General features: G+C 32.5%; 5 protein-coding genes, 1 long non-coding RNA gene and 1 other non-coding gene across 7 annotated transcripts; 3 read left to right on the top strand and 4 right to left on the bottom strand.

Moving 5' to 3' along the window:
* The first annotated feature begins 3,893 nt into the window (after positions 1 to 3,893).
* LOC114420900 (protein GLUTAMINE DUMPER 5-like) lies at positions 3,894 to 4,569 on the top strand. Its single transcript, XM_028386612.1, has one exon. It carries the CDS (start codon positions 4,017 to 4,019, stop codon positions 4,368 to 4,370), a length of 354 nt encoding a protein of 117 aa, XP_028242413.1. The 5' UTR covers positions 3,894 to 4,016; the 3' UTR covers positions 4,371 to 4,569.
* Positions 4,570 to 26,724: 22,155 nt separating this feature from the next.
* On the bottom strand, positions 26,725 to 27,574 carry LOC114421043. Its single transcript, XR_003668480.1, has 2 exons — positions 27,410 to 27,574; positions 26,725 to 27,064 (listed from the first exon to the last, which is right to left on the bottom strand). It is a non-coding gene; the product is annotated as an uncharacterized LOC114421043 (long non-coding RNA).
* Positions 27,575 to 35,856: 8,282 nt separating this feature from the next.
* LOC114424413 (protein GLUTAMINE DUMPER 6-like) lies at positions 35,857 to 36,518 on the top strand. Its single transcript, XM_028391252.1, has one exon. The coding sequence runs from the start codon at positions 35,905 to 35,907 to the stop codon at positions 36,286 to 36,288; it is 384 nt and encodes a 127-aa protein (XP_028247053.1). The 5' UTR covers positions 35,857 to 35,904; the 3' UTR covers positions 36,289 to 36,518.
* Positions 36,519 to 48,100: 11,582 nt separating this feature from the next.
* Positions 48,101 to 48,181, bottom strand: TRNAL-CAG. The gene has a single exon. It is a non-coding gene; the product is annotated as a tRNA-Leu (tRNA).
* A 4,107-nt stretch (positions 48,182 to 52,288) lies between these two features.
* Positions 52,289 to 53,145, top strand: LOC114422776. Its single transcript, XM_028389303.1, has one exon. It carries the CDS (start codon positions 52,606 to 52,608, stop codon positions 52,990 to 52,992), a length of 387 nt encoding a protein of 128 aa, XP_028245104.1. The 5' UTR covers positions 52,289 to 52,605; the 3' UTR covers positions 52,993 to 53,145.
* A 3,459-nt stretch (positions 53,146 to 56,604) lies between these two features.
* On the bottom strand, positions 56,605 to 59,471 carry LOC114422775 (6-phosphogluconate dehydrogenase, decarboxylating 2). The gene is made up of 2 exons (XM_028389301.1): positions 59,315 to 59,471; positions 56,605 to 58,347 (listed from the first exon to the last, which is right to left on the bottom strand). The coding sequence occupies exon 2, from the start codon at positions 58,335 to 58,337 to the stop codon at positions 56,877 to 56,879; it is 1,461 nt and encodes a 486-aa protein (XP_028245102.1). The 5' UTR covers positions 58,338 to 58,347; positions 59,315 to 59,471; the 3' UTR covers positions 56,605 to 56,876.
* A 5,387-nt stretch (positions 59,472 to 64,858) lies between these two features.
* Positions 64,859 to 65,764, bottom strand: LOC114423323 (basic leucine zipper 43-like). The gene has a single exon (XM_028390032.1). The coding sequence runs from the start codon at positions 65,641 to 65,643 to the stop codon at positions 65,062 to 65,064; it is 582 nt and encodes a 193-aa protein (XP_028245833.1). The 5' UTR covers positions 65,644 to 65,764; the 3' UTR covers positions 64,859 to 65,061.
* Between the last annotated feature and the right edge of the window lie 6,325 nt (positions 65,765 to 72,089).

Below are 72,089 nucleotides of genomic sequence, written 5' to 3'. Positions count from 1 at the left end.
TATAAAAAAACAATATCAAATTATTATATACGAAAAAAAATTGATGTTTCATTCATTGAGAAAAATATGATACAACATTAATTAAAGTGATTTGAACACATAAGCAAGAGTGTTAGTTAGAATAATATATTATATGATTTTTTAGTCATTTAAAAAGAAAAAAAGGACCAAAAATCAAGTCAAAGATATCGTTAAAGAAGACATCAAATTACATAATATTTTTAAAATTTTGATTTTTAATTATATCAAATAATGTCGTGTAATTCCTGTAACGTGTAAAATAAAGCTTTCTTGTTGCTGCTAGTAATATAAACAAATGTTAATCATGAATATTTGAATATGATCTTTTTATGATACATCACCAACTCAAAAGAGTCTTGTCTGTAGCATTACATTTTAGAGATAATAAATACAGCATGTCACGCTGGTTATCCTGCAACAACAAAATCCAAAACTTGGCTCTACACTCCAAACAACTTACAACATTATATTTACATTGGGGGAAATAATAGAAATATATCCAAAAAGAAATTGAAAAGAATTGCAGTGGTTCCATAAGCTCAAAGCTTCAGTTATACAAAGGTAAGCATTTCCAATGAATACTTCTGGATCATGTATGATGAAATTCAGGATTTGCATCACTTTTTTTTAATCTAAGGTTCATATGTGGACCAAAATAAATTCCACCAAGCTATAGGATTCTACAAAACTCCTGATTCATGGAAATTGGTACTTCAATAATTCAATATGTTTTAGTATCCAATCCGGTAATGCTATATAATTTCTTAATGGAATCTGAGTCTGTTATGAACACATTCCCCATTATTTGTGAATCTCAACTTTAACCATAACATTTGTGTCCTTTAGCTAGATCAACAGATATGGTACACCTCAATCATGAGTTATAATCTCTTATTTGATCTCAATTTTTTTTTTTTTTTTATGTTGAATCACTTTTCTAGAAGAGTAGTCTTTGGTTAGCACTTAAAGTCACGGTCATAAAAAATGTTGGCCTCATGTAACTCCAAAAGGAACAGAACATATTCCAAATTTAACTCTCAAAACCAAAAAATCCGATCACCATTTCATCTTTGCCTTTTTGTTCCCATTGGTTGTGTTTGGTTTAAGACATGAACTGAGACATCTTATCATCACACCATCGTCACATATATTTAAATATTTTTATGTGGACTTAGAATATGTGAGTGCTGGGTGGCCCTCCAACAAATTTCTTTACCCCATCTGTTCATAAGTCTTAGGGACAAGGACCCCTCCGTCAACCACTCCCACTGAGTTATTTTATGCCAATTTACCCCCACAAGAGTTTTTGCTTTTTCCTCACCTTAATCCACCTAGTGAGTGACCATTAATTCCATCTTCATTCTATTTTCCACATAACCCCAATAATACACCAAATCCATTATGTGTTAGACCACAGTTTTGTCATGTTAAAGCATAATAGATCACATTATTAAAGTTCTTAACTAGCTGATTCGATTAAAAAAACACAACCCATTACGTGTTTGTCCATTGTTTTGTAATGTCAGAGCATAATTATTGAAGTTCTTAATTTGCTTAAATACGCTGTTATGTAATTAGTGTTTTTATCATCTCTAAGCATGGAGTTATACAAATTCGACCATGCTTAAATTGAAGTTAAAAATATTATGTGCGTGTTTCAAGGTAAATTCAATGAATAAAAATAAAAATAAAAATCTTCATCCTTTCATAAAATTATTTCTGACTAAAAAGTATTTTTTCCCCTTAAATCCAAACATTTTATTATAACAATTGTTGTGTTTAATCAATAATCATTATGTTTATGAATTGGTGCACCGCCGTTGTTTTAGCTAAAAGATGTTCGGTGTTTCCTCTTCACACGGAATTATGTAAAAAGGTGTTTTTATCTTAAAAGCATGAAATACTGTAAATTCCTTGAAACAATTCTTGTGTTCAATCATTATTTGGATGAATATATACACCGCAGTTTTAGCTAAAGATCTTCATGTTTCCTCTTTCACAGTGTTTGTGATTCTATAAATTTATATTACTGAAAATAAAAAAATAAAAACATTTGCCTAACATATTTAGGTTAATTTGATCCATAGGCTACCACGTCAGCCTAAGCGTTGATTTTGTAAAAGGTTTAAGGTTAGAATCTTATTGTTGTTATTATACATAAAAAAGTAAATTTATTTTTTTTTGAACTTTTTCTGAAATAATTTTGATATTGCACATCGTCGTTGATTTTTCTGAAATATTTCCTTTTTAGTTCATTTCTGAAAACATTTTAACATCATTAATATTGTTTTGTTCAATTACTTTTAAAGTGAAAATTAAAAAATAACGTGAGCAAGGGCCTTCTGTTCTACCCCTAACACTTCGTAATCATTTGATCGGGCAATATTGTCACACTTATGTTAAGGACAGTGTCAGTTGCGGACCCAAGACTCTAAATCAGTAAAGATAAATTATAAAAAATAAAAATTAATGGATTCAACTATATAAATATATATGGAATAAAATATAAAAATATAAAATTTTATTTACAATTTTTAATTTAAAAGAAAATTTATTAGTGAATTTTAAAAAATAAGGAGATGCAAGTGTGCATCCTTATTATAGTGTAGGTCTGCCATTGGACAGTGTGATTGTCAATTTTAGTTTTGTCAGACATAAATCATTTTTATTTTAGAATTTTTTAATCAATATTTCTTATTATAATGATTTTCCATTATAATTATAAATTAAAATTTCTACATTAATTAATAATATACTTATTTATATATCTTTTAAGAAAATTATAGGGTGAGTTAAATGTGACTTCGGTCACTTTGACTTATCATCTCTGGAGAATGTTTCATTCTCACATTTGATATGAATTTAAAAGGATTTTATTTGAAAATCTAATATTCTTGGAATTTTTTTAAACTATATTTCCTAACTTAACATTTTCATAAGAAAAGTGAGAATTAATCCAAAATTCCATGAAAGTAAAAAAAAAAAACTTATATTCATAATAATATTCTAAGAAAATATATCAAATATATTTATAATATTTACAGAAATAATTATTTCACAAAATATAATTCCTAATAAGAAAGCATAATTATTAAGAATGAGAGAAATTTTATGTACCAAATACCCCTTAAATTGCATGGACACGTTTGTGGGGCCTAACAGAAACTTCCATGGTACAATAATTTCAGATTTCTTCTTCCTTCTTTTTGGTGTTGGTTGCTTCATTGATATAACATGAATCATCATCCATGTTGGCCGTGTTACAAAACAACCAACCCAAGACAGTTTATCCGGACGAGATCCCTTTAGAAGGATACAGCAAGTGTTTCGTGATTCAATTTATTACGAGTAAAAGAGATTATTTATTACATAATATTTTTAGATAAACTTAAAAAGTTAGTTTTTAAAACTTAATCTTAAACGCAAGCTAGCACGGATTTAATCGACTAAAGAAACTTACACAAGTCAACATAAGTCATAACCATATCATAAGAATTTTTATTATCCGTATTTAAGGATATAATTAAACTTAAAAAACCATTTAGAAATATTATCAAACAAAAAAATAATATATATATATATATATATATATATATATATATATATATATATATATAGATGGACTTACTATATATCTATCAACACGTACAAAACTGACCAAAAAGATTGTCTGAGACAATAATCTTCCGGAGGCCCTCCTTTGGACAAGATAGAAGAAATAAAAAGCCTAAAGCGATCCTAGAAACCTCCATCAGAAACATTCCACGAAATAACGATTTGAAGCTTCGGACAACCTCAAAGAATTTAATAACAAAAATACCATTGACAAATAATACATGGCCATTTTAGTAACTAGACACCTTCCTTTCCATTCAAGATCCCATCACGTACTGTTTACTTGTACTTAATTATGTACTATATATTGGTTAAATTCAATCTCATCCATAGCATCGACCCCATCCCAATAACAAACACCCAAATCAGGTTCAAAAGAAATGAACTCAACCATGAGTGAATCAGGAGCAGGTGGTTTCAAAACTTTGAGTTCTCCCATTCCTTACCTCTTTGGTGGCTTAGCTATCATGCTTGCAGTCATAGCAGTTGCATTACTCATCTTAGCTTGGTCTTATCGTAAACAATACTATACTTCTTCTAACTCGGCCAGTGATGAAGAGAAACCACCACCCATCAAGATGGTGGAAAAGGAGGAGAATGTTTCAGAGCCAAAGATTGTTGTGATCATGGCTGGAGAGAGCAACCCCACTTACTTGGCCAAGCCAGTTCCATCCACAAGCCATAATGAACAACCCCTTTTCAAAGTAGCAGTATGTAGATCAGAGTCAGAGTAATCATATATATATATATATATATATATATATATATATATATATATATATATATATATATATATATTCTTAGAAATTTTCTTGTTCTGGGGTTTGATTTTCTTTATATATAATACATTTTGCTAGCTCTTTAAACTCTGGTTGAACCTGCGAGATGTAAATTGAAGAGATCGAATGAAATGGATGTGGTAGTGTTGAGAGATGTTGTTTCGTATGCATAGCATGTGTCTTTCATTTCTTGCAGCAAGACTAGCTATATAGATTGGTGGATCAAGGAAGTTGTATGAGTTGTTAAATCCTCATCCGAAACATTAAATAGGAAGAATATATATATATATATATATATATATATATATATATATATATATATATATATATATATATATATATACACACACACACTTTAGAAAGAAGATGGAGCAAGAAAATTAGTTTTAGTTCAAACTTCAAAGTTAGTGATAAACAAGTTCATGACACAAACCCTTCCTTTGAAATCAGTCTCCACACAAAGAAAATAAGATATCAAAGTAAAGACAAGCGAGTATCTATACATTCTCACTTGTTTGATTTTTTTATAAAAAAAAATTGGGAGAGAAATTTATTAGTATGTGGGGCGTCTGATTATATTCTGCTGTCCAATAATTACAAGGAATCAAAGAAGCAACAATTAACCTTGTTAACTGGTAAGATAAATATATATACCATCTATCTTTAGTTTTATATATATTGAAGTTTAAATATATTCTCAACTTTTAAAAATGTGGACAAAAAGATAAATATGCCTTTAGTTTGTAGTTAAATATTAAAATTATATACTTTTATTAAAAAGATAAAAAATAAAAAATTATAAGAATAAAGAAAAAAATTATCATATCTTTAAAATTAAATTATTATGTAGTTCCCGAAATATTTAATAATTTTTAATTGGGTCTCTATTTTTTTTCCAATTATTTCCTTGAACAAAAGATTCTAAATGTTTGCTCAATTTTATAAGTCGTGTAATTTTTTCCACTGATGTTTATTTCCATTTTGAAAGTTATTTATAAAAAAATAGAAAAATATTTGTATCAAATAACATTTAAATAATTTAATTCTTTCTTTTATAAAGAGACACACGTTTGTAACTGATGAATAAAAGAATAACTTTTTCCAAAGAATGAGGGCACACAACACACTCAAGTGGTAAAGAAGTGCTTATGGATTATTACATGTACGTGTGTCCAGAAATTCTTCAAAGAAGTACATGTTAGAAGGGAAAAAGTAGGGGGGACACACTGATAGCGTTTATTGGTATAATTCCCTAATTTACATATTTTGCAAATATTTAGTGTGACACTAATAGAAAAACGAAGATAAGCGACCAACAAATATTAGTGAAAAACTAAGCCCGATTTAGCAACCGACAGAATGGTACAAACTGAGACCAATTTAGAGACCACACAATATTGGTGACAAACTACTATCGATTTAGCGACTGATAACATGTCGTTGGCACAAACAACAACTGTATTTGCGACCGAATCACTTGGTGGCAAGGTGCATAGTTACTAATTCGGCTGCAATATGATTTAAACTTTAAAAAATATTTTTTTTTAAAAAATACTTGTGATTGGATAGACTAATATTATTTGATTTATCTTTTTTAATTTCCGTCATATAGAATAGACAATTTTTTTTAAATATCTTAAAATTTTCAATATTTTTAATTTTATAAAAAATTTTAATTTAAAAAAATTATTTTTCCCTTTTTTTTCATCCCTGTCCCCTCCTTCCCTCTCATCTTCCTCCTTTCCTTATCTATACTCTTTTTCTCTTTTACTTTTTTAGGATAATTTTCTTTTAAATAAAAAATAAACATAATCTTATTATAAGTATTAGTTTCAAAGTAACTTTTTAAGATATAAAAAACAAACATAAGAGAAACACAACAAATAACCAACTAGTATTGTAATGCCCTAGAATTTCACTTACTGTAAATCGATGTTTAATGTATTTTTCATGTTATTTGATTATGTGATTGATTTGGATGAGTTGAAGTATTATGTGAATTAGTCATGTGCGATTTGCTTAATGTGAATGTGGAGTTATGTGGACTTTTATTGACTTGAGTTGAAATTATGAGATTCTAAGTTTTATCTAAATTTGTTCCAATAAAATCGCGATCCTGAACTCATTAACTGTTGAATCGCCATCAAATTTGTACTATGGGTTCGTAACCCACATATTCACATTTTGACCATAGGGATTTGCAAAATAACACAGTTTGACATCTTGCTTAGCGCGAGAAGCGCGCTAAGAGCAATTCCAACCCGAGAGGAATTATGCTCAATGCAAATCCCAACCCAAGAGGAATTGCGCTTAGCGCCAAAGGTGGATTCCTTATTAGCGAGACGAGCTCGCTAAACGAGATCTGCATATTATAAATACGTTATTCAGCATGAAAAACATGATTTCACGCTTCTCTCTCTTAAAACTCCGCCCAAACCACCCTAGAAACTCCTCCTCCACAACCCATGATCAGTGGTGGCCACCACGAGCCGCTGTTACTTGCCACCGAACCAATGTAGGGGAGGAACGTTTTAATTAGAGCAGAATCCTTATAGTCCACCTTAAGGATTCGATAAAGAAACAAACTCTCAACCATTTCTTTTGTAGTTTCTCTGAGGTAATCTTGACTTCTATGCCTTTCTCCTAGATAGTTTGAGCTTCTCTTAGTGTCCCTTGTGTTTTGGGTACCGTAATAGGATGTTTTCACACTTCCTTTGAAAAACCCTTGAAAATGAGATGTTGTAAAAGTTATCTTTTTATAAAATTGATGTTGTTTTCATGACCTTTGTTGAACCCCATTCACATTGGCATGATCGGAATTTCAAAATGACGTCTCTTTGTAGTAGAACCCGAAATACCCAATAACCCTTTTTGTTTTGACAAAGGTAATTGACCCCGAATGTTATTATTAATCTTGTTTTTGAAATCTATACTAAATTACCTTCAATTTGGTATATAGAACTTTGGATTTGGACCAACGAATGTGAACGAGAGAGACCTCAGAGCGACGTAGAAAGGAGTTGATGGAGAGCTTACGATAGGTGATGGGAGTTTATTATAATTTATGACTTTTGATACCATTGTTAGGGTTAAGGAACCTAACTATAGGGATGCATGACAGTCCGTGTTGTATGCGGGTTTTCAAGAAAAACTGTATTTTTGACTAATGGGATGTGATATTTTTATTGATGAATGAAATTGTGAATGATGTTGTTGTTGTAACGATTGTAATTCTTGGGAAAAGTCTTAATTACAGAGGAGACTATAAATTTGATATTTGTTCTTCTATTTACTTCTTTATTAAATTTTAAATGGGCTTAAGAGTTTGTTTTGTAAATCATAGTTCTCCTCTTTAATTTAGAATTTTCCCCTAAAATATTAGTCTCGTGATTTTATGGATTGTGTTGTATGAGACTTGTGTTGTTTGAAGACCTGAGCAATGTGAATCTCAGGCATGAAATTTATATGTATATATATGGAATGTGATTACTGATGATGTTGTTATCGATAATAATGTTGATATGAGGTGATGTTGTTATTGATGATAATATTAATATGAGAATGATGTTGTTATTGGTGATGAGGTGGCATGAGATGATGTTGATGTCGGTAACATCATTGAGATTGTTGTGCTTTCTACATCGGTTTTTCAAAACTGTCTTAGGTTATTTTATTTTTTGTTTTAAAAATTTTAAAAACCATAGGATTCTAAGATGGTTTTCTAAACATCATCATAGATTGTTTTATTTATTGATTATAATTTTTTAAAAACCATAGGACTCTAAGACAATTTTTAGAAATTTATGTTGTATTTTTTTAATGTTGATTTTATTTTACAACAAATCCAACCTGGAATCTTCTAAAAGAATTTTAAATATTTTGATTTTTTAATGAACTAAATGTTGGTGAACTACACACCCAAGGCACATGCATAAAAAAAGGATATGATGTAAGAGATACATCGCCAATATGACAACTCCAAACCAAATGTTAGAACTAATTCAATTAAATGATGGATGATTAAATAAACATGATGCTACATTATTCACCTATTTGATGATCAAATCAATACTTACATGTCTAGCGTGATACAAAATACTCATTAAAAACAAAAGAAAGGAAACATCGATTTATAACTGGCATTAAAACAGGTTCGAGTATTGGTATGGTACCAAAGGGGTGTGAGGAAAAACCCATTTAGAATTTGTAGGGCAAACAAATAGACAAAACACTATTCTCCATATTACAAATATTGGGGGGAAAACCATCTGCTAAAATTTCTAATCATTTCCTAAAAACTAGCTTCAGTAACAACTTTTGATAATAGTCGATGTGAAAGTTGCAAACATAGCAAGAAATTGTAGAAGACTACACTATCGACGCAAAAAGGTGCATTTATCTATATTAGCAAAGAGAGTGTGTTTCCTAAGAACCAAAAGAACTTGCCTTAGATATCCTAAGTGATCATCTAGGTCCCTATTATAGACTAAGATATCATCAAAATAAAAAACTACAAACCTACCTATGAACTCCCTTAGGACATGATTCATTAGCCTCATGAAGGTGCTTGGTGCATTGGTGAGCCCAAAATGCATCACTAGCCACTCATACAACCCAAACATGGTCTTGAAAGCAGTTTTCCATTCATCACCTTCTCTCGTCCTTATTTGGTGATAACCACTTTTAAGATCAATTTTGGAAAATATGTTTGCACCATGCAACTCATCAAGTATTTCACCAAGCCTAGGAATGAGGTGCCTATACTTCACAGTTATGTTGTTCATAGCCCTACAATTTGTACACATTCTCCACTTACCATGCTTCTTGGGCACCAACAACACAGGCACAACACAAGGACTTAGGCTCTCTTGGACCCAACCCTTCTCCAAGAATTCCTTAACTTGGGATTCAATCTTGAGGATTATTCCTATAAGCTGGCCTATTAGGAAGGCTTGCTCTTGGGACTAAATCTATTTGGTGTTTTATTCCCCTAAGAGGAGGTAACCCAGGGGGTATCTCTTTGGGAAATACATCATCAAATTCCTGTAAGAGTTCTTGGACCTTTGGCGGAATGGTCTCAAAGTGTGGGAATTGTGGTAGTGCTAAGGGAAGTCTCCCTTGAGAGGAGAAGATAGAAAGATTGCTTGAGAAGAAGAGCTCTCTTAATATCTTCTTTTGTTGCAAAATGTCTCTCCTTCTTTACAACTTTCTTAGAGGAACACTCTCCCTCTTTTTCCTTCTCCTTGACCTTTGGAGATAAGGCCTTACTATCCTTTTTTTTCTAACTTTTCCTCATCCTCTTATTCTTCATTGTGAGTTGATCCTTATCTACCTGTGAAAGTGTTTAAGGATGCAACACAAATTTAGTGCCAAGATGGGTGAGGGTAATCTCATTAGTTAGGCCATTGAATATTATTTTCCTATCAAATTGCCATGGCATTCCTAAGAGAATATGCCCTACCTCCATGGGAACTATATCATAGATAACATCCTTATATGTCCTAGTGGAGAAAGATACCTTCACTTGTTGGTTAACTATTATTTCCCTTTGCTCATTGAGCCGTTAAAGTTTATAAGGTTTTGGGTGGGGAATGATAGTGAGGTTCAACTTGGAAACTAATCTTGTGCTACAACAATTACAACAAGATCCACTAACCACAATGAGAGAACAAGTCTTATATAAAATTTTGCATATTGTGTGAAAGATATTCTTTCTTTGGGATTGGGATAGATCACAAGATTGGCCTCCAAGGAGCCTTCTAATCATTAGGATGTCACTTTCTTCATAGGGATAGACTTTCTCACTAGACTCTTCACCCCTTGCTTCATCTTCACTTCCACTAAAGGAAGGGGAAGAAGTAGTCTCCTCTTGAATATTATAAATGTCTTGACCCTTCATAATCATGGTTTTATTTGTGGGACATTGAGAGGCAATGTGACCTCTCTCAAGACATTTGAAACATTTAATGTTGCTAGTCTTTGCTTGGGAACTAGTCTTAGGGGTAGGTTTCTCTATGGTCTTACCCTCATCTTCCTTGGATTTTGAAGGTGCAGCCCCCAAATTTCCTTGGGCTTGGTCCTTTCTTGGATAAGAGTGAAAGCCATAAGATTTTGAAGAAGACTTTCTTTTAAATTGTTCCTTCACTCTTTACAAAGTTGTACTAGCTCATCTAGGTCCCTATATGGAAGGAGTTCAACCTTGTCCCTCACTTTCGTATTAAGCCCACTAAGGAACCTAGCTATGCTTGTTCTTTTCTCCTCTCTAAGTCCAGCTCTTAAAATGAGTAGTTCCATTTGTTGTTTATATTCTTCGACACTCATACTCCCTTGTCTATGCCTTTAGATCTTGTCCATAAACTCTCTTTCATATAGGAGAGAATGTGTCTCTTCCTAAGGGCACTCTTAAGATTATTCCAATACTCTACTGGAGCATCCCTATGAATTATTCTTCCCTAACAAGGGAAGTCCACCAATAGAAGGCATACCCTTCGAAGCTAAGGGTAGCCAATGGAACTTTTCTCTCTTCACTTATATGATGACAAACAAAGAGTTGTTCAACCTTCATTGCCCAATCTAGGTAGGCCTCAACATTATCTTTTTCATGGAAATATGGAAGGCTAATGCTAACCTCTTGAGACCTTTTATCCTTTTCTCTTCTTTGGGAGTGAGGTCTAGTATGAGACATATCCCTCCCTCCATAGTAGTCACTTAATTCTTCACTAAAACTTTTACAAGACATGACTACCATATGAAGCAATTCTTCCTCTTTTTATTTTCTCTCTTTCATCTTGACTTATTTCTTCCACTCTTTTTTTCCTTTTTCTTTTCTCTCTTGTTTTTATTTCCACAATTTAAGGGATCTCAACTCATATAATATCCTATACAAGGGGTCCTTAGGAGTAGAACCTTCACCATTAACACTAGATGAAGAATGAAGACTCATGTCAATTCCTAAGTTATGGTTCTTTCTAGTTGGGGGTTTGAAAACAAAGGTAAAAGAAACTATGGTTGAAATTAGCCAAAATAAACACTAAAAGAGGACTGAAAGATAAGGTAAAAACTAATTGGTAAAAAATAAGCTATCTAGGTGGTTTGACAATGGAAGATAAAGGAAATTTAAAGCAAGCTAGATGGTTTCTTATGTGAAGGCATGGATGACCCTTTGGAGGTCCCAATTGGCTCTTCACTTAGTCTACACAGTTTACACTAAGTTATTACACACAAATAGAGGTTTGGGTGGTCTCTTGGAGACCCCCCATACACCCCTGAAGAATTTCCAAATACAAGGAATTGCAATAGAAAAAATCAACACTCAATTGTTCTATCACAACAAATTTAACAAAGCAATTAAGGTCTTCAAATTTGTCTTCAATGCTTGTTTGTTTTCTCAAGTGTTTCACTCAAAATTTGGTGAGGCTTTGGTTGCTTCAAATCCAATGGTGCTCCTAGGATGGTTAACCTCCAAGACTCAAAAATATTCCTTCAAGCAATGCACCAATTTCTCTTCCAATCCTTATTGTAGGTAACACTTAAACACACACACACACAAAAAAAAGACAAGCAAGAAGCCAAAGATGAAATGAAAGCTAAACCAAAAGGAAATTTAACAAGACATTAATTCAATGAGATTCAAGGAAAAATAAAGCAAAAGGACAGCACCACAAGCCAAGGTGGAACACAAAGGAAGTCCTAGAACAACACTAGATTAGATTGACAAATTAAAAACAAGACTCAAAGCAAAATTCTAGTTATGTCAATTTGGCAACACATCTAAAAGATGAACAACTCCAAGAAGTCAAATAGGCTTGTAATACAACTCAAAATAGTGAACAATTTTTAAGCAAATCAAGCATACACTTTTTTTTTAATTTTTTGTTGTTGTTCTAGACGTGTATTTTGACACTAATCTTTATAACCTTTTCTCGCTCATTTCTTTTTCGTTTTTTGTTCATTCTTTTTTCATTGTTTTCGTCTAGATGTATATTTTATCTTGGTAACACTTCAGATCAAAAAGTGAAGTATTCAATCCATAGCAGTGTTAAGAAGACAATGAGCCAGAACTAATAGCAACCGGAATTTCAACCTAGAAATCAAGAGTAGTGTTTATGTTGCTTAAGGCTTGGATAATTATAATTTGTGTTTGTTTATGCTCAATTTTCTTGGATAACACAATTCAAGAGAACTTAAGACTTATTTGATTCACAAATCTAGCCACAACTCAGCACCACAACTCAATTTCTTCATAAGTATCATATAGGAAACTTAAAAAACAAGAAAAGTTCCACAACAAGACTACTTCTAGGAATTGATTTAGAACATGTTATGAACTAAATAACATATATGAATTAGACCCAAAATTTAAATGATAGGCAAAAAATTGCAAGAATACATGAACAAATGTATCTACAATTCAATCAATAAAATCAAAATTCAGCACAAACTTAGAGCATAATGTGACAATTATTATAATTAAACATGACTCTAAGACAACATGAATGAAGTGATTTACACTTAGATTTTTGTGATTCCTTCTATAATAAATATTTTTCAAGAAAATTGAGATCTAAAGGTTCAACACAAGAATATTATGATTGAAAAATGATAGAACCTAAAATCAACACAAAAACATGATTCAAGAGTAGATCTATAAAATTTGAACCATAGAAATGCAAGAACAAGAGTAGATTTAATATTTAATTGGTTTATTTTTTTGAATATACTCTAAATAACATCAAACCACAAGACAATGGAAGAGATACACGGAAAAAACAATGAAGAACAAGAATTAAGGTGAATTTCCCGAACAAAAGATAGAGGAAGCAAATACCATCACCTAGATGAAGATGCTCTGATACCATATAATGTAGCTCCATGTAGAGCTTGTAGGCCTTGAATATTCTTCATCAATGGAGTCCTTTGCTTCTTGAAGAACAATAGAAGCAGAATGGAGAAGGAGGAATAGTGATTGGAGATGTCACTTCAAGGAGAAGATGAGTTAAGAACAAGTTCACCATCATAGGAAACCATGGATAAGAGCTTGAAAGTAGGAGAAGATGAGTGGAGAGAGAGGGAGAAAGGGAAACAAAATTTTGAGAGAGAGAATAGGGAGAATGAAGTTTGAACTTTGAAGTCTAATTTCTCAAATGATCAAAGTTGGAAAATGCGCACTCAAGGCCTCTATTTATAGCCTAAGTGTCACACAAAATTGGAGGGAAATTTGAATTTCAATTTAAATTTCACTTGAATTTGAATATTTAGAGCCAAAATTTCACTAATTATGTTAGTGAATTTCAGCTATGGTTTACCCCACTAATTCAAGATCAAATCCAAGATTCTCCACTAAGTGTGCTTAGGTGTCATGAGGCGTGTAAAACATAAAGGACATATACAAAGTTTGACACTTAGGCTTAAATTTCTCTCCCAACACACACATCAAATAGTGCACTTAATGCATGTGAAATTATAAAACTATCCCTAATACAAAAACTAGTCTAGGTGCCCTAAAATACAAGGGTTGAAAAATCTTACATTACTAGGATACCCTAAACTTGAGTGGTACCCTCCCTACACTATGGAGCCCTAAATATAAGGCCCAAAAAATAATGAAACCCTAATCTAATATGTACAAAGATAAGTGGACTTGTATGGGCCCAAAATCTATCCTAAGACTTATGAGAGCCCTAGAACCTTTTCCTGCATCCTTGGCCCACTCTAGAGTCTCCTAGCCATGGCTCTAGTGATGGGTTCCCTCCTTAAGAGGATTGCATCAGTTCGGTAGTTGTTGCTGCCAAGGTTTTTTCTTTCTATTGTCCAATTTCTGATTTTGAAAGCTCCAAAGTGTCAACTGAATACTGACTAGAAATAATTATGAGAAAAAGTAAGCACATAAATATTTTCCTATTTCAAATAAAGGGTACAAAAATAAAAACCTCTTGACTTTAGCTTTTCCACATCCAAATTTATTGGATTGCAACAGAGAAAGCCTCTTCTCTCTTCTTTTCTTAAGCTCTTGAAAAGAAAATTGCATGTTGGAGCATATCTTCTTACTGGAAGACTTTGAAGAATCTAAGCATACAAGTGATGAATGTAATGAGGGTTTGATGCCAAAAAATCCATAGTGATCAAATCAATGCTGGAAGGAGTAATTGATGTTGTATCCCCTAGAGGTGTATTATTCTTTAGATCTAATTCCTGTAAATCAACATAAAGTAAGCTGCTTTTATATTTATTTAATTTTTCATTTCTTTTGGATACAGGTAGAAAATTTATCGAAAAGAATTAAGCAGTATAAAGGAAATTAGTATTCATCTTCTCCTTAGACAAAGCAACAGAAAAATGTACAACAAATAAGGTAAAGACATTAATACTGCATTTAGTTATTTCTTTTATTGGTATCCGATGTTCAAAAACAAAATTTTCTAGAAAGGTTTATCACTAATTAGGTCCCTATAGTTACAAAACCTTTTTCTTAGTCATTCTACTTTAAAAAAAATCTCTTTTTAGTCTATACACATACCATTTTTAATCTCTTTTAGTCCATATACATATCATTTTAATCCCTATAGCACATACTAAATTGGATTAAAAAAATGGTATGTGTTAAGGACTAAAAGGGGATTTTTTTAAGTATAAGGACTAAAAGAGAAAGTTTTTTAACAATAAGAACCAAATCAGTAATTAAACCTTCTGGAAATGCCATTAATGATAAAATATCAAATATTTTTATAAACCAATATCGACATATAGTACAATTACATGCAATATTACATGTGGAAGGGGATGATTGGATAAAATTATTTTTTGGTGCTAGTAATAAGACAAAAACTATCGTAGGATACTAGCAGTTCAGTTGTGACGTTCCTCAAATTTTGACTAATTTAAGGCTGGAGCGAGGTTAGTGCAACTCCAAAGTTGTACAAGTTAGTCTATGAAGCTACTCATATGTTGGACCTGAAATTCATACCTCGTTGATTAAAAATTAAATTCTTTGCATAACTCCACATGAACATAGTATAAGGGTATTCAATCAAAAAACTAGAACATGTCAATTTTGAAATGTATACAAAACTACATAGATAATCTAGCCATCAACTCTTCCTTAACTGTCATTAATAGTTATACTTTTTTTTCTTATGGTATAAAGGAGGGGTCTAGTCCCTAAATAACAGACCTGGTCTTACTAGAGGATGAGACAAACATAATGTCTCTAAGCAAAAAAGGGTTATAGTGCGCTGGAGCATAAGGCAACAAACCCAAAAGGAGATTATGGGTCACCATTGCTGAAGAAATCATGGCTCACCATTGTTGATACAATCTAAAAATGGAAATGACCCACAAATGAACACATTTCTAAAAAAATAAAATATCAGGCAGGTACAAAATATAATTTATGTTAGATATACAATTGACAGTTTATATGATGTTATCATCACTTACCTTCAAGTATGGTGATTAGACCATTTTAAGGTATTGATCCCGTGTACTTTCCAACAAGGAAGCATTCCCAACATGAGCAATAACTAATGCATCAACCCATTTATTTGTAGAAATGCATTGCAAAACTGCCTTGTTGTAGTCCCCAACAACTAAAGCATGTTGAACATTGTCGTCAAATGTAGGGTCACTGCTATCCTCCACTTCCACATCATGTTGGATCTTCTCTGAACCATTGGCATTTTCCGCAACAACAAAGTTGCTAGTGGAAGTAGATACAGGGGTATCAAGTTTAGGATTGGAAAGATTATTAAAGAAACCTTTCCCATTATAATTTATATATTTATTAGGAATCCTAAATCTCCTAATTTGATGACAACTTTCTTACACAAAGAAACTGGTAGACCCACTGTCTAGGGGCTAGTGGCTAGGAGGGAGAAGAACCACTAACACAAAGCTGCAAAATCCTAACACTCCCAAAATATAATGAGTAGTGATAAAATAAAACCACAAAGGATTACCAAAAGAATAAGCAACTCTTTATTTAATAGCAAAGGGGTCGGTCAGCTCTTTAAATGACCCTGAGAACACTTATTGAACTAATTTAAGGTAATGTCTAGTCAGGACAGAGGAAAACATTTCAATCATAATTTTTCACATAAATTGCTAGCTTGTATGGCCAAGAGATGGTACTCAAAAGGACAAGTTATCAATCATTACTCCCACTCAAAAGAAAGTAAAAGAGCCAACCTAATGCACAAGACTCAACCTAGGGAAGTCAGATGCATGCAATTTACCCAACAACTAGATTTTTCCCTTCCAAGTTCTAAAGGATACTTATTTCATTCTTCATAAGTTCTAACACATTTGAAAAAAAAATTGGTCGTACCATTCCATGTTGATAGTCATCTACAACATCTGCAAAACGTCCAACAACAACAATGGAGAAAAAATCATTACATGATAAGTGAGATCCATCAAAATTAGTGATTTTTAAAAACTTTTAGCCAATCATAAAGAGATTACTGAAAATAGAGTGTCAGAGAAAGTATCCCTAGTCATCCAAAGAACTGCTTTTAGATAACATGTCAAATTCTCAAATTTACTCCATTTTTATCTCTTTACATTAAATAGGTTTTGTAAGAAAATTTACTCCAACTAAGCATCTAAACAAAGGCACATAGGCTAAACATTAAGTCTTTCTCTACATTCCACCACCCAACTGTTCTATTCTCTTTCATTGAAAAGACTCTCCATGCATATTTTCAAAGCAAACTATTTTATTATATATGGACACAACATGCAAAGTTAAAAATAAAGTGATCCTCGTACTTGATCAGTCCCTAATATACTTCTCTTTGTTAACTTTCCTTTCCTTCAATCTCTCTTCACGATGCACATTTCTAGACAACATGATTCATTAAAGACATAGTCAAGGTGACTCAAAATTTTCAATATAGTGTACTAGTAACTTCAAATGCTTAAGAAAGGTTTTGTTAACAAAAGAAACTTATTTACAAGATTTTAGCAAAAGAAATTTACTCTCTCAGAAGCTTGTTGATTCCTTTGTACAGTGGCTACCACTGAAACAGAGCAACATGTTACCTTGAAGCTTATGGTAAGCAAAGAAAGAAATAAAGTTTTCATCCCCGAGGCAAGGAAGGACTTTGTGAATGTTCGGTTTAGCTTCTTAACATTTCTTTTTGGAAACATTGCTATACAAATGGAAAAGGAGTCAATTGAAGTTGGATCACTGAGCTCATTTTATGAAAAAGTTTGTTTGTCCAAAGAAATGCTACTGCAAATCAAGAACTCATTGGAAGCTTATATGGATAATCTAAAGGTGAACATTGACGACATTTTGCTCACATACTATTTTGTATGTAATGAATTGGTCAAGTGTCGGCATAAAAGCCAGGTCTTATGAAGAACCTGTAGAAATGAAAGATGTAGATGTGGGAATATATTGGCTAAACCAGTTTCTCCCATGAGTGAAAACTATAATGTTTGTGATGGTGATGGTTTTGTTAAGACGGACAATTTGAATGTCGTGCCAGACTCTTTGGATACTATTTTTTATCTTCTCAACAATTATGGAATAGAAGATGTATCTTTAATGAATGAAATGACTTTTATCTTCTCGTTTAGAATTCTGCAAGTAGTATAGGACATCTATAACATCATCACCTAAACACACAAATAATTCTAATTTCTATAAGCCACTAGTCCCTGCACTCACATACACAAATCCACCACATATAGACAGGAGTGGTAGATTGCATTTCATAAAAGTAAAAGATTCAAATAATGGCATATAGAAAAGGAAAAAAAGTACTATTACTAGGGACACAAAATATATACTCTTCTATCTCATGATCATGATGCAAAAGCATTACCATCAAGCACCATGCACCCCATGGAAAGTTTCTTCTCTCTCTATGTAGCCGCAAGGGTTGATTTTATCCAATTTCTAGTGCAGTCTTTTGGCTGCAGTTACATTTGTCTATGGGCATATGATTCCATTTCAACAAAGTATATTTATGCAGCATATACACATATTATTCCATTTTAATTATATTATAAACATAACTTATATAGTTCTGAGGCTTTGCTGATTTTTTTTGGTATATATATATATATATAGTCATTTGAGCTTCTTGGATGGTATCTATGATAAGTGTCATATTTTAGTTATTTTGGGATTAGAATGTTAGCATTTATCTTTTGATTTTTATATTTTTTCTTAAAAACTTCCCTTAATTCTAGTTGTTTTATATATTGTAAATTTATATGTGTTTTTGTTTATAATATAGAAGATTCATCCATGCCTCTCTTATGTTTTGATGGTCGTTTGTTGTAAAAAGAATTAGAGCCAAGCTGAAGAGTGCTAAGGATCATTTTGAAGAGGTGAAGTCCTCTGTCACTCGCTTGGGCTAGTCAGAGCTCACTTGGGCGAGCCTGCATGCAAAACAGGGGAGTTTCAGGGTAATGAACTCGCTTGGGCGAGCCATAGCTCACTTGGGCGAGTGACGTTCCTTCAGCTTGAAGATATCTACTCTCCTAGGTGAGTTGTAATGTCACTAACTTGATAAAAACTCGAACAAAAGTTAAAAATAGGGAGACTTGTAGAAAAATAGACTAGAGGTTTGTAAATAGCAAGTTTGAGGGAGGAAATAGAGAAAACCAAGCTAGAGCTACGAAGATTGATGTCAAAGTGTTCGTGGATTCCATCCTTTATTATTTCATCTGTTGATCTTGTACCTATTACCATGAACGGCTAGTTTCTTTGCAGGAATGGATGTAATCTTCATACCCTGATGTATTTATTTTGATATTTTATATATATGAATCTTTTCTACTCATTGTTGATTCTTTCATTTTATACTTAATGCTTGATTCTACTTCATCACTAATTTCATGAAATTGGATTTTAAGTTTGGTTGGAAAATACTCTTAGAATTGGAACTGAATGAGTTCACTCTTTACGTTACATTACTAGGAATAGAGCATAACATTTTGATTGCTATTTGTATGAGATTATGATTGTAATGCTGGAATATTTATTAAATATGTGAGGAATCAATATTTGATAAATATTCTTAGGATTTTCAAATGCGAGGAACCGATTCAAGGTGATCTAATGTATTAATGTATTAATTTCATATGTATAAATATTCAGAGATGTTGGGAAATAATTCATATGTATTAATTTCATTTAGATACTAAAGATATGGATGATGAAATCCAATCTTATGCTTTTCTTGAATTAATTAAATCCATTTTATTGGTTTTCTTAATTCTACATGTTTACGACTTTAACATTATTTACCTTTCTTTCATTAAACCCATGAAATTTTGATAAAATCCTTTGTATATATCTGGAGAAACTGAGTAACTCAAGTCTCTCTCTCATTTATAAAATTTGCAACCCGCGACCACATTGGTATGCTTGCCAAAAATCTAACAAAATCTAAGGAACAACCAAGCAAGTTCCAATTTGGGAGGTGTGCAGGCACAACAACTTTTCAGTCATTTGTGGACTTTGACATTTGATATCAATGATGAGTAAGGCTATTAGCTCTAATGTTCACTAATTTTTAATTAATGCTTAATTTGCATATAGAATGTTATAATAAACAAATTATTCTTTATTCTAAATAAAAGCAAGAATATATAATTTTTTTGTTTTATTCAGTCGTGTTCTTGGACTAGGTTTTAGGAATCAACGACCATACCTTGAGCTCCAATAATTAGAACTTCTCATACTAGCGTCCACAGAAATACAAACACAATTTTTTCAGGTAATATATTATTCTAAAGAAAGAAAATTCCCTTCAAATTTTAAATACTATATATTTAACTATTTTTTTTTGTTATGATGATACTAAATTTAGTTTCTTTTTTATTTAATTTTACAGGAGGCAAGGATTAAGGTTCATTTGTTGTGAAAAAAATCAAAATACTTTATGTTTTTTTTTTCCTAATAAGCTTCATGATAAACCAAAAATCTTATATATTATTGTATTTTCTTCTTCTCATACTATTATTTTCATGGGGTGTAACATAGGGAAAATTGAGCTTGGTTTCTTAAATATGTCCCCAAGTAAGCAACTACATATATTCTACCATATATTAACATATTTGATGGCAATTTCATAAACTAAAAGTAGAATCAATATTATATTTTAAATATTCATTTCCCATTTTTTTTATATAGGTTGACATTCAAACAACACATAGGAGTTTGTTTCGTGAAGATTTTTCTACTAGAGTATTGTCCAAGCAAATTGATCAAAACCCTCCAACATCATCTTCATCTTCTATGAGATTAATCTCCACATGAAGCCCTGAATACTCATACTTTGTTATCATTGTCTATGTATCCTGCCAACTACAAATTAATCTTACTCTTCAACTAGGTTATCAAGTCAAACAAACTCTCCCTAAAAACATGAACAATTAACTTTCCCCTCAGCTAGTATTAGTATTTTCACTTTAAAACATCAATACTATTGCACAACTACTCCTAGCTACCAACCATTAAAGTAAAGCAAAGTTGAGTACTAACCAGGGCATGAGAGCGAAGGGCGCGAGAGCGAGAGATTCGTGTGTAGAGAGTCGAAAGTTTATCGTAAGTTTGTAAAGTTAAAGACGATTTTCATAAAATCGTCATTGTTAACGTAAAATCAAAGACAATTTTATGAAAACCGTCGTGGTAAGCTTTAAATCAAAGACGGTTTCATAAAAATCGTCATTAACACTTTCTATCAAAGATGATTTTTGAAAAATTATCTTAAAAAACTTGAACTTAATTTAAAAAATATTACTACTTTTTTTTCTACATTTGATTTTTTCAAAAACCACGTAAATATAATGGTGTAAAAATAAATTTTTTTAGTAGTGACATCTCAAAAGTTTGGTTTTTTTTTTTTTTTGTATTGTAACAGCAACACTAAAACAATGACAAATAAAGTCCCAAACATACTTTACACATTTTTGAAGCAATTATTATTATCGCGATATGATATGTCATATGTATGATATTTTGTGGAAGTGTTGGGGTACCCTGTACGTACCCAATCTAATACATATTTTTCTTATGCTACCAAGAAAAAGTCTTAATTAATTACACCTTGATATTTTTTTTATTATTAATGTTATCATTACTCTAGGTTAGGTTAGAAGAAAATAATTTCTAAAACAAGTGCTAAAAATAACTTAATGAGTTATAAAAAAAAATTAGAAAAAAATCATAATATTGATCCTTTTAATATTGAAAGAAAGTGAAAATTAACAAGTCTAAGGGGAAACAGGGAACTCCATTACTCCATATGATATCTTTTTATAGTGGGAGACGGGAGAGATAGCAACATCAATTTCAATTCCACCGATGACTGCTACCCCAGATAGGTTTCACATTTTTCTCGTTTAGTTAGACAACATCAACGTAAGAGGTAAGATGTGTTCCTTTTGCTTTTGGATTGTGTTTGTGGTGTACATCTTGGGACCTTGGTCGTTGGCATCGCCGTCAAATACCAAATCCACTGTCCCGACATTTGTTACGAACCGAACACAAATGAATTGCAGAAAAGTGATGTGGAACGGTGGCAAAATTTTAAAATTAAAACCAAAAGTAAGATTAATGTAGAGGAAAGAAAATGTTAATTTGGAGAAAGTGATCCACTAACTTTAGAGTTTTGAATAATATTTTTTTAATAAATGTTAATTTATTAGATTTGTTACAGATATGTGAGAAAGATTTGAATTCGCATTTTTTTCTTTTTTTATTTACCCTTTAAATTTTATTTGATAATCATCAACTTAATCTTATATCTTTTCTCACGTTAAATCTAAATATTAGGTCATATCTCACTTTTATTTTTCTTTTTATTTTTTTATTTTTTTCTTTTCTTTATTAAATCACGTATTATAACATCTGTCATGGTTTTTTTTCCCTCTTTATCTCTTTTTTCTCTCAACCTAAATCTACCTCAAAATGGGGGTGGGAATTTAGTATTTTTCATTCATGAATATCACACTACTGGACTTATTTAAAAAAATTATTTAAACAAGAACATGAAATTGGACTTATATAATCCACTTTGAACGTAAGCACGCATGGCCATTTGAACGAAACATCGAATTTTTAAGGGATTAATTTGGTGGCAATTATTCAAGTCACGTCGACATCAACTATCTATTATCTAATTATATAATATCATTTGACTTATATCATCACATTAGATAATTTAATTTATTTTTTTATTTTTTTAATTAAAGCCTAAAGATCTTTTTTTGTAAATCTTTTATTTTATTTTTAACTTAATAAGACTCTTTTGTTCCTAATCTTCTTAATTCAATACCTAATTTTCTTAATTATCTCAAACCGGTAGTTTTCATTCCCTTCTTGTTATAATCAATCAAATATAATAAAATATTATCTAATTAATTTTGTATTCATCTAATCAAATATAACAAAATATTATCTAATCAATTATAATTAAATATTATCTAATGAATTTTAAATTTATGTAAGCAAATAAAATGCTCTAAATTTAGCTAGAAGAAAGAAAGCTACAAGTTTCATGATTAGAAAATTAGGGATTGAATAAAGAAGATTAGGAATAAAAGAGTCTTTTAATAAAACATTAAATAAAAATAAAATATCATATTTACGAGAAAAAAATCATTTGACTTTAATTGAAAAATAAAAAATTAAATTAAATTGTCTAGGTGACGAACTGACGATATAAGACCTATAATATTACATGATTGGATGATACAAGTCACACCCAATTAATCCCCATTTTTTGAAAGGACATTAAAAAAATAAAATAAAAAAGCACAACCAAGGCCCAAACAAATTTAGGTAACAAATTGAAAATATCATTAGCTACAATAAAATTACTTATTTGTTAAATTAAATTTTATAATTTTGTTTTTTATTTTTTTTAAAAAAAATGATATTATTAAATATAATTATTTTTGTTTTATTATTTAATTTACTTAACATATTTTTTAGATGAATATTTTTATTTAAAATCTAAATTTTCTAATATAATTATTTTTAATATAATTATATTACTAAATATAATTAGTTTATTTATGTCATTATATTTAATTAAAAATTATAAGACTTTTTTGTTTAACAATTTATGTATAGAAGAACATTATATTGTATTATTAATAAAATACTTAAATAATTACACTTGGCTAAGGAAAAACTTAAGATGAAGATATGTTAAGACAATTGTTTATGTTATGACCATGTTGTCGGTAAATTTCACATTTTTTTTACTTTCCCGTTCATTCTCTTCTTCGTTCGTCCATCTCAGTAGGAATGCGAATTGAAATGAGACGATCCTTTGCAGTCCTCTTTTTCCTTGGATCAGGACCCCACTAATCTTGTTCATATTCTTGTTACATTGATTTGTGTGGCAGTAAACCAAAGGAGTTCTCGTAGACGTGCAAAGTAGATTGTAAAGTGAATAACATCGACACATAGTTCATGGGATCAAGATTGACAAATTTACATGCAGTCATGACATGAGAACATGGTAAGTGTTTAGCCTGATATTCACCACAATCACACTTTTGAGGTTGTAACATTACTCTAAACCTTCCAAGTGTGGGGTCCTGATCCAAGGAAAAAGAGGACTGCAAAGGATCGTCCCATTTCAATTCGCATTCCTACTGAGATGAACGAACGAAGAAGAAAATGAACAGGAAAGTAAAAAAAATGTGAAATTTGTCAATCTTGTTGTCAATCTTGATTGTGGTGAATATCAGGCTAAACACTTACCGTGTTCTCAAGTCATGACTGCATGTAAATTTGTCAATCTTGATCTCATGAACTATGTGTCGATGCTATTCACTTTACAATCTACTTTGCACGTCTACGAGAACTCTTTTGGTTTACTGTCACACGAATCAATGTGACAAGAATATGAACAAGATCAGTGGGGTCCTGATCCAAGGAGAAAGAGGACTGCAAAGGGTTGTCCTGTTTCAACTCGCATTTCTACTAAGATGGACGAAAAAGAAAATGAACGAAAAAGTAGAAAAAATGTGAAATTTGCCGACAACATGATCATAAGAGAAACAATTGTCCTAACATATTTCCATCTTAAATTTTTTTCTTAGCCAAATGTAATTGTTTAAGTATTTTATTGATAATGTAATATAATGTTCTTCTATAAATAAATTGTTAAACAAAAAGTCTTATCATTTTTAATTAAATCTAATGACATAAACAAACTAATTATATTTAGTAATATAATTATATTAAAAATAATTATATATAAAAATATTCACCTAAAAAATGTTAAGTAAATTAAATAATAAAACAAAAATAATTATATTTAATAATATCATTTTCTTTAAAAAAATTATAAAATTTAGTTTAATAAATAAGTAATTTTAAAACTAATTAAAAAATTATATAATATAATATTTATATTTTATGATATTTTAAATTAAAAAAAACAAAAAGAAAAGGAAGAATGTATTCACGTTCATTTAAGTTGAATTTGTAGTTGTCGAATCTCTTTGATCACGTTCTTTTATAAAATGGTGTGAATAAAACATAAAGTCTAAAGTAATGTAAATTGTAAATTAAATTAAAAGTATTGTACATTAAGAAAAAACAAGAGAGAATGTATTAACGAGAAAAAAAACCTTTTATCATTTGATTATTAAATTGGAGTAGTACACTGTACATGCAAAATTGTCTCATGTTTTACAAACAACATCACAAGTGCATGTGCGTTTATTCTTGGAACGATCTTCTCTACTCTTGCTCCCCAATCGTGCAAGGAATTCTTGAAAGCAGGTTCTTCCCCACTGGACATAGCCCATCCAACATCATATCTTTGGGGCAAAAACGGATATAAAAAATATTGTAAAAAAATATATTTATGAAAATTTCTTCAAAAATCATATCTAAAATATTTATAATTAATTTACAATATAAAAAGCTTACATTTATAATTTATGGAAATTAAAACTATTTCCATATTCAAAAAATACAAAAGAAAATTCAACGTACTCTACAACCTATCAAATCTAAGACTTGTGGTTTACTTCATTCAAAAAAGTTATATTGTTAATTAGTTGTTTAATATAGAGACAAACTAAAATTAATTACCTATATAAAAAACTGAAATTAATTAGAAGATTTTTCGTAGTAAAAGTAACGGCATGATAAAAAAAATAGTAAAAGTAAAGGATTGATCTCGTCAAAAAGTAAAACTAACGGATGGATAAAAAAAATAGTAAAAGTAACGGTGCATTGTAATCAATAGAATTAATAATTTTTTTTTACATTAAATGCACATTATTTGTTAAATTCATTAATGAGTTTTTAGAAAATACTTCTTTCCTTATTTAATACTTAATAGTAAATGTTAATTTATTAAAGTATTTTTGTTGAAAGAAGTCGCAAATGACTTTCTTTAGAGTAGCTGATGGTCAGAAAAGAATACTAATATTTTAGAATTAATTATTAAACTAGTTACTATCCAAAGTCATGGACGGCTATATTTACATGTAAAAAATTAAATTAGAAATCTAGAAAAATAATGTAATTGGAAATAAATATTTTAATAATAGTAAATAATATATATATATATATATATATATATATTCAAAATTATTCTAATTAGTTAAAAATATTTTAATAATCAAAATAACAAGAAACAAACCATAAGTAAAATTGAAGATTAAATTAAAATTATATTTTTTTAAAATAGGATAATTAAATGTTTTTACTCTAAAATTAAAGGATCAAATTTATGAACCAAGTAAAATAAGAGATAAATTATTATTATTATTATTAATTAACAAATATTAATTTATTAGAATATTAATTTTATTTGTAATAATTTATGGTCCTAACATTTTGAGAACACTTATCAGTTTTGGAAGCCAAATTGAATTGTTGTTAATAAGTAATAATGACCGCTAATGAATTATAACAGTCAATAATGAGTGGTAATGACTACTAAATACATTGTATAATGTCTATATATAACACATGTATTTATACACCATTGGGAGAGAGAAAGAGAAAATTTGGAAGAACAAAAAACAAGAAACTTTTCATGACAATGATTGGAGGTATGATTTGATTTTTATTTTCTGTATTTTGTTAATGACGTGTGTTTCTTTTATAGTTTGTAACATTACAAGTTAAAAGGTTTAATCTAACATTATTAGCATGGTTAAAATTATGATTTTTTTTTCTTTTCCCTTCTCCCTCAACAGAAATTACATAACTGTCCAAGTCACATTATATTTCTTGAGCATGGAAGTTGTATTTAAGCTTTTTCTTAATGTGCTAAAAAATAAAAATAAAAATGATCGAGACCCAAACAAATTTAGGCAACAAATTGAAAATATCATTAACTATAATAACTGGATCGAACAGTAGGTGATCATGGCTTTTCAAAATTCTCAACATGTGTAAATACAAGATCAGTACACATTTTTTATTTTATGATTAATTTGGACTGCTGCAAAATTGTCTCATGTTCTACACACAACATTACAAGTGCATAGGCGTTTATTCTTGGTACGATCATCTTTACAAGAGCAATTCATAGGCATGGCACTTGCTCCCAATCTATCAAGGAATTCAAGAAAGCAGCTTTGTCCTGAAGTCCCAAGTGGACATGACCCATCCAACGTCATTTCTTTTGGGCAAAAACGGATTTCCCCTGTTGTCTCACAACATTGTAAACAGGAATAATTAATATGATTGCTCAAATACATACATACTTCACAATTTAGTTTGACTAATATATATATATATATATATATATATATATATATATATATATATATAGCATGTTTAGATACTCGTTGAAAGTCCGTTCAATGAAAAAAAAACATACTTTTCTAACTATGAACATAAAAGTAATATAAGTGTTGCTTTTGGAAAAACGTTCCTTACGATGATGAACGAAACATTTTTATAAACACCCACAAACATAGTATGAACGACAAGAGTAGCAATTCTAATAAAAGAATTTTAAATCGTGATAAGAGTTGTTTGTACTTACCATATGTGTGGCTGATGAGAGCAAACAAAGCCCACACAATAAGAAGAATGCTTCTTAGCTTCATGATGATATTTGCTCCAACACAAATGCTTTTAACCTAAACTCTTGAAATGGTTGGACATTGTTGCATCCATATGAGAGAATATATATGCATGTAATGATGCATCTCTCGAGGCGCTATTAAGAGAAGTATTTATTACTTTCAAAGTACATTTAAAGTCAATATAATTTAGTATTTATTACGTATATCACAGTTTGTATTGAGCTAATAAATAGAATTAATAACATTTTTTTACATTCAATGCACATTGTTTATTATTTTTCGTTAATTTATTAAATTCATTAATGACTTTCCAGAAAATACTTCTTTCCTTCTTTAATACATATTAATTTAATAAAGTCATTTGTCAAAAAATATCTGCTATTGATTGATGTAATTAATAATAGTGTGTGTGCGCATGTAATTAATAATAGTTTGTGTGTGTGTGTGTGTGTGTGTGTGTGTGTGTGTGTGTGTGTGTGTGTGTGTGTGTGTGTGTGTGTGTGTGTGTGTGTGTGTGTGTGTGTGTGTGTGTGTGTGTGTGTGTGTGAATAGTTTGTGTGTGTGTGTGTGTGTGTGTGTGTGTGTGTGTGTGTGTGTGTGTGTGTGTGTGTGTGTGATGGAAACGTTTGGTGGAGAAGAATCACTTTGACTTTTTAAGCTTCGAACCAATGCATAAGAGCTCCAACTGTTTGATCTACCAATTTGTCTCAATTTTGCACATGACAGAGAGAATCAGACGTATCAATAATTTCAACAATTCACATGCAGATGAGTTTAGGAAAACCAATGTTTATCAGGTGTGCTCACCATGCTCTCCATATTAATTTCCCCACTAACACAAAATTAAACATGGGAAAATCAATAGGCATGTATGTGAGTGATTTTTTTTTATAGCATGATATTGATATTGAGTATCCATCAGTGTTTTATTTATGATTCATCTCTGTTAGAAAACTTGAATAATATTCTCTAGTCAAATTTTTCCTCTTAATCATATTTTTTCATTCACAATATTCGAATTCGAAATCAATCTTAAGAGAATCAAGTTTAGGACCACTCGAATCAATAAGTTATCGATATGTGAATGAGATTACGTCATTACATTACCAAGGTTTTATCTAAAAAAATGTGTGTATATTTAGAATTAACAAGTCTTTTATTCAAAGTTATCAATTACATTTCCATTAATTAATTATTTATTAACCAATAAGTGTTTCACACTTAATTAGTGTTTGATTTATATCAACTTTTAATTGCACAGGGGATTACATCAAAAACTAGGGAAGTAATAATGAGAGTTACATAATTTAGTCTAATTTTGGTTTTTCAAACACTAGTTCTTTAATTCTGTATAGCATCAAAGATGAGATTTTATCATGTGCACAAGAAAGAGAGCACACTCTTCAACCGCGGCTTAATTGCAATATTTTCCAAAAAAAATTATTGATCAAGTCATCAAATTCTAACAACACAGCAAGACATATATCCTCACGATTCAACTTGGAAGGATTAATTCTTTCAAGAAATGAAAAAAACATGATTTTTTTAAAACAATGTGAAGTACCCAAAGTTCAAATTAAATTATACAGATATGCGCCGTTGAAAATCTCTTGCTGGTCGAGGCTCTTCCACGCCTCAAAGATTCCTATGTAGGCTAATTGCTTTTCTCATTTTATTTTCCAAACTTTAATTGGATATTACTTCTGTTTTCTCTAGCAATAGAAAAGTAGGCTCAAACTAAGTAAAATTCCATTTGCATGTAAACTTTAATAGGATTTCTTAAAATATGATTTCTCCCCCTAAAAGGATATGTGTTTATTTATAAATATAAGGTTAAATTAGTTTCTTAGTTTAATTTATGATTTAGGTTTAAATTTAGTTTTTTAATTTTTCTTAAACTCAATTTGGTTTTATAATTTTTAAAATTGATTTAATTTGATTCTTTAGTTTTTTTTTTTCAATTTGGTCCCTAATTTTGAAACTGATTCATTTTTTTAAAATGTGTATTATGTGGTGATTTAATTATAATTATTTAGTAACGATTTTAAACCACCATAAAATATAATTTATTAAAATATAATTTATTACCGTCTAGATTAAAGGATTAAATTTAATCAATTAAAAAAAATAAAGGTCAGATTGAAAAAAAATATAAAAAAATTAAATATAAAAAATAAATTAAAAGACTAAGAAAACTAATTTAACCAAAATTTAAATAGGGATGAGTATTTTATCCCAAACTTCCGTATGTGTGTTAGTTCAAGACTAACACGTATATTCTCTAAATTAGAGTTAAAACTTATGGTTTTTTTTCCAACATTTTTCCCCTACAAAATGTTATCTACAAATTATACCCAAAGTTTTCAACAGCTTTTCCCCCCTTTCAACTTCATACAAACTATTTCTCATAATTTATTATGTAATTGTATCCCAAAAAAGATAATTATATTAAAAAAAAATAGTTAGCAAAACTACCAAAACAAAAACCGATTCTTATTATAATTGATTATAATAATAACTGAGTATACATGCATTTCCAAACACATCCTTATAGACAAATCTAAATATTAGACCCGTTAATTTAAATTTCATTTAGTCCTATAAAAAATTATTTATTTATAAAACATTTAATTTATTGAGAAGAAATTAATCTGAAGTCACAAAAACAATCAAACGCACATCCATATAGAAAAAGAAAAAACAATGAAACGCACACGATAAAATATTTATGATTTTGTAGTGTCAGAAATTTTCTTACACACATATAATTAAAGTAAGAATCTCATTTTTTACGTTAATAATGAAAACGTCAACTATGTCACTATAATTTCTATTTGCAGAAAGATAATAACAATTAATTCATTATTATAAAAATAACACTTATTCATCAATGAAAGAATTCAGAATAGACAAACAGGCAAATGCTTCCAGAGTTTTTTCCACATAAATACAAAAAAAATTAAAAAATTACAAAAATAAAACAAGTTGAAAATCATTTACCTAAGTGATATAAATCCCTTTTCATGTCGAGAAATCGGTTTCTTCCAAATAGATTCTCACGTTCTCTCTCTCTTTTTTTATTGTTTTATACATTGAGAAATCAGTGTCAATTTTTTTATATTTATTTATTTATTTTGTTTTAAAAAATATTTAATTTTTCTCTTTTTAAGAATGTTTTTTATTTTCTTTTAATCTTCTATTTTACGATTTATATATTTAAAAAATGATTAAATATATATTGTTTTGCTTGATGAGAAATCAGATTTCCAGTCATCGATTTTTTCACTTGTACATCTTTTTAAAAAAATTGCATGAGTTAAGAAATTGGCTCCACAGTATCCGATTTCTTAACTTTTATTTTTTTTTTGCTTTTTTGCGTTAAACGTGTCATTTTTTAAAAATCCAATTAAGAAATTATTCCTTCGAAAATCGATTTCATACTTATATATTTTTTAAATTTTCATACGTTTTTATATTATTTTGTTTTTATTTTATTTTATTAATTGTATATATTTATCATTTTTTAAAAATCCAATTAAGAAATTATTCCTTCGAAAACTGATTCCTATAACTAATATTTTTTCTTTAAATATATAAATCGTAAAATTGAAAATTAAAAGCATATAAAAATCTTAAAAAATAAAAATTAAATATTTTAAAAACAAAATAAATAAATATAAATTTGAAAAAAAGTTGGCACATTGAGAAATCAGTTTCTAATGTAAAAAAAATGAAGGTGAGAAATTGATTTGGAGGGAATTGATTTCTCAGCATGAACAATAGTTTGTATGACTTTTAGGTAAATAATTTTAAACTTATATTATTCTTGTAATTTTTTAATATTTTTTGTATTTATGGGGGTAAAAAACTCTATGCTTCCATCGCGATCAATATATGTTGATTTTCCGACCGGAGAGGTTCCTCTCTAGTTAGGTAGCCTAATGTGAGAATTTTTTTATTTATAGAAAAACTTATTTATGTCTATAATATATTAGTTTTTTTAAAATGATATAAGTTATGGGTGAGTTTATTTAATTTTTTTAAAATAATTTTAAAATAAATATTTTAATATAAATAATTTTAAAAAAGATAAAATTTATTTCTTAAAATAAACAATAAATTATTTTTTAAGCATAAATAATTTAAAAAACATATTAAAAAAATAGGAAACTGCTTATTTTATAAGATAAACACTTATTTTAACAATTTTAAGCAAACTGATTCAATAATTGACATAACATTAATTTGTATTAAGTAATTGCATAAATTTTATATAACAAACTTCTCCTGTATCCAAACATCTGATGTACACAACTTGTTCACAATTTTATTTTATTTTTTATCATCAAATAACACTCCTGATGACCAGTTATGCATATTGATCATGTTTCGGTAGACTGAGAAAAACATTCGAAATTGGGTTTCAATTTGGTCTGTGGGTTGGTGGACGCGACAACTGGGGAATGTAAAGATGTTAGTATTAAATTAGTTTCGTTTTTTTTAATATAATGATGAATCATGAATGAGTCAGAAATGAAACGGAGGCAGTGAGAACCTGATTTTCTAGCTTCACCCTTTTCTCGAAGAAGGATAAAATATTTTCCCACTAATGGTGTTGGGTTTGGAAAGAAAACTCTGATAGGCTTATTATTTAATTTGGAAGTTTGGGAAGAAGATTACAACATAGAAAAAGGTTATCTACGGAGATGGGCTAGTTGACATGATTCATGCACATTCCATCTGCTTCTTTCAGTGGGTGACAATGTGACATGTCTTGTGCAATCTTTTCATTTCATTGTGGCCAGCCCCAATAGGATCTATCACTATTTTTTGGCTGAAAGGAGCCGTTATCTACTAATGTATATGAGGAAATTTCAAAGAATAAGGCAGAGATATAGAGTAGAGAAGAAGAAAAAAAAAAACTTATTTCAGAACTTTCACAATTATACAATTAGATTAAAAAAAACAGTTAATTAAAACTGTGCAATTTTTATATTTTTCACAATTAAATTATTTCAGTTTAATTAAATATTTCAAGTTTGAGTCTTGAATAAGTTGATGGAGTGTTAAAAAAATTAAAGAAAATTAACAATCTAATTAAAAGAAAACAAAATTTTGTTTTCGATATATTTAACTCATCACTATCTCAAGAAACCAGGACGAAACATTATTAAGAATATGTTTGAGTACGCAATTTAATTCAATATTTATTTTATAAAATCTTATTAACTGAAAACTTATCTATAAATTTAATTATGAAATTTATCTAAATAACTTATGAAAAAGATCTTAAGTAATTTTTGTAAATTTAAATAAATTCTTTTAAAAATACTTCCATTTCTAGAGTCTAAATTAAAGTTTACATTTGCCATAAGAAAAAAAGAAAGGAATTGACAAACATATATAAAGATTGGTTAATATACTTAGATATATAAATTGAGAAGTTTTTGGAGAAAGTTGTTTTAAATGTTAATATAGACTCAGATTCTCCTGCTGCGTGTGCTCAAACACTTCTTCCGGGTGCTTCTGTTTTTTAGCCCTTTATTTGCTTTGTTTTAAGTTTTCACACAATCACACACTGCACCAAAAAAGACTCAAATTCACAGCAGACTCTATATGCGGCAACATATTCACAATTTAAATTTAAATATTTATTTATTAAAGTTTAAACTATTTAACATTTTGAAATTCGTGATACTCATTCATGATAAATATACTCCCAAAGTAAAAATCTTGGTCAATATAGAACATGTTTGATTTGGTGGTGGAAGCCGAGAATTGCGTACTTTACGTGAAAATCATATAAGGTGTTGCTTCGAAGACACCGCGAAAAAACAAAAAAAATAAATCGATTTTGGACAGTCCACCGCCACCCTAAACACCCACTATATCTAATCCTCTTGCCACTTTCAAAGTTGACTTTAGAACCTCTTTGTATAATCGTATTGTATTTTTGTTTTTTGCTGAATTTATAATCGTATTGTATATGCACGATAGGATAGAAAAGAAAAATGCATAATGGAGGAGAATATTATATTATTATTCCAAGAGATATAAACTACAATTTTTTATATATAAAAAACCGTACATCTAATAGGGCCCCCACTTCTACAGTTACTCTACTCAAAACAAAGGGAACAGGGAACACTACATTAGGGACAAGGAATTTCCTTTTCTTATATCTAGATCTCATTTTTTTATTTTATTAATTTTTGCTTTGAATTTAGTTTGTCCACTACAAGGAACCCTTTATTTTAATGTAGACTTTAGAGCTTGAAATGCTAGCTAAAGCCTTAAGCATATAACGTCATCTCTAATATTCTTCATCAACAAAACCTGAATTTTAGACAAAGTAAAATCCAAATTATGAAGGGAATTGGGATGGCAAGTATCTAATTCCTGCACCCTTTCATCTAATGAAGCGTTCCATTTATATCAAAGAACCGTTCATGGCAATGCTTTAAAGTATTGGAAGTATATGTTACTTTATTTTATCATTGTGATTTATAAAATGGAAATGTGTCACTTTATTTCACCATCAAGAATCACACGGTTCCTATGTTTAAAGTTGATAGTGGAATATTTTCACGATAATGAAACTTCAGGGAAGAAGCAAGAGAGGGTAATTGCTATTAGTTGGACAACATTCTGGCCGTTTTTTTTCCAAATTCATGAAGGCTTCGATTTTTCGCATGATTATTGGTCACACTTACATTCACAAACAAATTAAGAGGATGTTATGTTCACGTCAACTTTGCAACTAGCACAGTGTAAGCCTGTGTCATGGTTGAGTAGACATTTAGAACATGAGTGATATAATGCCCTTGTAACATGTTACTGATAAAAGTTAATTTCAATAATTTGCCTTTGTTTACTCCCTAGTCCTTATCCTGATTCGTCACCCATCTAGATGCCTCTACAGATGAGGAGTTTCTAATGCCCTTTACCATATTTTGGCTAGAAATTAAAAGCTGCTGTCTTTTGCATTCTGAGCCATTTAAAGCAAAAAAAATATATATATATATTGGCTTGCATGTGAGTAGGTAAAGACTAGAGGAAAAAAATGTGGAGAAATTCAATTTTACCCTGATTGTGGTATTATTATTGCAAAACTCTTTCGCTTTTTTTCTTCTTCCTTGTTTGGTATACTTAAACTCATTCAACTATTAGTGCAGTATTAAAATTCTTTTTTTTATTCATAAAATTGAACATATATTAAAGTATTTATAATACTTATAAGTCATGCTTAATCAACTAGATTAGATCCCTTGATATATTAAAATCCTTTGATTTCTAAAGATGCCATGGCAATTCTCAAAACTAAGGGAATTTAAGTTCATGTTGAGAAATATTTGCATATTATGTTTTGTATAATTTTGATTTTATAGATTTTTTATTTATTTAAGATCATAAATGTCTTTTACATAAAGAAAATTTTATTTGAAATAAATAATATTACTATAAATAATAAAACTCTCATTTTAAGTATTAATTGAAATTAAGTTTGAAGAAAATTAATGTTAAAATAAATTATCTAAGAAATAAGTTTATAATATAAGAATAATATTTTCCACCCATAGAAAAAAATGGTTTACAATCACATTTTCCTGATTGAAACATAAATCAAAAGTTTTTCTAAACAAGTTTGAAAACGACACTCTTTGTGGGGGAGCTGCAGCCGAGTGCTTAGGTGCTGCAAAAACAACACCAAATTCTGACATGAAGCAATAAAACACTGTTAACTTTGTTGAAAAACCGACGAATAGTAATGTACTATTCGTGTGACGTTAATCTTCTTAGTCAATCCTAATATGAGAGTGTAGACACAATTTGCTCAGCAGTCCAGTTATAAGGCTGACAAGTTATTAATAAATATTTATATATTTAAATTTTAATGATAATATTATTATTTCTTTATCAAGTTACAAATACATACTTATTAACTAATAATGAATTATGTATAAACGATGAATTATCTATAATTTATTAGATTATTTATAAATAATAAATTATCTATTAATTATTTTACAAATTATAAATTATCTACCATCCAATACTATAATTATAGGTTTTCTCTCACTTTTCAATTCATTGTCAGGGTCTTCTATTTTACATTGTCAGGGTATTCTTCTAAGAAAGAATACATATAGTCCAACATGTGAAATTATAGAACACATACATATTGCGTCTAGTCTCACATCAATCAAATCTAGATTTCAGTAACAACAAGTAATAAACAATCTTACTACTTATCCCCGAACTAGTGTAATAATTTCACTCCTCACATCGTCTCCATGAAGCATCTAGCAAAGCACAAAAAGGAATCTTCCTCAATGCCAAAAAGGGTACTTTCGTAAACCAAAATTTATCAATTGTACTATAAATTTCATAACCACCATCTCACTTAAATTCACTTCCATCAAAAGAGAGATAAAGAGAGAGAGAGAGAGAAATGAGGGCAATAAAGAGTGTACCAACATCATCTCCAGTGAGTGGCAGTGGGATTAATATATGGAAGTCTCCAATTCCTTACTTGTTTGGAGGCTTAGCAGTGATGCTGGCTATCATATCTATGGCATTGGTGATCCTTGTTTGCTCCTACAGAAAACGTGATTCTCAGTCATCATCATCATCATCTGAAGTTGATCAAGAAGAAATTAAATCACAAGCAATGTCCAAGAACTTAGAGACAAACTCGGAGCCTGAGGTTCTTGTCATAATGGCTGGGAATCACAACCCCACATACCTTGCCAAACCAATCACTTCTTCTTCTTCTTCAATTTACTGCACTTGTGGGGCTCAAACAAACCCTTCTTCATCCTCATCCACTGAGTGAAGGCTAACCAAATAACAATATCTCAAGATCAACAAAATTTTGCTCTACTCTGGCAGTTTTCTTCCTTTTCAATTTTCATATTCCTCTGGTTTTGTGAGAGCACGGAATGTGATCACTGAAGATGAGTGCTTACTTCTTTTTTTGACAATTTTGCTTTTTCATAATGAAATGATCTCGCGGCTTATAATTAATTAATTATTAGACTTTATATTGTTACATATATTTTGCTACTAGTTATGCTTTTCATTTCTTTAATTTCTTACACCATATATATATATATATATATGACCAAGTTTCTTTCAACTGTAACGTTAAGATTTTTGGCGTTTTTGCGGCCGCACCGTCAAAGTTTTGGAGTCTCTCCATAACTTTATTGGCTGCATTAATTTGTCTACAATCACGAACGAAGTAACTGTGACTGCAATTTAAGTCAATGGACTTTAATTTAATGCTGAAATTAATCTCCATAGTATATTAAGCGTAGCATTGAAGGAAAGTGGAAATTAAACTGAAAAGTGAAAACAAGAAACGGTAGAGAAACAAAGACACCACCAACCACCCCACGAAAGAGCTACATCATTTTTCGTATTCTTTTTTTCCCAATGCCATCTTTAAGTCATGCCTGGGAATTGCATTCTGTTGAACACAGTCCATGAGTTAAAAAAAGGAGAGGGTATATATTGGCTTGTCACTTAACACAAAATAAATTGTTTTATCTGTTAGACAAGCTTTCTATCTTTCTTTCCACCTTTTTCTTTTGTGTTTCAGTGTAGCATATGATTCTATTTATTTCTGAGTTAATAAAGTTCTCAGAGGCGAACGAGGGGTGCCATGAAACGCAGAAGTGTGTGTACTTGGACGCAAAAGCCAGAAGAATTAAAGTGGGGCATCACCAAATAACCAAATACAAACAATGTTTGGTGCTCTTTCACGAAAATGAACATTCCAAATATAATATATAGAGAGATAAAAAGATTGAGAACAACTTTTTGGTGGGTTAGTGATCAAATAACAATAAATATACAAATAAACCATTTTCTCATTCATTTTTTTATATCTATTGAAATTTAACTCAGTTAATTAAATAATTATTCTAAACTTTTGATATTTGAATTTGATTTTTATAAATAATTTTTTAATCTTTATCATATCCCATGTATCTATTGGGTTTTATCTTTTCTATTTTCTTTTCATCGATCTCTTTTTCTTTCACCCATATACTAATAGCATGTTTGAAGAAAACACGTTACAAATAAAAGAATCATATTTTGAATGAGAAAATTATAATTATTAACTTTTGAAAATCACATTCAAAACATAAAAAATCAAATTTTTAAAAGAAATCAGCATATGACAATCTTTTTTTTTATTAATAAATAGTAATTGTTAGTTTATTAATTTTTTTAAATAAAAGATATCAAACTTACGATCTTTTTTTCCTTCTTCTTCTTAAATCTTAAGAACCCAACCAATCTTATATAAATTAAAAGCATGATAGCGTATGATGTAGAACTATATAATAATTTGTCCGATTTAGAGATATATGAATTTCCATGCTCATCAAAATAATCAGCGGCTAGCATTGAAGTCCCTAAACCCATCAAATTCACGTAGGAAAGTGATATAGGATAACACAGCATCTAGGCATGTGGAAGTGGAGCCCTTTTGTTTCTTAAGCTACGTGGCCTTCACTTTGTAGGAGCCACAAAGATTTGGTACTAATCTTCAAAAGGGGCAGCGGCGAAACGCACATGTTTTTCCCTTTTTTCGTTACTTAATACAACACAAAGTGGTTTTTTTGTTGTGTTATCCTGCACTATGTTGTCAAAAAACTATCATCTTTTGGATAACCGTGACAATTTTATAACTAGTATCCACATTTTAAATATGATTCTCGCGAAACCATCTTTAAAACCTGAAAATGACAACAATTTTTAGAAAAATCGTCATTGTTTTGGAGTATTCAAAGACGATCTCACAAAAATTGTCTTTGAAATGTGGGTAATTTCATTTTTGCTTCACTCGCGTCGTGTCCTTTGTTTGATTTCCCTCAAATCTCTTACCCCTTCTAGGCCAGGTTCGTATTCAAACCTTCTTTCCAAATCAGTCCTTGTTCATTTCATTCGTGGTGCTCTTGGCACAATGGTCTAATCTGGAGGAGGGGATTATATTCCGCGCTGAGGATTTGTGCTTGTGGGCTAGGGTGAATATTGCAGACTAGCAAATGTAGGGGTCGACAATCGTTCAGACTTGATAAAGGTTGTCACGGCATTGCAGACCTCCTTTTCAATTGAGCTTCCCCCGCTCGGAGTAGCATCTAGCTCCTGGGTTTGTTTGCTTACTTGCCTTCCACTTTGACTTCCACTAGACCTAAAGAGAGATCATCCAATGGCGTAGATTAAGACTATTGGATTTGAACCAATGACTCCCGAAAGCAATACTCTAACCACTGAATTAAGTATGTCATTTATCAACCCCCCATCCAAAAACAAGTCACTTCGCTCACTCTGACACCATCAATTTGCGCCTATCTCACTCCGTCAGGTCACTCTGCCTCTGGCAGGGTCGCCATCGTCGCTTTGTCACCATTGAAGGCACCATCATCATCGTCGTCGTGGGGTCATGAGGGCATATTGTAGTGGTGCATCTGATACGTGTCTACTTCAATTTCATTGGGAGACATGATGAAAAGGATCTTGAGTTTGGCTGGTGATGGAAGAATTAGAACTTTGTTGTAGAACAAAAGACAAAATGTCTTCATGAAATTTAACATTCCGAGAAATCATATTTTTTCCAAAAGCAAGGTTGTAGAGCTTATATCCTTTAACACCCAGAGGATAGCCAATAAAGACAGTAGGTTCAGCTCGTGGACTGAATTTATGCCTGGCATGTTGTGGAGTGTTGGCATAACATAAAGAACCAAAAACCTTAAAAATGTTGTAGTCAGGTTCTTTAAGATACAATACTTGATAAGGGCTCTGTTTTTGTAAAACAGGAGTAGGAATTCTGTTGATAATGTAAGTAGCTGTCAAAATGCAATCTCCCCAAAATTCCAGTGGAACTTTAGATTGAAACATAAGAGAACGGGCTACATTGAGAAGATGTTGGTGTTTTCTTTCAGTCACTGAATTCTATATAAGTGTGTAAGGACATGAAAATTGATGTAAAGTGCCTTCATTAGCTAAAAATTCAGTCAACAAAAATTCCTTTGCATTATCACTTCGAAAGCATTTTATGGTTTTGCCAAATTGAGTTTTGATAAGTTTGAAATTTTTTTGAATGCAAACAGAAGCTTGATCTTTTGATTTTAGTAAAAAAAAAAAACCCATGTAAATCTGCTATGATCGTCAACAAAAGTAAAAAAGTAATTATAATTGTCATAAGTAACAATATGAAAAGGTCCCTAAAGATCACAATGAACCAGATCAAAACAAGAATCAACCATTTTATGATTGTTAGGAAAAGAGAGGAATTTTTGTTTAGCTAGAGGACATACACAACAATCTTGGCAAGAAAAAATACTAGGTAAATTGATACTTTTATTAGAAATAAGCAATCTAAGAACAGCGTCAGATAAATGTCCTAATCTAGAGTGTCATTTGTGTATAATAAGATTGGGATCATTGTAAGTATGAATATTAGCAATAGTATGATGAGATGAATTGATTAAAAAACTAGTTGACTTATTATGTGAATTGTGGAGAATGTAAAGACCATCCAAGGTGCTACCTTGGCCAATCTCCTTCGAATTCAGTGGATCATGTGTGTCAAAACAGGAATAATCAAAAGAAATCTTGGTCCCATTAAACTTAGTTAGAGAACTTACAGAGAGAAGATTGACCTTAAAATCTAGTATAAACAGGACTTTATGAAGAGTAATATGATTATTTAGTTTAACAGAACCAATGGCCTTTACTTCAACAACATTTCTAGTGGGAAGGTAAACAAATTGGTTATTTAAATGACTAAAGCATATATTATTATCCAAAGAACATGTGATATGAGTAGTAGCCCCGGAATTGACTATCCAAATTGAGGAATTGTCATTATTTGGATAGGTGGTGAAGGCCAAATTTTTAAAAAAAGAAAAGGTCAACTTACCAGGTGTTGATAAGGATGTAGAATTAGGCTGTTGTGATGAAGCAGCAGGAGCTACCTGACGTTGAAGAAGTGTGAGAAGTTGATCGTATTGAGCTTGTGTTAGTTGCATGGGACCATCTGACGTGAGATTATCATTGGAAGCAGTGACTTGATTAACAACAGAGGTGGATTTCTTGTAGGCTGCAGGGTAGCCATGTTTCTTGTAGCATTTGGATTCTGTGTGGCCAAGCATTTTACAGTGGCTGCATTTGGGGCGTTCTCTTTTTGTGGAACCAGATTGTGGAGGTTTGGGAGAGGGTGGTGGAACAGAAAAAGCAACTGATGAAGGTGGTTGAGAAAGAGTGCCAAGTTCTTGACGTTTTTCTTCTTGAACCCCAAGGGAGAAAACGCGACTAATGGAAGGAAGAAGATTCATAAGCAAGATTTGGCCATTGATTTGAGAATAATTGTCATCCGGGCCCATCAAGAAAGACATAACATGTTCAAACTGAAGATAATCCAATAGGGGTTTGAATCCTTCACATGTACATGAGTGTGGGGGTTGGAAATCACTCAATTCTTCCCAAAGAGACTTGATCTTGGCAAAGTATTGGTTGATGGACATGGAACCTTGAGTGCAAGAGAAAATGGCTTTCTTCAATTGGAAAACTCGAGGCCTATTATGTTGTCGATAACAGGAGTTTAAATCATCCCATAAGATTGCTGTTGTGGATGAGTAGATAACACTAGTAGCAATTTCTTTATTAGCAGAGTTGATATTAAAGAATGTATCGTGCCATAGAGAGAGAATGAAAAACGTAAAACACGTGAAGATGACCAAATACTGCATTAAGCTTTATTGATGCATTTATTAAGTACTTATATCTGTTGCAGAGTTGCAGAGGAAAGAGAAGCGCTTAGTGTTTTAGTTAGTTACATTTGAAACTAACTTCTAACATCTTTTCTAACTAACTAACAGATTTCTAACTGAAGAATGAGCTTCTGCTAAGACCCCCCCTCAAGCTGGGAATGGATGTTCATCATTCCCAGCTTGGAACATAAGCCTTGAAAGATAGCAGGAGTGAGAGGCTTCGTGAAGATGTCCGTAAGCTGCATTGAAGAAGAAACGGGAAGAAGTTTCAGCAAGCCTGCGTTTACTTTGTCGCGCACGATATGGCAGTCGATCTCGATGTGTTTGGTACATTCGTGGAAGACTGGATTTGAAGCTATTTGAATGGCAGATTGGTTGTCACAGTAGAGTGTTGCAGGTTGAAGAAAGGATACCCGGAAGTCTTGAAGAAGATAGCTCAACCATTAAAGTTCACATGTAGTTGAAGCCAAGGCCCGATACTCTACCTCGGAGGAACTGCGAGATACCGTGGATTGCTTCTTGGACCACCATGAAACGAGAGAATCACCCAGGTAAACGGAAAATCCAGTGATGGAGCGTCGTGTGTCGCGGCAGCCTGCCCAATCGGAGTCACTGAATGCTTTAAGAGTGAGGTTACCATGAGCAGCAAAGAAAATGCCTGAACTAGGAGAACCTTTGAGATATCGTAAGATTCGAAAGGCAACCTGAGAATGTGTACTAGTTGGGTTTTCCATATACTGACTTAGTTGTTGAACTGTATGAGCAATATCGGGTCGGGTGTTCGTGAGATATATGAGGCGACCGATTAAACGTCTGTATGAAGAAGCAGAAGTTTCGGATAATGGCGTGCCCATGGAAGCGCTTAATTGGGTAGAGTATTCCATGGGAGTAGAGGCAGGTCGGGAACCAAGCATGCCTGAGTCTGATAGAATGTCTAGGACATATTTACGCTGGCATAAGTGTATGCCGTGACTTGAGCGAGCAACCTCGAGTCCGAGGAAGAATTTCAGAAGACCAAGGTCCTTGATGCTGAAGGTTTGATCAAGAAGCTGGGTAAAATGAGTGATATACTTGAGGTTATCTCCTGCTAAGATGATATCATCAACATAAACAAGGATAGCTGTTACAGTGTTATCATTGTGAGAATATAAGAAAAGCGAGTGATCAGCTGAAGATTGACGAAAGCCTTGGGAGAGAAGGAACGATGAAAGTCATGTGAACCATTGCCTACTTGCTTGTTTGAGGCCATACAAAGAACGTTGAAGACGGCAGACGAGGTTGGGGTTATCTACAGCCAATCCAGGTGGAGGTTTCATATAAACTTCTTCATTGAGATCCCTGTGGAGGAAAGCATTGTTGACGTCGAGTTGTCTAAGGTGCCATTTACGAAGAGCAGCAAGGGCTAGAAGCATGCGGACAGTGGTGAGCTTGGCCACGGGGAAAAAAGTATCGAGAAAATCCAAGCCTTCCTGTTGAGTGTATCCTTTGGCGACTAGTCGCGCTTTGTATCTTTCAATGGTTCCATCCGCATTGTGCTTGATTTTATAAACCCAGCGACATCCAATGGCCTTTTTGTGTGGGGGAAGGGGAGTTAGAATCCAAGTGTGGTTCTGTTGGAGAGCCTTTAACTCGACCTGCATGGCTTTAATCCAACAGTCATGGCTAGAAGCCTCAGCATATGAACTAGGTTCAACTATGGTGGTTATAGACATGATAAAGTGTTTATGAGAATGAGACAAACGGGAATAAGATAAGACAAAATGAAGGGGATACTTAACCTTGGTGGAGGAGGTAGCAGCATGTGAAGTGAGAGCGTGATGAAAGTCCTATAAGTATGTAGGTGGATGTCTCATTCGCGTAGAACGGCATAAGTTGGGTGTATAAGGGGATGAAGGAGAAGAGTTGTCTTGTGTAGAAGTAGGAGAGTTGGTAGGGGGTATCGTGCTTTGGGTAGGGTCATTAGGGTTGACTGTGTATATTGGGGTGTTGTTAGAGAAGGGAATTGACGAGATATGAGTATGGGTATTATCGGATTGGTGAGGTTCATGTAATATAGGGAAGTGATTTTCATAAAAAACAATATTACGAGAAACAGTTATGTTATGAGAATGAAGATTATAAACGAGATACCCTTTTGTATGCGGTTTAAAACCAAGAAATATGCAAGGATGAGCACGAGGATCAAGTTTCTGTCGATGATTCTGGAGGGTACTGATGTAACATAAGCACCCAAAGACACGAAGATCGGAAATATCGCAGGGTTGTGCATATAGTTTTTCATAAGGAGATACATTTTTCAAAAACGGAGTGGGTATACGATTTATGAGGTATGCAGCATGGAGTAATGCAAAACACCAGAAATTAAGTGGGAGTTGTGCTTGATATAAGAGTGCTTGTGTGACATTCAAGAGATGCTGGTGCTTTCTCTCGGCAATGCCATTCTGCTCAGGTGTTTCGACACAAGTGGTTTGGTGAATAATACCTTTGCGAGCATAGAAATCATTCATGAGGAATTCAGCTTCATTATCGCTTCGTAAAATTTTAACTTTACTATCAAACTGAGTTTCAACATATGCAACGAAATCAGTAATAATTCTACGTGTTTCGGATTTTGTATGCATGAGATGAGTCCATGTATATCGGGAAAAATCATCTATGATGGTTACGAAATATCGGTGTCCATGCATGGATGTTTTGGAGCATGGCCCCCAAATATCAATATGTAAAAGCTCAAATTTGTTTGATGCATGAGATGTGCTAGAAGAAAAAGGTAATCTCTTATGCTTTGCATAATGGCAAGTATTACATATGAAGTTTTTGTTGTTGTTCAAAAAAGGATAGTATGATTGCATAGCTTGTAACCTTTCGAGAGAGGGATGACCCATACGAAAGTGCCACAGATTTACAGGAAGAATTCTACACTTTGGGTGTGTAATGGTGGAACATATGGTATGTGTTTTTTATGCTTCGGGGGTGAATTGATAGAGACCGCAACTCACTTCAGCTGTACCAATCCTCACCTTGGTATTGATATCCTGTAGAATACAGATATTTGATGAAAAAATCAATTTGTAGTTAGTAGATGACACCAGTTTTGATATGGATATTAAGTTGAAAGTAAAGGCTGGCACATATAGGACATCATGTAGTGTAATGAACGCGGAAAGTTGTACTGTGCCTAAGTGGGTAGCATAGACAAGATGACCATTTGGTAGCTTAACTGTGATGGGGTAAATTTGATGATATGAATGAAAATTTGTTAGAGAAGAAGAAACATGATCTGTGGCTCCTGAATCTAAGATCCAGGAGGCAGAATTGGCTTTTTCGCAAGACAAAACTATACTTGTTGTATCGTTATTGGGACAAGATGAAATGGAGGCAACCTGTGGCTTAATGGATGCTGAGTTTCCGGCCGATGGCTGTTGTATTAAAGCTAGCAGTGCCTTGTATTGCTCTGGTGAAAAACGAACCAATTCTTGAGATTCTTGGGATGGTATTTGGTCATATTTGGCCTTTCCTTCTGCTGCCACTACATTGTTAGCCATGGTTCTGCCATTGTTGAATTTAAAACCTGGGGGATACCCGTGTTTCTTGTAACAAACTTCGACTGTGTGTCCAAGCTTCCCACAGTAGGTGCATATTTTTCGGGTGTTGTATCCTTTGCCTTTCCCATCGTAATTGGGAGGTAGTCCGTTTTTCTTGTAACAAATGCTTTCATTGTGACCGATACATCCACAGAATTCACAAACACTTTTGACAGCGTTAATGGAAGATCCTTCTTTAGATTCGAGATTGAAACTTGATATAGAGTTATTACCTGTAAGTTGTCTCTCCTGCTGTGCCACGTACGAAAAAATTTTAGGTATGGTAGGTATTGGATCCATGAGCAACACATGGGAACGTATATTGCTATACTGCTCGTTCAACCCTCGCAGGAACCTGCATAGCGCGATCTTCTCTCTTTCGTTGAGCCATGGTGGTGAGTACCAAGCAAGTACATTTGACAGTGCATCTACATATGGGATCGGGTCTGAAGTTTTCGATCTCATCCCATATGACTCGCAGCTTCGTGAAGTATTTTGTAACCGAAAGGGATCCTTGCTTGATGGACGAAGCTTCTTGTTGGAGTTCAGATACTTTCAGAAGGTCCCCTCGTGCGTACCTAGATTTCAAGTCATTCCAGATTTCTTCTGCTCTGTCCATCCACAAGACACTTTGTCTAATGGAGATGGATACTGAATGGACTAACCAAGACACCACCATGTTGTTGCAGCGACTCCATGCCCCATAAGTTCTATCAGACTTCAATGGCTCGAGTGCCTTTCCATTCACAAACTCTACTTTATTCTTGGCGCTTAACGCCGTTATCATGGACCTACTCCATGAATGATAATTGCTAGAATCTAAAACTGGAGAAACCAGTGCAACGGCTGGGTTTTCACTTGGGTGAAGGTAAAGATAGCTTTCTGTGTTTAGCAGTGATTCGTTCATGGTGAGAAAGCAAAGGCAAGATGCAAAAACAGAAATGAAAGAGAAGAAAGGTGACACAGCAGAACTCTTCACAAGAAGAGCTCTGATACCATATTAAAGAATGTATCGTGCCATAGAGAGAGAATGAAAAACGTAAAACACGTGAAGATGACCAAATACTGCATTAAGCTTTATTGATGCATTTATTATGTACTTATATCTGTTGCAGAGTTGCAGAGGAAAGAGAAGCGCTTAGTGTTTTAATTAGTTACATTTGAAACTAACTTCTAACATCTTTTCTAACTAACTAACAGATTTCTAACTAACTAACATATTCCTAACTGAAGAATGAGCTTCTGCTAAGAGTTGAGAAGCCAAGATCGGACAATGCTATCGTTTCTTTTCCATAAAGAGAGTTTCGTTAGGTCTTGTGGCTGCAAGATTGAGCCATCAATGAATCCCATCTTGTTCTTGGATTCAAGAGCAATGACAACAGCACGACGCCAAGCACCAAAATTATCACCATTCAAAGGGGTAGAAACAAGACTATGGCTCGGATGATCCGCGTGGTGGATGAAGAGAGGGTCGTGAAGATCAAGCGGAAGAGAAGAAGTAGCAGCCATGAAAGAGATGGAAATGGCGGAAGTGAATCAAAAAACTTCTTATACCATATCACAATTACTACAACATAAAGAAACAAAGAAGCAAGGAAAAAGAAACAAGAGAAAAAATGAAGAAATATGTGAAATATTCTTCTGTACATTATGAGAATGAGAACAAAGTATTTATACAATGATAAGTAAAAACCAGTAAAAGCAAAATAACAACTAATTAGCTAAATAACATAAAAGTAAAACTAATTAACTAAAATGAGATATATTGTAACAAATTTCATTTAATTCATTTTCCATGGTGACCTCTGTTTCTACTTTTGGTTTTGACCTTTTATTACTTGATGTGTTTATTGTGGGTAATTGTTGATTGCTTGTTCTCTATATAATGATGATAATATGATATAGAGGGTAAAAAGTTAGACATACACGTAAAAGACGTATAGACTCAAGTGAAAATATGTCAAATTAAGCAATGAATGTTATATATATATATATATATGAAAGAATGTATTAATACAACAAAGAAAACAGAAGCAAAGTGAGTGTAACTCACTATCTAACAATGCTCATGAAGTTGTCCACTTATCTATCATACAAGGTGAGGGAAACAGAAGCTGATTTTTGGTTTTGTGAAACGCGGCGGCTCGGAATGCCAACAGTGGAACATTAGTCAACGAAATGTCCACAAGTTGAAAAGTTCAAAGAAATACGACCAAGGATTTAAACTGTGGTCACAGGACATGGTAACCTAAAAAGTTTTAATATTGTGAAAAATTATGCATAAGTGTAGTGATTAGTCATTATTGCAGTTATGATGCAATTGTAAAAAAAAAAACTAATAAAAGAAAGAAAACTTAATATTGCACTTTGATTGCGAAAACAATTTAAAACATGCTGAAATATGAAAATATTGGAAATAAAAAATAATGGAAATTAAACCAGTAGTGCAGCTATGTGGTCATCTTAATAAAATAGAAGAAAGAGAAACGAAGGCTTTTGGATTTTTTAGTAAATGGAGAATTTAGTGATATAATTTAAAGGTGCATCTTGGGTACAAAATTTCTTCATGGCGTTGGAGTTGGGGAGAATAGATAATAATGATTGATCAACATGTTTTCCCTCAAATATTTCATTAATATTCATTATCTATTTATTTCTTCTTCAGATTTGATCGTCATCTTGCCTTCATGTCCTTCTCCTTTGAGACCTTTGTTGTTAGCTGATGCCCTCAATGTTGCTACTTTGAAGGTATAGTTTTCTGTTTTTTTTTTTTTGTTGTTTACTTTCCCACAGAATAAAGAAAATATATGTAGTATATAATATTATTTTCCCTCTCATTAAATGCCAAATAACTTTTTGGTGTCCATCGATTTTTTTAGATGGGAAAATGTTGATTTTACACCTAAAAAATGAGATGGATGTGTGGAAATTAAGAAAAGAGATAGAGAGAAAAAGTAAAGAAAGATTATAAGAGAAAAAGTGATAGATGCAAGTTTTTTTATAATAAAAAATGAAAAGAAAAATGAGGTAAATATAAGATAGAAAAGAGAGTAGACGTATGATAAATAATAAAATATATCCTATGAGGATATTCCATGTGGGTTGCTTGTTACTATGGTTAGAGCCTTGGCCACCTCTGAAGTCTTATCAAGGTACAGCAGAATGTGTTTGCACGGAAGCATAGTTCCTACTTCTTTACCTGCAGATTTCGAATGTTTCAAGGTTGGCACGAGTTAAAAAGGAGACATACTGAAAAAGTTTGATTGCAAAAAGATAATGTCAAGAATGGGATTCGAACCCATGCCCTTTCGGACCAGTACCTGAAACTGGCGCCTTAGACCAACTCGGCCATCTTGACGTGTTATTATAGACTTCGTCAAAATTAATTATAACAATAAAAAACTTTCAAGTAATATTATTTATGAATTATATGAATAATGCGTTGTCCCTGCCTCACGCAATAGTACATACATAAGAAGTTTTGTTTTTTTGGAAAGGCAAGAAGTATTGTTATTTCCATAGAAGTTTTATTCGCTTACATTTATGTCCTAAGCTGCTTCGACAGATTCACTCTAAAATTTAAGTTAAGAGTATTGTTATTTTAATATTTTAGTGTTTAGGGTCCCCTTTGCAATTTTAAACACATATACCCACGATAAATTGCCATAGTACTTTGTTACTACTTTTTGGGTCTACATTATTTATTTTGTGGTTGTGTTTTTGTGAGTTGAGAATGAAAATTAAGGAACAGAAATGAAGAGAGTATTTTAGTGGGAAACTGGGAATCAAGTATATCTCGTAATTACTTGAGCAACCATACTACGTGTTGTGTTTGTTTGGTTTCACATATTAATGGACCAATATATGGATGGCTCTAGATTGCCACTTCCCTAGTTTCTTTGAGTTTGGACTTCGTATTCAGTCCATCATGCTAAACTCAACTCATGACTCAAAACCTTTTTTTTTTTTAATTTGGGCTACGGTTGATCCTTGTCAAAATGACAAGTTTTCCTTTTGGGGCCCATAAAATGATCCTCGTGGAAGTTTTTTTTTTCTTTTTAATTTATTTAAAAGCCTTAGCTGACATGTAAATTGTAAATATGTGTCTCCCTCCTAATTTTTTTTTTTAAAAAGGATATTTGACGAGAAGCAACTAAATATACCCAAAAAATCATTTTGCAAACTAATATCCGAACTGAGTGGATTATATTCAGAGAATAATGGAGATTTACCCTTAATATAGTAAACAAGAAAGTACTACATTCTTGATATATTTTTTTATCATGTATTTTTGTTTAATAGGACACTCGGTTTTAAATGAATCAACATAAAAAAAAAAGTACTAACCTTTATCAAATTCTAAAGAATTTAAGAACTTTTAATATATTTAGGAATTACAGTTATCAATGAGCCTAGTCAGAAAATTAAAATTAATCTCATACTTAAAAGGTGCGGAAATATTTTGTGATACCAAAAAAGAGTAGTTAACATGGTTAATTATCATTTCTATTCAAATATATATGAAAATATGAAAGGTCTTGAATGAAAATATTGTCAACTTGTTCTTTCTTTTTATTAGGTATTAGATCCAAAAAAAATATGGTACTACTTCAATTGATCATTTACATTATATTTACTAGTAAGGGAGAAAAGTAACGAAATTAGAGGGAAAAGTCGCACTCTTCACTTTTCAATGGCCCATTATGTCACCTCTACCATGAGGTTTATTTTGCTACACACATTAAACAAAAAAATTAACTAAAACCATAGCAGCACCCGTGTAATTGCACGGGTTTCAATTTAAAAGAAATACGTATTTATGTTTCTAACCGAAATTATAATAAGATTAGGGGGGAAAGCATTAAACGGCGACATGTAACAGTTACTTTGGACAATTTTATTATGATATAGATTAACTATTTTGTTTGTTACTGAAATAACAGAGTAATATAATTTCTCATGAGTCCTAACTCACCAAATCCAAAATTGAGTATGTTTCAGTGTTTGGTTTTGGATCAGATACCCACATTTTTCTGTAGATTTACCTGAAGAATGTATAAGTAAAACTAATAGTTCATTTCATTGTTTACACCTGTCCACAATTCTTTGATGCAGATCCATACATGCGGTGATGCACCCAGGATTTTAAACTATGGAGGTAATACTCACGTGCACACACATTTATGCATTTTGAATTTTAATAAATATAGTTTTTTTGTGAAGGCAATTAGTACACGATAATATATATAATATTGTGAAGAAAAAAATGTGGGATCCCACAAAACCTATAAAGTAGGTCTGTCCCCTCCCTTACCCAAGTCAATTAACCTACACTTTGATCTAAATTTTCCCACTCTACACTCTATCTTAAAAACCCTCCTTCAGTAATCTAGTTAAACAAGTTTCCCCTAATATATTCGAAATTATTTTAGTATGTTGAAGTGATGTTAAGATTTAAAATAAAGGGAGTCCACGAAATTTTAAAATATAAAGAGCCTTATTGACTTAAAAAAATAAAAAGAGGTTTATGTGACACACATTTATTAAACTTAAAATATCATATTGTATCTTATACAAGATTGATCTAAGGTAAAACAACTAAAATATTTGCTTTAGGCCTCCAAAAAAATTGGACCTAAAAAAATATATATTAATAATTATAATACTCATATTTTCTGATAATACCCATAAAAAATAATATAGAAGAAATATAATTTTAATTTTCAGTAAGACCCATAATTTCATTGTTTAGTTTTCACTTAAAATTAATTACTCATTGATTCCCATTAATTAATTTTGTCTCTTGATTAACTATATCAAAAGTCTCTCAATCTAAATATATCAATTTTTATTAAAATTAATCTGAAATCTCTTTAATGAGAATATTGATTATGAAGTTGTAAAATTGTCTAAAGAATCATTTAAAATTGATTACTTCTTGTTTATAATAGATCAAGCAATTATCACATTAAGAAATAGATTTGAACAATTTAAAATATATAAAGATATTTTTTATTTTCTATTTAGCATTAAGAAATTGAAGTCTTTGGATATTAATAATTTAAAACAATATTGTCTTAACCTTGAATGTTCGTTAAAACATAATAATCACTCGAATATTGATGGATTAGATTTATTTATAGAACTAAAAATTGTAAGAGAAATTATACAAGTAAAAAATGATATAACGATTAATATAATTAATTATATAAAAAGAATTGATTCTTTTCCGAATGTTTTTATTACTTATAGAATAATGTTAACAATTTCAATAAATGTTACTTCAGTGGAAAGAAGTTTTTAAAAACTAAAATTAATTAAATCTTATTTAAGATAACAATGTCTCAAAAAATATTGAATGAATTAGCTTTAATATTGATTGAAAAAGAAATATGAAAGGAAATCAATTATAATAAATTAATAAATAATTTTGCTTCTTTAAAAGCTTGACAAAAAAATTTCAATAAAAATAAAAATATTAATTTTTATTCTAAAAAATTATTAAATTAAAAAAGATCTCATTTTAAAATTCCTTTTAGCCCTCTAAATACGTTGGGCTGAGGTGATGCTAGGTGCACCCAACACTATTGTTGGTGCACCCAATATTTTAAGTGAATGGACAAAAATGCCCTTCACTCAAATTGATCCGTATGAGTCATACGAATCAAGTTAATCCATATGAGTCATACGAATCAAGTTGATCCATATGAGTCATACGGATCAAGTTCATCCGTACAAACCATATGAATCAATCACGAACTCGCATACTTTCGGCGTATGATAATTTTGGAATTAACAAAAAATACTGGGCGCACAAACAATAGAGCTATTGCACCTAGCATCACCCAAAACTCTCCCATGGTTATTAAGTCCATTAGGCCAAAGCCGAACTTAGTAGTAGGTCTTCTACGTGGTCTAACTTTGTGGTTAGCACGATCACATCACACCTAAACAAAGTTTAGCCAACAACCCTTTACCAGCAACGACTTGCCATCATAATATATTAAAGTTAAACTAGAGTTTGAAAACTAATCAATGTTGATTATAAAAAAAGACAGGCCTCAATCAAAGGATACCAATTTTTATACATAATATAAGATTGAATAATATTAGTGACACTCTCCCTTAAAGACTTTCTTTATGATGGGTTAAAATTCATTAGAATCATCAAGATTCAGTTTCTCATTTAATACAAATATGGAGAGTGTCCCTAACATTCTATATAAAATATACACTAATCCACGCAGAATATAGATGCTTGAGAAAATATTAGATTGACCTGTTTTCTATAGACAAGACAAAGAATTTTATGCAATGATGGATACATACAAAGTGAAAAAGGCATATTCAAGGACAAGGATTTTACATTCCCTCCAGTTGTGCACATTGTGCTATTGGGACATCTGTATTATGCAATGAAAGTCAGACGAATTCTATTTAAGATGGCAACGGCAGAGGTTAAAAAATATTATTTATAGATACTTCTTATGACCAAAGATTGCAGTCCCAACATTCCCTTTGTTTAATTGATGCCTTTCATATTATTCTAATTTGTATTAGGAACCTTCCTGGTTCCTCCTTGAATTTAAGCCCTTTGTTTAGCACACAGTGCATCTACCATTTCACTTCACAACCTTTTTTTAAGGCCCTTTACCAAAACATTCGGCAGCTGAAACAGATATCAAGCTAATCTATCTATGTTTCTCTATTAATGTAAGTTCAATGTATAATTTCATTCATCAGCTATAGTCTCCTCTCATTCTTTGTTTCTTTGCTCAGAAAATGGATTCTTTTAAACAAATCTGGGGTAGTGCAGAAGGATGTAGCAGTAGTGAATCTGGTTGGACTATGTATATTGCCTCTCCCATGCAGGAAGACGATGCTGGATGCAGCAATGAAAATGATGGATATCATGACAACAACATCTATGGTGAGAACAGGAGAAAGAAGCAAGGGGCCCAAGTGGATGAAGAAGAAAGCGATGATTCGATGGCTTCGGATGCTTCCTCCGGTCCAGTTCATTACCACCATGCCTATACTCACAGGCAAAGTAGTCATGGCACCGCAGCCTCTAAGAAAGATAAACAAGATCATGGAAGCAAATTTTCTTCTAAGAAGAATGCAAACAAACAGGAGAAGAAACGTGTTGACAGCAGAAGTAAAAAATGATGAAATTGTGTCCATTGTATATGATGCTGGGATTTTTGTAACCATGCATCCTTCATAATTTGAATTTGTTGATTTGTTGTACTCATACCTCTTCTATCCAAAGGAAATATCCATAATCATTCTTTCAAGTAATGGAATCACAAGTTTTATGCATTTTAAAACTAAATTTTATGTTGAATGTTGTTATTCTTTTAATATGAAAACAATCCAAGTGTGAGGATTAATGTATGAGCCATGAGAAACACGCCATAACTATACTTGAATTGAATCATTATCAGTGGTATTCAAGCCAAATAACACCAGCTTCCCAGAAAAAAAAAATGATAGTTTAATTTAACTTCTAAGTTCTAGGAGGGAGGAGAAATTGTAGACAAGAGGGTCAAATCTTTCAACATGTAACTTCATCTTTAGATATATTTTGTTTTTACCTAGCTTGTTTTAAAATACGAAATCATGCTATAAGTGAAGAGAAATGTCTGGTCATCCATCAAGACATCATTATTGATACAAAAACAACTTAATTAAGGGTGAAAGGACATTGCTGTTGTAGTTAAAAGACATCAAATGTGAAATTTCCATAACTAGAGGACATAAAAATAAAACTAGATGAAGTTACTGCTACAAGAATGTTGAATTGGAAGTTGAAATTTCTCTTGTTGATTACTATGCAAAAAGTTGTATTGAGCTGGTTGACAGAAGAAACAAGAAACATGACACAAGAAAAGTGGCCAAGGGGCAGTTAGAGATTGAGGATAACATTAGCACAAAGGGAGAAAGTATTTTATATGGAAAAAAAACATTCCAATAATGATTCGTGCATGCATGTGTCTATGCTGCCAAATGCTATGCAGAACGAAATGGGGTATGCTGCGCTGGAAAGAGGGTAAGGCTTTCACATAGTTACATAAATGACAACTAGAAGCAATTAAAGCATTGTGCAGTGACAGGGCATTGGCTGGTTATGTGAACCAACTTTGCAAAGATTGGACACGAATGCAACAGCAAGGCAATCGCAAGTTTTAGGCTGTATGAGTGACATAAATACATGAGGGCACACATGATTTGAAAGGAATCATAAAAGGTCACTCTCATATAAAACCATTAGAGAGAGAAAGAGAGAGAAAGAGAGAGAGACTTTTTTTTTATATAGAAGATAGAAAAGAGTTTTTTTTTTCTCTTTCGTCCACGTTTCAGCAAAGAAGGAAAACCAAGGAAAGCACTTTGGTGAAAGTTGTCATTGTTCACATGATCATGGTAATGGTCAGTTCACCTGCAAGTACTAACTGAACATGAGTTGTTGTAAATCCTTATACCTATTTTATTCCTACGGATAAAAAAATAATTTTGCATGTAGCATTTATAACGTTAATAACTGCCGCTTTAAATCTTTAATGGCAATTTTGATGGGATCAGGATTTAGGATTGCTATAATGCTCATTGATTCTTCCAGTTTAAATCATATACTGAATTATATAGTTTCCATGAGAGATATTACATGCATATCAATCACCCTGAACTTTGTTGCTTTCCAGAGTCGATAAGCTATTTTTAAATACTCAATTGGTTTGTCACCACTTGCAATAGAGCTTTGTGATTTGAATAGATATTCTTGTTGCATATCAATTAACAGCAAGTAACGCAGGCAAAGATAATGATGGGTACCACCAGAGATCCAATCAAATACACATAATTAAAATTCGTAACATCCTTTTAGAGAGGTTATAAGCAAGAGTTGTGCAATACCTTTTATTCTCAATAACAAGAATTGCGACAAGAAATTCTTTAGTGCAAAAGTTGCACATGAATTGTGCCAATCCCTGATTCAGCCAAAAAACATTAAAGGTTTTTCAATCATTGAGCTCATTATTGAAAAAAAATCATAATAGGTTTCTCAATCATTGAGTTCATTATGGACACTGAAGACTTGAAAGAAAATGTCAGAAAAGCCAAGAAGCTCAACATCAACATAGAAGAAAAGATAATGTCAAAGAAAGAAAAATATGGGTTCACAGAAGTTACTTCTAACCACTAGCTCAAATACAAGGAGGAAGTAGAGGAAACTGGAAATGTAAAAAGAAAAGGCTAAATGCAAATTAATTAAAAGAAAAGCCGCTCACTCCTAAATAGTGTTATAAAATACTAGTCATTAATACAGGGAAGGCACTATTCATTGATTCGACCATGGTCAAATTAGTGATAACTAAATATTTTTCAATTTTATATAATCATTAAGTAATGAAATAAAATAAATCAAGCTAGGTAAAATTTTAAATTAAAACCAAATGCTCATATTATGCAACATGTAAGTTGCAAAATCAATATAATGAGAAGCTAATAATAACAATTTATAAGTGAACTTCATATATGAACCTTTGTAACTTAACAATAAACATTGGGCTTTTATTTGACTAAGTATACTTTGATAGATAAAAAAAAATACAATGAAAAATGAAACAATTGGTTTAAACCTGTTCTTCACCACTGACTCTGGGACCAGTTCTCCACAGATTTAGTTCATTGATTTTTTGGGCTAAACAAACTGAACACCTGACTAGTTCATTATTTTTTTGGTTGAACCGGTCAGTTCAGTTTGGTTTTTTTATCCTCAATAACACCAATCCTGGTAGTTATAGGGTTCTCGCATAAAAGATTTACACTGTAAAACCAAAGATCAACCCCAACAAATAAGAAAACATGAAGGAAAAGAAAAGTATCCATTTTTCAAGAAGAATATGAATTTGCATGTTACTTCTGTCTAACTAATTCAAACATTAGGAGTAAGTGGAGGAAATGGGAGAGAAAAAGGGTCCATCTATAAACACATCTTCCACACCTGTGCAAGGCAGATTTTGAATTTGTCTTTATCTGTGGGGCAAGCTACAACAAAATCGAAATTTGTCATCCTCCACAGTCCACAAGTATGCAATTCCAAAAATGTGCAACTATTATTAGAGATTTAAAATAGAAAATAAAGTAACAACAACAACCTATAGTCCTACTAAGTGGGGGCAGTTACATTGATTAATCATTGCCATTGGCCTCTATCAGAAACCAAAAATTGAATTGTTAATTCATAAATAAATAAAAAATATACAAATTTTATGTTGGCTTTAAGAAAACTATGCCCGTTAATATGGAGCTCAGAATAGCCATGTAAAGTTTGACGACAACACATGCAGAGTAAAAATTTAATTTAGATCCATTGTTTATCAATATCATTCAACCATATGTTGCCATAACATTAAAAGTGCTTGACTTCTGAGAATCTCAAAATTATTTGACAAGTGACAATGTATGATTAAACGATAATGTATGTTAAGAATTATAAGTTTAGGATCAAGAAAGAAAAGAAATGCGACAAAGACAGCTCAAATTAATAAACAAAGATATTTATGGAGATAACCTAATACTGATATTTATACTAATACTTAGGTCGAGCACTAGTACTAGTAGTACAAGCCCAAGCCCACCAATAACAAGACCAAAACCTAAATAACTCAAGAAAGATATTCTTAATATTCTCCAACAATATCAAACTTATTCACTGTTGACAGTAGATCAACATTAAACTCAACAAGTTAACAATAAATGTAAAAATTTCAACTCCTGGTGTAACATAACATGTATCCATGACGCTGAAGGAAATCTTATCAAAATGTGAAAATTAAAAAGGCACCATGAGCTGGGACAATTTTGTATCAAGCACAAAGCATGATCAGCAAAGATACAACATAGTTGGAAAACAAACTATCAAGCAATTCAGTTGGAAATAATATAAATAAAACTTCACCACGTTGTGGCTATGTAAACTCAACTCAGCATACAGTCTGAGCAGAAAACATTACATTTATTAGGAAAATCCTGATTGGTTCAAATACAGTAATCTAAATTCTAGACTGTTTGGCAAGCTTGAACCACTCAGTATGGTAAGACCCCTCTATGTCAACCCTTTCATATGTATGAGCACCAAAGTAGTCTCGTTGAGCTTGCACCAAATTAGCTGGCAACCTTTCCCTTCTGTAAGTGTCAAAATAAGCAAGACTAGCAGACATACCTGGAGTGCTGATACCAGAATTGATAGCAAGGCAAACAACTCTCCTCCAGGCAGATTGGCGATCGATTATTTCCTTTGCAAACTCTGGATCCACAAGAAGGTTTGCCAGATTAGGGTTTCTATCATACGCTTGCTTGATTCTGTCTAAGAATATTGCTCTAATGATGCAACCACCTTTCCAAATCCGGGCCAGTTCACCCAACTTCAAATCCCAACCCTTTTCAATACTCTTTGCACGGATCAAATTCATTCCCTGTGCATAACTACAGATTTTGGCTGCATAAAGAGCCTTCCTAACATCATCAACCAATTTTTTCTTGTCTACAGGTTGATCAGTCACGATATCACCAATGCCACCTGATTTAAAGACCTTTGCAGCTTCAACTCTTTCCTCCTTCAACCCACTCAGGAACCTTGCATCCAATGATGCTTCAATAGTGGGAGCAGCAATTGATAATTCAGCAGCTTGCTGAACAGTCCACTTACCAGTGCCCTTCATGCCAGTCTTGTCTAGGACCTTGTCAACAAGATATCCATCTCCCTTATCATCCTTAATTCCAAATATATCTGCAGTGATTTCAATCAGGAAACTCAGAAGTTCTCCCTTGTTCCATTCTGAGAAGACACTTTGTAGTTCCTCATTTGACAACTTTCCAACTGACTTCAGCACATCATAGGCCTCTGCAATCAGCTGCATGTCACCATATTCGATGCCATTGTGGATCATTTTCACAAAATTACCAGAGCCACCTTTACCAATATAAGTCACGCAAGGACCACTGTCAGGGACTTGAGCTGCCACCTTGAGAAGAATATCTTCTATGTATTTGAAAGCCTCAAACGAACCACCAGGCATCAAAGAGGGACCATTACGAGCACCTTCCTCACCACCAGAAACTCCCATCCCAAGGTAGAGCAGACCCAATTCAGCCACCGATTTCTCTCTTCTTTCGGTGTTCTCGTACCATTCGTTACCACCATCAATTATGCAGTCACCTTTTTCCATGTATGCAGATAGGGTCTTAATGGTCTGGTCAACAGGTGCCCCAGCCTTAACAAGCATTATTATCACCCTAGGCTTTTGAATGGAATGAACAAAAGCTTCGGGGTCATGGTAGCCATAAACTGGAAGATTTCCTTCCTGTTTTGCTCGTTCTACAGTCTCATCAACCTTGGAAGTGGTTCGGTTATAAACAGAAATGGGAAAGCCTTTCTCAGCAATATTGAGTGCTAGATTTTGGCCCATAACAGCCAGTCCAGCAAGGCCTATTCTTGTTGAGGGTTGAGCCATAATTGATTTCCTGTTCAATGATTGATAACGAACACAATAATAAGAACGAGGTACACAAAAACTGGAATAATCTTCTGATTGAAGGAAAACAAAAAGCTGTAAACTACGATAACTTAAGACAATTAGAACTTGATTGGTGACTCTGTATGCCATCAACAAAACTACTATCGAGTACAGCAAACTTCAACATATTCCAATAATAAAGAATGTAAGGAAGAAATAGAAAGGGTGCCTTCTAAGATATTCAACAATAAAAAAAGGTATTAAAATTACTAAACTTTTTAAAAAAAAAGTGAGATTACAAAAAGACCCTATACGGTCATGTTATAGAAACATCAGAGTACCTTAAGGCTCTTCTATTCTCTTCACTCATCTAAAAGATTAGTGTGAACTATTAAACCCAACTACCAAACAAAAGGTAAGTTTTTTTGTCTAGATTTGCACATATAGCTACAGCCTAAAACTCGAAATCACACAAAATGCCATGACACAAACAATTTTTACATATTCAAATTGCAATCCAAAGCAATTATTTGTTCACCTAAAAATACAGAAGATAGCCAAGTTCTACAAGATCTTACAAAATCTTAAGGCACAGAGAGTAAGCCTACAAATCATATGAATTAACAATCACAACAGAGTATCCACTGCAAGTAAATCAGTGTCACCAAGAATATCATGGTCCAACAAACTCACCCCACAACAATTAAGGGTACCAATCAGCAAGAAACTAGGAACATAAACACAGATCAGCAACACTCATAAGATAAAACCCAGAAAAAGAGCAATCACAGTGCCTCATTGATTTCCCATAAACCACAACAAACAGAATAATAAATCCAGCATAATTAAGATAATAGTTGCAATTAGATTTTGAGGGCATACACCTTAACTTCACATAAACCACCAACACTGAGTCAAAGTGAATCCCAAAATTTAAAAGATAAAAAAAGAAGGGGGGGACTTGAAGGGCAAACCTGAAATTTGAAGCGAATGAGAGAAAAATTAAGGTCTGGAATCACAGAGCACGGATGAAAAGATGCGAGCGAGGGTAGAAGCTATATATATATTATATAATAATGATAACAATACAAGGTGAGAAAGATTATCAATAACGAAAAATTATTATTATTATTATTATTATTATTGTTCGCAGTAGAAAATTGAAAGTCGACGATGGCTAACGAGACCAACCAGCGAATTTTTTAGACCAACGAAACATGAGTACATGACCATTTATTTTATCTTTAGTAATATAATATAATTATTATTATTTTGTGAAAGTTAACGAAAGGTGCGGGTCAAACTTGTTGTCTAACTTAACTACCGATGCAACTCCAGTGGGGGTAGGTGGAACGCGGTGGGTGGAACGACACCGTTCTTGTTACTGTTCTAATATTATACTGTCACACTTCAGTTCAGTTCATACTTGGTTGGGTTAGGGTCAGACTCAGGCCCAATATCAAACTCTTAATGTTTCGTTGGCTGTTGCTTTGTGCACCAAGCATATTGCTTATGCACCCAGCAATAATCTGGTATTCCGAAAATACCCCTGTGTGCTCTTCTTCCTTTTAGCTTTTTCTCTCACGTTATTAACTCATTCATTCATTCATTCTCTTGGTTTCATTGCATTTTTTTCATTTTCATGAGAGGAGAGGTGCATTGTATCTACTTTGGTCGAAGTAAAAGTGTTACAGAGGTAGATCGACAAGTGGTAATTGTGGTGGTGGTTGGTGTGATTGTTAACGGTAGAGGTAAGTTTTTCTTTGAATTTTTTTTTTTTTTTGCGTATAACACTTACGGATTAAGAATCCGTAAGCAGCATAAGGATTAACAATAAATAAGTTACTTAAGGACTGACAATCTGTAAGATAAATATTTTTTAGTTTTTTTAAAAAGTTGTTTTATTGTTTATTTGAAATGTAATTAGTATTATTATTTTAAATATTTTTAAATAAGTGTTGTTTGATAATTAATTTGTAAGTATTTGTTTTTATATTTTGGAAGTGGTATTAATTGTAAAATAATTTAGACTTATAATTTATTTGAGTCGTTGTGGTTTAAAATTGGTTGTTTTGGTGCTTATAATTTGATGAATTAGAATTAAGTTCAATAATATTATTTATTTTAGTATATATGGTTTGGTTATCATTTTTTATGTATTATATGGTTAAGTAGAAAAAGTTGATGTTATTGGTTTTTTTAATATATAGGGTTATCAATTTTAATGTTTTATATTATTAAATGCAATAAAAAAATTAGAAATTTGTGTGATAATATGTATGGTGTGGTTAGGGGTCGTTTGTTTGTGATTGAAATTTTTGAATGTGTTGTTAAGATGGACGAAGATCAGTGAATGCATGACGATATAATGTCTGAAGAAGTTGATATGAATGAACAAAAGAAAAACGAAGCTGGTGTGAAATCATAACATGTTGATTGTTCTGATGCCTTCAATACTTTTCAGGTATTAATATGATTTTTTTGTTGTTAAAGTAAGATATTGAATGTTTCTTGAAGACCAAAGATGTCTGGATTGTATTGTAGGTGTTTGTTACCCATGATGATGTTTCGAATTGGGCTCGAGCTGTTGCTTATGAAATTAGTTTTGTGGCAGTCATTATGAGGTCAAACACAAACACTAGTATGAGAGGAAGGACGTCATTTGTCTTAATTGATTGTGAAATGAGTGGCCAGTATAGGGTCAGAAAGAAACATTTGGTAAGAAGAGATACTGGAAGTAGGAAATGTGGGTGTCTCTTTAAATTGCGTGGGAAACCAGTGATTGGAGGCCAATGATGAATGGTGAAGTTAATGTGTGGGAGTCACAATCATGAAATGACAAAATCATTAGTTGGACATTCATACACTGGTCGATTGATTAAGGATGAAAAGATAATTATTATTTATATGACAAAGTCAATGGTGAAACCAAGAAATATTTTGTTAATGCTGAAGGAACACAATGTCAATAGTTATACAACAATCAAGCAAATATGCAATGCAAGAAGTGCATACCGTTCTTCCATAAAAGGCAGTGATACTGAAATACAACAACTAATGAAGCTTCTGGAACGGGATCATTATACGGATTAATTAATCTGTATAACCCTTACAAATTGACAATCCATATGCATTATACTAATCTCCCAATACACAAAACAAGCACACCACCAGAGGGGTAGGGAGCATGACATTTACGGTAGAGACGACAGTGAGGCTGTCATTGATGACATGGCGACGACAAAGGGATTGACGACGAAGCTCTGGATACACAAAGGAAGGAGATGAACAGTAGCAACAACGCGATGAAGAGGGAATGAAGGAGAGAGGTTATTTAAATTTTTAATGAAGGACATTTTCGCCATTTCAGTATTATTGTTGGGTGCACCAATAATTCTTCTGAGCGCACAAAGAAAAACCCTGTTTCATTTGGTCCTGCCTCCTTTTCACACTTGCCTTCATTGAAATCAGCATGATTGATTCATTATGAGAGCAAAATTGAAAATTGAAACCAATATTTGTTGAGGAAAAAATCAAGCACTTTATCGATATAAAATAATTATCTTAAAGTAATTCAAACAATAATTTATAATTAGATAGCAATATAAGATTATTTTACACTATCAATTTATAGACATTAAACTCATTATCTAATCACAAATCATTACTATGATAAGTTTATTAACTTTTATAATAATTATCTTATAGAAAATCAGTTATCTTAAAAACCATATAAATGATTAGTTATGATGGGATGATAATATAAAATTATTTTATCTATCGGTACATAACATTTAAATTCATTTGTTTGAGTGATAGTTTGTTTCTTAAAATATAAATTTAACTAATATAAATATTATACTATAATAAATATTTTAATTGTCATGTATATTAAATAAAGACCTCTCCATCAAAAAATAATAATAAAGATGTCAAAATGGATTGAATTTGATAAGTCAATGCATTTAACTCACCAAAACAAGTTTGGTTAGTTATATGATTTAACTCTTCTATTCTCAAGCCATTTTAGCAAAAAATTAAACAATTTTAGGTGGGGCTGTGCATTTTCCGTTTTCCTTTTTATTGTCTTTGCAACCCTTTTCACATTGCATGTATTATTTTACTTTAGACATTCATTTAGAACTCTTATTTTATTTTTATTATAACTTAAATCTTATATTTTTAATTTATTTTCAATTATTCTGGCCGAGTCTTCCCCTTAATTTTTTATATGAAGTATTTGTCCACTATACAATGAACATAACAAATAATAATATTTTAATTTAAGATTTTTACTTTTAATCAAACATAAATATACAATGAACATAATAAATTTATAATATTGTAATTTTTAAGAACTGGTGGTAAGTCTGAAACACATTCCAATAGATATTAATTTACAGTATATAGTGATCGATATTTCTTGAAAGAGTTTAAAAAAAAAGTTTCGATGTTAAGTTTATGATATTAAGTTTGTGTTAAGAAACTGTTTGAATCTGTGAATTATTTGGTGCTACCAGTTGGAGCATTTGGAGTTGGAGGAGTCGAAAAGCAAAGCTTTGGGATGACAGTGCTAGACAAATTGTTAGTGGAGCTGAGAGTTAGGGGCAATTCTCACCCCTTAAATTAGCTTTTGAGATTGAGTTAGATCTAAATTCACAATCTTAAGATTTTAAGAATTTGTCCACACTTTCTCAAAGTTAGATTCCTGGTCTTCTTATGATGGATTTTACAAATGCAATACCGATGCTGCATTTTGGGTCCAGTAATGTAAAAGAGGTTTTTGTTTGATAGAGTAAAAGTTTAGGTGAGTTGGATCTGAGGACCCGGCATGTCTCAAACACGTCTTAGGACTCACAAAAAACGCTTACAAAAGTACCTAGAGGGATTCAAATCCACTTCTTTATAAGATATATGAATTTATCCTTACTAACTAGATCAACTTTTGTACGGCAGAAAGACAATGTTTTGTTGCTGAAAAAACAGAGTGGAAGGATCCGTGATTGGAGGTGAAGCTGTGGATTTGGGACTGACACACCTGATTTTTGAAATGGACTGCAAATTAGCGGTGGACGAAATTAGAGAGGTTCCACCAGAATTTTCTGATATTGGTACTATTCTTACAGAATGCAGAAGAATAATTTCCATGTTTCCAAACTTTAGAGTATGGGTTTGTGAGGAGACAAAGAAATAGAGTTGCTTGTTGCCTTGCAACATGCAAGGGTGGCTAATGCTATTCCCAAGTTTCACCATTACATATGGTATTTTATTTATCAGCAAGTTGTTAATGAATTGGCTTGGGATTGCTATTGTCACAAAAAAAAAATGTGTTAAGATGAGTTTATTTCTAATGATCAGGCACATTAAGCATTTTCATTTAATAATATTCATTGAAATCATCTCTTGTTTATTTTTTTGGAAAAAAATCATCTCGTTTTTTTTTATAAAAAAACAAAACAAAAAACAATTTGATGACAAAGATATAGTCTTACATGACTAACTAATGTCACGTTTATAAACAAACGTCAATGCATTTTTTTTTTTCTGTGGTGCAGGTACCATGATAGTACATTTCAAAAGAAAACGCGAATCATTTATTCAGTAAACATTAATTTTCAACAATTCTTTTAGGTAGGTTAAACCAAACTTAATACAAGAATCATTAAGTATACGAATCAATTGAGATTAATTATTTTAATTTAATTAGTGACTAAAATTTTAAGTACTAAGTATGTAATTAGATTAAATATTTAAAAGATTTTTTTTTATATGTAATAAATTTATCTGATTTGAATAAAATTATTTTAAATAAAAAAAGTGCATGTGATTGAAAAATAGAAAAGAATTACTTGAAAAGTAAATTAGCAAAACTCTAGTATTTTGCAGTAACATTTTAGTGAAGCTCTAGATAGAATGGAAAAACCCATTATCCATATAGTACAGAGGATTCTAGTGGGTACCCTGTCCATATGTTTCCTTTTTTTTGGCAACGACCTTTCCATCGTCAGACAATAGCCACTGCAAACACCTTTTTTCTCTGCACCATGTCCAATTCCCCACACTCACTTCACTTCCACCTGACATAATTACTTCCACAACACTCACAACATTTTAATTAGTGACACCACATCAAATTCATTTAATAATACATGTATTTGAAAAAAATATATTAAAGAAATATGTCATTATCATTTTTCTTCTTGCATTATTATATTTTAGCTAAACATTTTTCTTTTGGCTTCATATTTTCTTTATTATTATATTATTGTTATTATTATTTAATCTGTTCAGATTTCCTTGGTGATTGTTGGAACTGGATGATGTGATCATGAATGAAAGCTTTCTAAATTGTTTTCTCAGCAAGTATTTTATGATGGTGTTTTTGATTATGTTGAGTGCACCACTAGTTGGTTCTAACAATTAACCCAGCAGGGTTTTTTATAGTTCTGTAGCCACTTGAAATAATGCTTATTGCTTGGAACATATCATTAGAACTTAGAAGATAGTGGCAAAATTGATGAGCAGACACTAAAATTAGAAACTCAAAAAACATGTCATTGCCGTTTATGTTATGGTTTCACCTCATACATCTCAAAAGGGAGGCAAAGACTACTACTATTTTGTACTTCCCACAACAATTCACACACACACAGAAGAAGAACTTAAAAAGAAGAAAAATTGAAGAGATATAATGATAAAAACTTTGGCCTTGTCTTCAAATTCAACCAAGCAGGTCCAAAGAGTCTGTGATTGAGGAATCAGATTTGACATAGGGAGAAACATCATCATCAATGGGACTCAAGGGAGGAGGGTGGTATGGACTGTGTAGCTGCATGTCACATATCATTTGGCGAAGTTCTGAGGCTTCTTCTCTCAGCTGAACATTCTCTTGAGCAACTTTATCATGTGACTCAGACACATGGTTCAGCTTGTCCATGAGCTGGTGATTTTCATTCCTGAGCCAAACCACCTGTGACCACAGCTCATCAAGGTGCTTCTGCTTCCTCATGCGTGACCGGCGTGCCGATTCGCGGTTCGATATCATCCTCCTGTGCTTCCTCTCATTGATGAGGCTTTGCTGCTGCTCATCTGCTTCATCAGAGGTTGAGTTGCTGCTGATGCATGAGGACTGAGGGGGGCTGAAGTCTGCAAGCACTTGAGGAGGAGGTTTCTGCAAACCATAGAATTGGTTTGAGAGTTTGTGGAGTTGAAATGTGGGGATGGTGTTCTGAACCATGCTGTAGTTGAAACAAGGGTCTGGAGGGAGTAAATAATTGAGTCCTGTGATCTCCCTGGCCTGCATGGTTTATGTAGCAATGTAATATATGAACAAAAGATTGCAGGGCCTTAATTGGAGAAAAAATTCTGATGGAGAATAATAGAACTAACTCAGTTGCTATTGGAGATGAAGGAAAGAAGAGTGAGCCGAGTATATATAGGGAGAGAAATTGGTGAAATGGTCCCACTGAATGTGGTCAGGGTAACAGTATTGAGGTTTTTCTTTTTAAGCATAGATTGATGAAATATCATGTACAATATGTTAATGAAGTATTACAGCATCTCGGTTTGTCCTTTATTTTTGGTACGAGACCATAGTTATCCTCAACAGGAGTTAATTTTGCTCGAGTTAAATAAGATTATTATTATTATATGTAAAAAAACTCATGCTACAAATATTTAACATAATTACATACCTATTAGTTGAATTCAAGCCCACAGATGAAGCTAAAGCAACCATCTGCCATGCACCCGGTGGTTTGCAGTTTGTCATTTATCTATGTGTACAATGTTGGATTAAGCAAGCATGCAGAAGAGCTTTCAAAAAACTTATTTATGTTTATAAAATTGGCACATAACTTTTGTATAAGTTGTTTGTAACTTATTCCAATAAAATTAGACAATTAGCGGAAAAAGTTGTTAAAGTGTTTACACTTTATTTTCGTAAGCTTTACTGGTTAAACTTATTGATACATTTTTATATAATAAATTCTTGTTGAATAAGTGTTTCATTAAGTTGTTTATTCAAATGGGTTTTAATATTTTTTTTTGCATAAAAGGCATTTAAGCTATAAAAAAATCTCTTTTGAGCAATTTGCAAAATTTTCTCAAATTAAAAAAAGTTAATCCAAACAAGCGTGTGGTGGTGTTGTGTGGCGTTTATTTATGTGAGTATGTGACATGCATACTCTGTTCATGTGCTATGTGGGGCATTAGGTTCATTGAACAAGCTATGTGAGAAAGACATGCGGCACATAGACATGGGTGATGCAACGTGGGGGAGGCAACTTGTGTTAATGGATAATCATTTTGGACAAAATATGCTTACATCAGGTGGACACAGGCAGTTCATATCACGGGGAGTATAATAATTCAATTGGCAGACTGTTTAGGCAAAAGCAGGCATATAGGAGAAAAATGCAACTTCCAGAAGTCAATTTATTATATTAACTATTAAGTGTGCATTGTGTTATTTCCAAGCTGATTCTATGTTGGATAATGTTCACTTAAATGACATAAGAAATTTGATGTAAAAAAGGAGATTAGGAAAGGCAGTTTCATTTCAAAGAGCAAGAAGAAAGAAGGGTTGATGAATTTGATGACTCAAGAGCCACTCGTTCTGGAACCTCCAAATACTATAATATATTTAACTAGAAGCCAAATATTTGATCATCAACCACTTCTGTTATTTTAGTATGGTTAGGTATTAGTTGTTTATTGCGTCTAGGTAACGACAGCTTCAATAGTAATCTCAAGCAAAAAGGAAGACCATAGCTATTACCTTCTCACACCAATTATGTGACAGAAATGCTCAAGGTACCAGATTGTGGTATTCATTGTGCATAGCTGTTAAAATGATTTAAAGGTCTTGTGTTTGGGAAAAGATACTTGAATATACTAGGTAAGATATGTGTGCATAATCTTAACCGTTTAGAAAAAAGTTATAGTAGGGACCAGGATATTATCTAATAACTTGCATTTAAGTAGTGTGTGAGGGTAAGCTTTGAAACTAGCACGTCTTCTAGCATATTATCATTGTTCCTGATACAAATGGATCGGACATTTATTTTTTTGGCGAAGGGTCTTCTACTGTGTCGAAGGATTTATTGTACTGAAGGGTATTCTGCTTGTAGTTCCTTACCAAAGTTATCAGGTGCGTGAGTATTCAGCAAAGCAAATAGGGACTACTTGCAAAAGATACTTCAACGCTCAAGTGAGGGTTTGACTTGGAGTTATTAATGATATATAGTGAGTATGTGAAAATGAGTCATTCCTCTTACCTAGGGGGTTCACCCCTTTTTATAATAACCTGGCTGACCCTAGGGTCTGTGGGTTTATTACATCTTGATTACCAGTTATGTAATACTCCTCTTAATCATGTTTTGATACTTCTAATCAAGTTATTAACCTTAAGTAGGTTTAGTGGTGATAATCACGGTCAAATGATATTCGTTGCTCGCACATGTTGAAGGCCGAGACGTACTGTTCATCATATGCGGATATGTGACCAAATGGTGTGTTTAGTTAGAGTGTGTAAGGTGTCTCATCGACCTAACCTGGAACTTTTATCCAATATACTAGCCTCCCAAGCCCTTTTTCAGCCTTGGCCAAAAAGAGGGTCTCTATGGTGTGTCATAACAATTATCAATTACTCCCCTGACGGTTATGTATCTTTATTGCCACGATGTCGCTTGTCCTCCACCATAGATTTGTTTTGATCAAATGATGGAGAGATGTTGTTGGTTCGGCCTCATCCTAGGCCAAACTCCTATAAATAAGGGGAGGACCCCCTTTCACTTTTCGCCCTTGATATTTGCTTCTTTGCTTTGAGCTGAATAGTTTTTCTTACTCTCATCTGAAAAGTCTATTAATCAATTCTTTTCTTTGAGGTACGTAATAATGGTTTCAGTCGAAGGTTCACCGTCGAGGGACTCGATTGGAAACGAGTTTGAGAAGTGTCATCTGACTCTTACTCATTGGATCAGATTCTTCTAGTGTGGCTGACCTTTTGGCAACCGAGGAGACTAGCGACCTTTTGGCTTTTTTGAGCTAGCTGTTGCCCAATGTGGCTGAAAAGGTGGCTAAGAGTGTTAGGGCTCCAGTGGTGGCCACCACTACCGAGGCAGGGACATCTGAGAAGGCTGCTTCTCGGCCTAAGAGGCTCCCAATGTTGAAGGAGAGGTGTCTACTTCCTTTCATCATGTTTCCAGAGTATACGTGGGTTGACAAAGAGGTAGGCACCTACTTCTCCCGCTACAACCACAAATCGTACTTCACCAACCTCATTAGTTGGCTACCAATCAACACCATAACGGACTTGGAGACGTATCTGGTCACTGTCCACACAATTCAGTTAGACGCCACACCGCTCGCAGAGTTCGTGTTCATGAACCGAGGGGATGAACAAGGACTTCTTTCACATGTATGATTGCCTATTTCTTGATCTGCATGTGAGGGTCCCATTTGATGATTTTATTAAGGGTGTCCTCCAGATACTTAATGTTGCTCCGACACAACTACATATGAATAGGTGGACAATCATGAAGGCGTTCCAAGCACTTTGCTTGTATATCTCTGTGCCGGCAACGCTCAGACTCTTCTTGCATTACTTTCGTAGTCGTCCATAGGATAAGGCTCAATGGATATCACTGATTTGGTTGCCGAAGCGTCCTCTTTTCCACCCTTTTACTTCTTCTTATAAAAAATTTAAAATTGATTACTTCAAAGTAACAATAAGGTTACTTTCCGAGAAGGACCATTTCTACGATTTGGTAGGGAACCATTTGTTCCCCTTCTACTGGCAGTAGTGTCCTCAACGATATGACAAGTACCCAAACTAGCATCTAAGTGTTGACGAAAGTCGAGACCTCGAATTCCTCGAGTCGCTCCCTCGACAACTTCCTGTTTGTCGCCTTATGGCCCTTCTGTAGTCTCTGAATCTTGTCTGGGACGTTGAGGGTTAGTTTTGTTTCCTTTTCGATTGTTTTTAATTTTTTCTCTAACTCGAAAATTTATCATTTGTGTTATTTTGCAGGAATCATGACTAAATTCGGTGTCAACATGAATGTTTTCCGCTAGGCTAGGCGAAACCGAATCGCTACTACTGGTGGTCAATCGCCTCATGCTACCACTAACCAGACATCGAGGCCCCGCGAGGTTCCAACTGATATAGTTCCCCCTGTTGGCAAGGACCCAAGGGGGAAACATAAGCATAAGAAGCGGAGCCACTAGGACCATTGGAGTGGCTCAAGGGAACACTCTGGACACCGGGAAGGCATCTCCTTGGAGAAGAGGCTTAAGTAGCTGATGCTTGGGTTCCAAACTGTCATCGCCTCCACCTTGGGCAACCTCATGACCTTAACCAACCAAAGCTTCTTCAACAATAACTTCCGACAGGATCGTCTTATTTAGGCAGAAATGATTTTGGAGCAGGGTCACCAAGTATTGAGCAAAGGCGACGATGCAGCCAACTGGGCCAATTTTGGCCCTTCCTTTCTAGGGTGTCGGCGGTCGCTCAACACCTTCAGGGGTCATTCAATGTTGAAGCCTTGAAGGACCAGCTACTGAAGGTTGAGGATTCTTTGAACTCGACACTTCAAGCTAACATGAAGCTGGCCGATGACAACTAGAACTTGGAGGATCGGGTGCTTGGTTTGTCAAATGATGCCAAAGGGTTAGAGACACACGCCTTGAATGTCGAGGCCCTAACTAGGTCTCAAGATACTGAAATTGTTAGGCTGAGGTCGGCCTTGGCTAATGCCAACAAAGAAATGGAGGAGAATAATGTTGAAAAGGAAAGGATTCAACATAAGGTCTTTGATGATGTTTATAATGCATATGAGGCCGGCTTCAACCGTTGCCTCCGATAGGTGCTGCACATGTGCAACGTCTTGAACCCTAGTGTCTTCGACATCAACAAGGATGTGCATGAAAGGGAGCTAATGTTGATTGATGACATCCCGGAGGATGATGTCACCCATTCACCTCAAAGGCTGACGACCCTCGCTGAGGAGCTACATGCCAAGGAAACCGAGGGTGGAGAGAATGTAGAGCCCAGGGACTAAGTTCTTTAGGTTTTACACATGATTCTTTTTTTTGTGTAGTTTCTTTTTTGCATTTTGTAACGCCAGTCTTCAGCATCTTTTTGTAATCACCCCTTACCGGTTCTCGGCCTTTAATGAATGAATATTTCTTTCCCGAAGTGTTGGTGGTCTTGCCATATTTTTCATATTGATGGTTGTAACAAGCTGTTTTTCACAAAATAAATAAAACGAGTTTTATTTAAAATTAATAGAGTTTTTAGAAATTAAATAAATGAGAGAAAAGAGTTTTTGTTAATTAAAATAAGGATATCATACTATTAGAAAATAAATAGAGTAAAATGATGTTTTAATTGGTTATTTATTTAATGAAATAATAAAATAGAATTCATTTTTATAAAATAAAATAAAAAATAGAGTAAATAATAAGTTTGGAGTACCCTAGCTATAAATAAAAACATATTATGTCAGTTTTTACATTTACGATATATTTATACGCTCTCTCTTCCTACCAAATTTGTCCTCCCTTCTTCATTTCCCAAAACCCTCTCTTTTTTCGTATACACCCAAATTTATTCTAGTAAAACTACAATCTCGAACTCTTTAACCGTTGGATCCTCCTGAAATTTAGACAACATCTTGGAAATGCAACTCTACACATTTATACCGTTGTGATTTCCGAAATAATATATGTAGTGAGAGAAATGTACCTCACACGAAGATAGTGAAGTTGAGGCTTCAATCCCTTCTCGTTCTCTCTAACGCTTAGAAACTCGAGTAAAACAACTAAAGGAAAAGCTTGAAGAATCTTAGGAAAATGATAGAGACACCGCTATCGATGTCGGACTACACACGTGAGCTCGCTTAGAGGTAAGTGATGAGTTTATCACAATTGGGGTTAGAGTTAACATGTGCATAGACCCTTAGAGGATCAAATTGGGATTAATTTTAGGGTGTTCTATGTGTTTTAATTTTGCATGTGTTGGATCACGTGGCCTCAAAATAATTAAGAAGAGGAGGTTGAATTAATTATTAATGAACCTTTACTAATTAAAAATCTATCCTTCTTAATGTTACTAGATTCAATTATGTTTTTACTATAATGTTAACAAAGTAAAGAATAGAAATAGAAACTTAACCAAAAGTAAAAGCGATAATTAAATTGCACAGCGGAAATTAAAGAGTGTAGGGAAGAAGAAGACAAACACAAGAGTTTTATACTGGTTCGGCAACAATCCGTGCCTACATCCAGTCCCCAAGCGACTTGCGGTCCTTCAGATTTCTTTCAACCTTGTAAAAACCTTTACAAGCAAAGATCCACAAGGGATGTACCCTCCCTTGTTCTCTTTGAACAACCAAGTGGATGTACCCTCCACTTGAACTGATCCACAAGAGATGTACGTATTCTCTCTTGTTCTCAGTTACAACAACCCAAGTAGATGTACCCTCTACTTGTACCACAAAGGATGTACCCTCCAATGTGTTAAGACAAAGTTCTCTGACGATTAGTCCTTTGAAACTTTGTGAAGGGGAAACAAAAGAATTCTCAGGTGGTTAGTCCTTTGAAATCTTTTGTTTTAGGGAAAGGAAAGAATCAAAAGAATTCTCAGACTGTGTCGTTTTGAATTCTTTGAAAAGGGAGAAGGGAGACACAAAAGAATTCAGGCGGTTAGTCCTTTGTTCTTTTGGAAAAGAGAAAAGAGAGACACAA

Source organism: Glycine soja, chromosome 8, assembly GCF_004193775.1.
Source record: "Glycine soja cultivar W05 chromosome 8, ASM419377v2, whole genome shotgun sequence".
Taxonomy (NCBI): domain Eukaryota; kingdom Viridiplantae; phylum Streptophyta; class Magnoliopsida; order Fabales; family Fabaceae; genus Glycine; species Glycine soja.
This window is presented reverse-complemented; position numbering and strand designations above follow the sequence as displayed.

Excerpts from the sequence above, each read along its gene's own strand:
- LOC114420900 (XM_028386612.1), top strand. The coding sequence starts at position 4,017 with ATGAACTCAACCATGAGTGAATCAGGAGCAGGTGGTTTCAAAACTTTG.
- LOC114422776 (XM_028389303.1), top strand. The coding sequence starts at position 52,606 with ATGGATTCTTTTAAACAAATCTGGGGTAGTGCAGAAGGATGTAGCAGT.
- LOC114422775 (XM_028389301.1), bottom strand. The coding sequence starts at position 58,337 with ATGGCTCAACCCTCAACAAGAATAGGCCTTGCTGGACTGGCTGTTATG.
- LOC114424413 (XM_028391252.1), top strand. The coding sequence starts at position 35,905 with ATGAGGGCAATAAAGAGTGTACCAACATCATCTCCAGTGAGTGGCAGT.
- LOC114423323 (XM_028390032.1), bottom strand. The coding sequence starts at position 65,643 with ATGCAGGCCAGGGAGATCACAGGACTCAATTATTTACTCCCTCCAGAC.